This window comes from Desmodus rotundus, chromosome 9 (genome assembly GCF_022682495.2).
Source record: "Desmodus rotundus isolate HL8 chromosome 9, HLdesRot8A.1, whole genome shotgun sequence".
Classification (NCBI taxonomy): Eukaryota; Metazoa; Chordata; class Mammalia; order Chiroptera; family Phyllostomidae; genus Desmodus; species Desmodus rotundus.
In genome coordinates this window covers 52,791,870-52,863,448 of record NC_071395.1, presented here as the reverse complement: position 1 = coordinate 52,863,448, position 71,579 = coordinate 52,791,870, and the positions used below count along the sequence as shown (strand labels likewise).

At 47.6% G+C, this 71,579-nt stretch overlaps 2 protein-coding genes across 2 annotated transcripts; both read left to right on the top strand.

Moving 5' to 3' along the window:
* Positions 1-31,792: 31,792 nt before the first annotated feature.
* NKX2-6 (NK2 homeobox 6) lies at positions 31,793-35,613 on the top strand. The gene is made up of 3 exons (XM_024560730.2): positions 31,793-32,064; positions 32,824-32,828; positions 35,000-35,613. The coding sequence occupies exons 1-3, from the start codon at positions 31,793-31,795 to the stop codon at positions 35,611-35,613; spliced, it is 891 nt and encodes a 296-aa protein (XP_024416498.2).
* A 23,627-nt stretch (positions 35,614-59,240) lies between these two features.
* NKX3-1 (NK3 homeobox 1) lies at positions 59,241-63,340 on the top strand. The gene is made up of 2 exons (XM_045195889.2): positions 59,241-59,578; positions 60,699-63,340. Exons 1-2 carry the CDS (start codon positions 59,293-59,295, stop codon positions 61,115-61,117), a joined length of 705 nt encoding a protein of 234 aa, XP_045051824.2. The 5' UTR covers positions 59,241-59,292; the 3' UTR covers positions 61,118-63,340.
* Positions 63,341-71,579: the final 8,239 nt, after the last annotated feature.

The following is a 71,579-nucleotide window of genomic DNA, read 5'->3' as shown; positions in this document are numbered from 1 at the left end:
GAGCATCACCCAGTTCACCAAACGTTTGCGGGGTCACTCCGCAGCAGGGCACACACCAAGGTTGCGGTTCAATCCCCAGTCAGGGCAACTCTCTCTAAAATTAATAAAATGTCCTAACAAGAGGATTTTTTTTTGGGTTTTAAAAAAATAATGATAATGATACAATTTCTGGTCTGTTAGGATCAATCCTGGTGCTTTGTACAGTGGATCTTGTACATATTTTGGAAGATTTATTCGAGGTATTTTTTTCTTTTTTTAAAGATTTTATTTATTTCTTTTTAGAGAGGGGGGAAGGGATGGAGAAAGAGGGAGAGAAACATCAATGTGTGGGAGATACATCAATCAGTTGCCTCTCGCACACCCCCAACTGGGGACCTGGCCTGCAACCCAGGCATGTGCCGTGACCTCACGACCTTTCGGTTTGCAGGCCGGTGCTCAATCCACTGAGCCACAGCAGCCAGGGCCATTAGAGGTATTTTATTTCTTGATCTTATTATACTGTTCATGGTTTGTTTTGACTTAATTTATCTTTGTTGCTAGTAGATATTAATATAATTGGGGTTTTTTACACCAACTTTATACCTAGCGACGTTCTAAGCTCATCAATTCTAAGAAATGATCTGTAGAGTCATTTGGACTTTTTATGTACACAATTATATCACCTGCAACTAACAACTACATTGTTTCTTCTTTTCCATTACTTGTATTTTGCCTTTTCTTCTTTCTTATTTTTATTTTTTTAATTTCATTTTTCAACTGCAGTTTACCTTCAATATTATTTGTATTAGCTTCCATTGTCTGCCTTTCACCGACGTTCCTGCCCAGGTTAGGATGTCCCGCCCGATGCTGGCTGGTTCGGATGCGGAAGAACACCTGTCTCAATCCCAGTGTCATGGGGCTAGTTTCCCACGTTGGGTCTGTATCTTTACACGTGAGCGTCTTGTGAATACACTTTATCAGGTTATGAAAGTTTCCGTCCATTCCGAGTCTGCAAAGGCTTTCATTGTCGATGTTGACTTAGAATCAGACATATTTCTGAATTTACTGAAAGGATCCACTAAATAATGAATTCCATTCACTGACATTCTAAAGTTAAAAGGAGCTCACATTCCTTGGGTAAATGCAGGACTCACTCTTGACTCTTATAAATGTTTCGGAATAGTTTCTGCAGAACCGGAGTGACTCATTCCCTGAGTAGTTGGAAGAACTCTGCTGTAGTCAGTGGGACTGCTGTTTTCTAGGAAGGACAGTTGTTTTACCTACTAACTGAGGGTTGGCCTCAAAGCTAACCCATCTGCACCTAAATTCCTGCTTTGCCTCCAACTAGCCATGCCACCTCAGGCAAGTCACCTGATCTGTGACTTAGTATCCTCATCAATAAGTAGGAATGCGTCCAAATACCCCTACCAGAAACAATCGAACACGTCTCAAGCAGTTGGCATCACGCCCAGACCATAGGGAGGGCCACGCATTTGCTATTATTATCACTGACTCGGGTTTTTAATAATTATAAAATTACTTGAGTTTTCTGCTTATTCTTTTTTAGTTGTTTTAATCATGATAAAATAAACAACATAAAATTTATCACGCTAGCCATTTTAAGTGTACAGTTCAATAGCATTAAGTATATTCAAATGGTGCAACCCTCACCGCCGTCCACCTCCAGAGCTCCTTCATCCTGAAACACTGAAGCCGTCTCCATCAAACACTCACGCCCCACGCCCCTGGCAAGCACCACTCTACTTCCTGTCTCTGTGAATTTCGTCGCTCTAGGGACCTCATGTGAGTGGAGTCTTGCAGTATTTGTTTTTTTGGGTTTTTTACGTGTGTGCGTGACTGGTTTATTTCATGTATTGCTGTGTCTTCAAAGTTTGTCCATGTTGTAGTATGTCAGAATTTCCTCCCTTTTTAAGGCTGAATAATATTGAATTATATGTATATACCACATTTTGCTTATCCATTTATTCATCGATGGACATTTATGTCCACTTTTTGACTATTGTGAATAATGCTGCTGGGAACATGATGTGCAAACATCTCTTTGAGACCTCGCTTTCAATTCTAATATAGTCAGAAATAGAATTGCTAGATCATATGGTAATTCTATTTTTAACTTTTTTAATCTTCATGTTTATTCATTTTTACAGAGAAAGGAAGGGGGGAGAGAGAGAGAATCATCAATGTGAGAAACATCAACCAGTTACCTCCCATACAGGCCCCAACCAGGGATCAAATCTGCAACCTAGGTATATGCCCTGACTGGGAATCGAACCTGCAACCTTTTGTTGTACAAGATGATGCTCCAACCAACTGAGCCACCCAGACAGCGCTATTTTTAATTTTTTTAAAGAACCGCAATAGTACTGTTTTCCGTAAGTGCCTTACATTCCTATCAACAGTGCACAAGGATCCCAATTTATCCACATCCTCATCAGCATTTCTTTTTTGTTTGTTTGTTTTTTGTTTTTGGTTGTCAAATGATCTTTACTAGAAATATTTTCCTTTGCAGCTCTTAATTAGCTGGGCGTTCCACCGCACCGTCTGTCGTTGTCTGTGACGTTGTAAGGGTGGCGGCCATCGACACTGCGGCTTGCAGACTGGGCTGTCCCCGGGGTCCCTTCCATGGGTCCAGGGAGTTCTCTCCCTAAAAATCAGTGCCACATCTGTCGGGCAGTGTTGATGATGTAGTCAAAAGTGACATTTCCACTGTGCTTCATGGGGTTCTTTTGGTTTTTTGTTTGTCTGTTGTTTTGTTTTTTGTTTTTCTTCTTCATTAAATTTCTTAGTGGAAATCTGAGGGCTTTGACGATCAGGGCAGAGGCAGAAGATCCGACCTCAATCTGGGCCTGTCTGCTCTGCCTGGTCAGTTTCACTGTAATCCCCAGACCCTTCCAATCACTGGGTGCTTTGGTGATTTGCCCACCAACCTTTCTTGGAAACAGACTCAGGGGACTGATCTTGGGGGCAGATGTGGCACCGGCTTGCCCACCAATGCACCTCAGTTGATTCGGCTGGGGTCGAACTGGGGCAGCTGATGTCGTATGAACCTGGGTGCGGATGACCAAAGAGAGTTGCACCTTAGCATCCTCCAAAAGCTGAAAGCCAAAAGCACCAACACTTTTTATTCTCTTTGTTGATTGTATCCATCGTGATGCGTGTGGGGTGGTATCTCCTCGTGGTGGATTTTCAATTCCTTAATGATTAGTGATGTTGAGCATCTTTTCATGTGCTTATGGGTTATTGGTGTATCTTCTCTGGAGAAATGTCTTTACAAGTCCTTGGCCCTTTCTTTAATCAGGTTGTTTTATTTTTGAGGCAGGGATGTTGTTCTTGTCTTGTTGATTTAGGAGTTTTCTATATATTGTACAAACAAAACTTTTTGTAGAACAATTTTAATGAGGTCCAGTTTGTCTATTTTTTTCTTTTATTGACTATGCCTTTGGTGTTTTAAGTTTTCCCTTTACTCTGGAATCAGTTTGGATATATTGTGTTTTTTCAAGAATGTGCAGCCAAGAGGGAGGCCCCAAATAGGGATTTGTAATGGGGTCCAGAAGAGCTTGGAGATAATTGGCTCCACACCACAGGGCCACACCTGACCGGAATGCTGGCACCTGTGGCCAATTGTGGGCGGAGCCAGAAATGGGGCCACAGAGGAAGATTGGTGCTGGGATTTAAACCCAGGCATGCAGGGGTGACAGCCACTTGGCGTCTCTTTTGGGGACCACACGGCTTTGGAAGTGCTCCCTTTTGCCATGTGGATGGTGCCGGGAGCCTGAATCACAGACTTCTACTTCTTTCCTGAGGTACGGTACCCCAGACTGGGCAGAGGGAGAAGGAAGGACTGTGTGCATTTGTGGATATAGTCTGTATAACTTTTAAATAAGTAATAATTCCTTTCCTTTTCACCAATCTCTGGCATTGGGAGACATCTTTCCTCTGGCAGCGGGCAAAGTGAACCTAGTACGGGGGAGGAGCCCCAGAGAAAAAGGAGGGTCTTCTATATCGTTCAGCACCCCCACACCCAGTCTGTTCTGTAACAATGTGACCATTTTATCTGTTTCCAAAATTATGGTATCCTCGTATTATCTTACTGATCTCTGCAGCATATGTGGTTATGGTCCCATTTTTCATTCCTAATTCTGTTTATTTATGCCTTCTCTTCTTCCTTAGTCAGTCTTGCCAGCGGTTTTTGATGTTATTAATCTTTACATACAACATTTTAACTCTGCTGATGTCGTCTTTCATATGGTTGTTTTCCATTTCATTAAGTTCTACTTTTCTATCTTTTCTATTTCTTTAGAATTCTCCTCTGTTCTTTTTCAAACTTAAGATAAATGCTTAGCTCATTTATTTTTAGCCTTTCTTTTTCTATTACAAACATCTAGGGCTGTATATTTTCTTCTATGTTCCACACATTCTTATTGTTGTATTTCCTAATAGTTCAGTTGCAAATATTTTCCGATTTTATTTTGATCTATTCTTTAACACATGAGTTTATACATTATTATTTATGAGTTATAAATAACATGTGTGGCACTAGCAATAATAGTAACAGAGAATACAACTCTGGACTTAATCTTCTGTGGCTACAGATTTGAAAGCAGATTAGCACATAATGAATTAACAGTCTGACAGAATTTATTTACATAATTAAGGCAAATCTAATGAGGGCAAACTTGTCTCATTATCAAGAATAATCTTTCTTTGAGATTATTGTGATGGAAGAATACTGCCATGAACAATTTCAAAAACATTTAAGTGTGCCAAAAAAAAAAAAAATGTGGCCTGCCATGGGCATTTTTCCAAGTTGCCTCTGCTTTCATTGACTCTGAGTTATTTTATAACTCTGTAAGTTAAAGAAATTTGATAATGTTGCAAAATATTTTGTCCATAGAAATGCAAGTTGGTTAGGTCCAGTCGAATGCGATTGATTATTGACCCATCTTGCATCTAAGGTGAGGTTCATTTCAGCATCACTTATCTGCCTCTGTGTGTGTGTGTGACCTCTGCCCATGGCTTTGGTCCCTGAAATAGTACCTGTGTGACTTGTGAGTCTTGAAGGTGGGCCCCTCCACTGGACATCTGCGTGTGCTTCCATCGGGACACTGAGGCACTGCAATCTGTAAGCATTTGTTAAACTAAATTACTAGCTTAATGACCATATGATAAGATGAATAAATGCAGCAAACCTATGTGAGTGCCAGTTTCACATGTGACTTCTCAGGTAACCTGTGTTTATTCTCTGCCTTTATCAGCAGATTAACTTGCCACGTCCTCCAGTATATGGGGCTTTTCTAGCTCACACTTGCACAGGGCATGTCGTGTCAGGGGTCCCAGATTTATGTCTTCTATTAGATGTTCCCTGGGTGGGCCTGAAGGTTTATCGCATGTGCCCAGTGCCATAAAAACTCACGTTCACCAGGCTTTAGCAATGACTCCTGGGTGAAGGCTGCCTCCAATGTTCTACTTACCTCTTCAGGTTCCAACGCATTTGGGGGGTTTTGTCAATTTATTTTTTTTTATTTTGTTTACCTCTGAGGATTCTAAACTTATTTTATCCAAAACTATCAAAGGAAATCCCTGCAAGACGTTTCTGAAATGCACGATAAAACCCTCACTTGTATAACTGAGGAACTAGGCTCATCTAACAGTGTGCTACAGTTCAGGCCCAGCATCATTGCACGGTGTCTCTTCCCTGAGGTGTGGGATATCTTACCATGTGAGTCAGAGGACACCGGGCTCAGCCCCACTCTTCGTCCGATGGGATGGGAAACTGTGTCTCAGAGACTCAGTGTGGGTCACCTCCAGCCGAGCCCAGGGCTCAGGTTGGGGCCCAAGGCCTGTGTTCGTTCACATCACTACAAACTTCCCACCCACACATGACATGCAGGAAATATTTCTTGGACAGATAAGTGTTGTGCCCATTCAATCTCACGAACTCCTAAACAAATGTAGATATTTTGTTCATTTTTTTTCTTTTGGAAACTGGGATATTAAGTTTTTTTCCTCTCTCTTTTTGAACTTGAACTCTAACAAAGAGGAGAGACCCACCTACTGGCTCTGAGGTAGGAGGGTGTGGAAGGAGGCCTCCTGAGGCCTCAGCTGGTCCTTCTGCCATGAAGACCTGGCTGGCATGCGGCGGGGACTAAGAGGGCAGGAGAGGAAAAGATGGGCTGGATCAGCAGGTAACTTCTTCTAAATGACAACAGGGACCCATAGAGAGTTTCCAAGCAAGAGAGACCTTACTGTCATCATACTTCAGAAAATGCTCCTTATTACCACGAGTAACAGCAACTCAGAGGTGGCTGGTGCTCCGCTGCTGGTATTTATTGTGTTTGCCTTTCGAATATATTATCTCATTGGATCCATACAGAGAACAAGTACACATGGATGTGATCTGTATCGCTCACATTGTTAGAAAAATTTACTTTCATGTGCATTTTCCCAAGTAATTTTTACAGCTACCCTTAAAGGCAGAGCTTGCAGAAGCTGGCGCCTGCTCAGGCTCCGACAGAAGGATGAAGCAAGCAGGGCGTGAACCAAAGGCTGGGGGCAACTAGGGCAAAGTTAGGAAGCAATGCCCCGCTGAATGGTGTGGCTGTGGATAGAAAATGCTTCCTCTCGTGTAAAGGAGGCTGGGTGAGGCCACATAGTCATGGCTTATGCTTGGTTGGGGAGGAACTTAGGAAGACTTTCCGAAAGCAGCAAAGTGACCTCATGTGCAGGAAGGCGATGCAACAGGGTGGAGGAGAGGTGGGCAAACATTCACTGTTATGCCTTTTGATATGTTTTTAAATTTTTTGAGCAACATGAATGTATCCCTCAAATTGTCAAATTAAGAAAAATTCATGTTAACAAGAACAATTGTTTAAAAGATTGTCATTCATTGATTGTTTTATCATGTGGAAATGTGGCTAATTCTTGGAATTGTCAATAAAGGTCAAATATTGAGATTTAGGATTTTTTTCACCTTTCCTAATGTAAGGAAATGTTTAACATGACAGGATTGAAACACACAGAGAAGTGGCAATAAGAGGATAAAAATTCCCACGTACCCTTCAGCAGGTTTCCCCAAACACTAAGATCTCACTACATTTGCTTTATTTTTCCTGAGCGTGTGATAGACACACATGTAAATAGATACGTACTATGTAGGCAGATACAGACATAGGTAGACACACAGAAGGTGTTTTTTCTAAACTGAGAAGTTGAAGACATGATGCCTCTTTCTCCGAAAACTTGCATATATATTTCCTAAATACATACATTCTCTTACATAACCACAGTGCAATTATCAAAACCAGGAAATTAGCATTGCTACTCAGATTTCACCAACTTTCCCAATGATGCCCTTTATCACAAAGGAAAATCCTGGCTCATGCTTTGCATTCAGTTGTCATGTCTGTTCAGCCTCCTTTAATCTAGAACAGTTACCCCACCTCCCCTGGGCTTTCACAAGCTTGACAGTTTTAAAGATTATAGTCCTGCAGTACACTGCATTTTCCAAAAATGGGCAAAACAATATTTCTAGCCCCACATGCTCTTCTATAACCTTCTTATTACTCTCCATTATGAGGTGGGGTCTCGCTCCCCGTCCATTGAACTTGAGTGGAGTTGTGAATGCTTTGACCTACAGAGCGTGGCAGAAGTGATGCTTTGTGACTTCTGAGGCCAGGTCATGAAAAGGTGTAGACTTAGATTTTGCCTGGTTTCCTATCTCTGTCTCTACAGCTTTTTCTCTCTTTCTATCTCCCCACTTGCCACTGGAATCCAGCCACCGTGCTATGAGTAAGCCATGCCAGCCATGAGGAAAGATAAAACATGAGTGTTTCTGCCAACAGCCCCAGCCAAGATCCCAGCCGACAGCCAGCCAGCATCAACCCCCAGGCAGCCACGTGGGTGAGCCTACAGGTCTCCCTGCCCTCAGACTTGGGGCCTCCCAATGGAGGCCCAGACATGCTGGGGTAGAAGCAAGCCAACCCTTCTGTGCTTTTTCTGAATTCCTGACCCACAGAAGCCACGAGAGTAGTAAGTAATTGTTTTATACCAATAATTGTTGGGGTTATTGGTTACACAACCACAGTAACCAGAACAAAGCCTGTTTTATTTTATCAAATGTCCCTCCATTTGTATTTGTCCACTATCAGATTTGTTTTTCAATATTTTCATTTTTTTAATATTGGCTTAAATTCAAAATTTTTAAATATAATATAGTCCAGGTGATAACTTTTTAGGTGCAACACTAAAACACACACAACAAAAGAAAAACTAAGTGAGACTTCATTACAATTAAAACCACTCTGTGAAAGACATTGTTTAACAGAATGAAGAGATAAGCCATAGACTAGGAGAAAATGTTTGCAAAATATACATCCGATAAAGGGCTTGTATCCAAAATATACAATGAACTCAAATCTCAACAATAGGAGAACAAACCATCCAATTTAAAAATGGGCAATTGATCTGAATATACACCCCCCACCAAAGAAAACACAGAGATGGGGAATAAGCACATGACAAGTTTCCATTTGCAAATTGCAAGTAGAACCAACAATGATCTACCTTTGGAATGGCTATTGGCCAGAATGAGGTACCATTAGAAGAGCTAAAATCCAAATACCGACAACATCAAATGCTGGTGAGGATGCGGAGCAAACAGGAACTCTCACTCACTGCTGGTGAGAATGCAAAATGGTGCAGCCATTTTAGAAGACAGTTCGGTGGTTTCTTATACTAAACATACTCTCACAAGAGGATCCAGCAATCATGCTCCTAAGTACTCACATGAGTTAAAAACTATGTGCACACAGCCCTGACTGGTGTGGCCCCGTGGGCTGGGTGTCATCCACAGACTGAAAGGTCTCCAGTTTGATCCCCAGTCAGTGCACATGCCTGAGTTGTGGGCCAGGTCCCCGGTTTGGGGCACGCAAGAGGCAACCGATCAAAGTTTCTCTCTCACATCCATGTTTTTCTCCCTCCCTTCCCCTCTCTCTAAAAATAAAAATAAAATCTTAAAGAAAACCATGCACACACAAAAACCTGCACAGCGATACTTATAGCCACTTTACTCATAATTGCCAAAAACTAGAAGTAACCAAGATGAACTTCAGTAGGTGAATAGGTCAACAAACTGTGGTACATTCAGAAGGTGGAATAATATTTAGCAATTAAAAAAATGAGCAATCAAGACATGGAAGAGCCTTAAATTCATATCACTGGGAAAGAAGTTAGTCTGAAAAGGCTACCTACTATATGTTTCCAACTACATGGCATTCTGGGAAAGGCAACACAGTGAATGAAGGCAGTAAAAAGATGAGTGGTGGGCAGGGATTTAAGGAAAAGGAGGGCTGACTAGGTGGAGCACAGGGGGTGTTTAGGGCAGTGGAACTCATCATTATGATACTGTTATGGGGGATCCTTTTTATTATACACTTGTCCAAACCTATAGAAAGTACAACAAATACAAAGAATGAACTATGGACTTCGGTTAACCATAATGTATCAGTATCGGTTCATAAATTATAACAAATGTACCACCCCAATGCAAGATGTTAATAATGGAGGATACTGTTAAGAGGTGGTTAGTATAGGAACTCTTTGTACTTTTCATTCAATTTTCTGAGACATTAAAATTTCTCTTTAAAAAGTGTATTCATATAAAACCATCAAACAAACAGTGTGAGTTAAATATACCATCTCTAAAGATCCAACAGTTGGTGATCTTGCTTAAAAAAAGAAAAGCAACAATTACTATACAAACAAGCCCCATTTCCAAAAAAGAGACCAATGTAATAAGTAGCCGTTAAGAACTATAGTAGTTAATGGCCGAGTCAAAACTAGAACTCTGGACTCCTTTTCCAATGCCAAGTTTTTTCAGCCCACCTTGCTGCAACATTGGGGTCCTCAGCTGAGCTAAGGAGAGGCTCCAATAAAACTTGTCTCTGTTCTGAGCTGTGTGTTACTACAGGAGAAAAGTCCACACAATAAAAGAATGATCATCACTTCCCAAAATGAGCTGGTACAAGCTCTGATGAAGCACCAAATGATCAAGCCTGATCAAGAATGCCTGCCCATGCCAGACCCCGAGGCTGCCCGAGTAATCCCACCCAGTGGAAGGCTGGTGTGAGACATGGCTGGCCATGCCCTCGCAAACTGTCATTTTACTTTCTATGCCTTTTCCTCAGAATCTTGATAACTCATAAAAATGAATCATGATCCCTACATCATTTCAAAGAGTGTAGCTTTTGCTCTAGAATGAGGGTTCTGAGTGTACACATACATATTTAGTATCCCTTTTATTTGTGTTTGACCACATCACAATCTGCCTTTGGAAATTACTACAAATCCATAGAGAATAAAATATATTAATGTTTTACATGTGGTCATGGCTTTGCATCTTAAAAAAACACATGCACATTTTTTCCAGCATGATCCTTGAATAAACAGTGATACTGGTTACTATGCCCATTTATGGGCGAGCAAACACAAATTCAAATTTATGTGACTTAGCCAAGTTCCCGCAGCAAACGCTGTAAGCTAAACTTGGGTTTGGTCTCCAAGACTCTACTCTTCATCACAGACTTCATTGTCTTTCTAATCAATTCATTAGCAAAGGACCTGTCTCAGGCAAAAATAAGGTGTTGCAAAGGGAGGGGAGTAGGGGAAGAGCAACGGCCCCAAACTTTCTGCCCCTGGAGCCAGGGGGCAGGTCTGAATCCTTTTGAAGCCTTACAACACAAAGTCTTGCAAGACCAGCTGCTGAGAGTTTGTGGGAAATGCAGAGTCCCAGGTCCCTCGCTATTGAATCAGAACCTGCGTTTCGGAAGGTCCCAGGGAATCCGGAGGTCCCTTAAAGTCTGAGAAGCTCTGGGAAAGACAGCCCTTTGGGGTAGGACACGTTCTCCAATCAGAACTGCCTCCGTCATCAAGCGAACATCGGAAACTGAATGGCAGGTTGAGCCAGACGGCCCTGTGCTGTCCAATCAGCTGGGTGTGCTGGTTTGAAAAGGGTCGTCTGGTGCCTGGAGTGAAACAGAGACACTGGGCAGGTGAGGCTGGGCTTGCAAAGAGGGGCTCAACAAGGCAGCCCTAAGGGACACAGTGGAGTGTTGTGATGCTTTTGAAGGGTAGCCCTGGGGCGGGGCAGGGGCCCACCTTAGAACAAAAGGCAGGCAGTAAACAGGCAAGGATCGCTCCCTAAGTTTGTCTGCAGAACACTAGATACAGGCTCCTCTGTGCCATCAGGTGACAGGCGGATGGTCTCCTGCATGTCTCCCATCAGGCTGGTGGGGCGGCTGATGCTCACTCGGGGCGCCTGGGCTAGGACCCCGATGTCGCCCATCCTACCCAGCAACCTCAGGACCCGGTGTCCCAGTGCCACGAAGCAGAGCGGAAAGGGCCGGCGCACCGGCTGCGGAGCAGGTGTGCCTTTCTAGCGCAAGGAAAGGTGCGGGCTGAGCCCGGCATCTGCAAAAAGGAGGGTGTGGAGGCCGGGAGGGAAATAGAATAAAGCAGTCTCTTCTGAGCGAGCGTGACGTCCAAGTCCCCGACGGTGTGAAAGGCCATGAGGAATGCTACATAGACGGGCATTTGTTTAAATTTATGGTCATAATGCCATGTGTACTGGCTAATACAGCCCTTCAAACCAGTGCTTAGTGGGTGCTGGTGTCTAGAATCAGGTCAAAATAAATATTTACGTTTCTAAAAGTGGGTCTAATAACAAACTATTAAGTAAATAATAGTAGGAAGGGAAATAAGGAACCGGCAGGAAAAGGACCAAGGTCGGAGACCAGGGAGTTGAGCAAACACTGCAGTCACGTGCCCGGGAGGGCGTGCAAGAAACGCCAGCTTCTCTCCTCCTCCAGTCTGGAAAGGTGGGAGAGGGCCGGGCTTCGCGGCCCCCAGTCTCCTCTCAGAGGGGGGACGCCCCGGGGGCAGCGTCTGGGCTCCCCAGACCCCGCCCCGGCGCCGGCGGCCGCGCGCCGTCAACAGCGCAAGGTGTGGGGTTGAGGCTGGTGTTTGCGCCGCAGTGGGAGGCGCTGGAGTGACGATGACTGCCCGGGGCGGAAGGAAAACACACACACACACACACTCTCACACTCACACTCACACCACCCCCCGGCCTCCAGACCCCACCCGGGGGACGAGGTGTTGGGAGGGAAGCGGAGGGCAGGGAGAGGGACTCCGACATCTCGCCAATCCAAGAACCTCCAGTGAGGCGGCCAACATCTCAAAGCTGTTCCCGAATTTGTCTTTCTTCTCCTCCCCCACCGCGTCCTCACCGCTCTCTGGGTCGTGTGGGCTTCGCCACCAGGACATCTGGGGGCCTAAGGGTGCGAGCTGGGCCCCACGCATCCCGCTGTTTCCAGAGACCGGGGTAGCGGCAGCAGAGGGGTGGCACCGACGCTGTTCCCGCTCCTGTTTTCCGGAGTGGGAATGTTACAGAGCAAGTGGGAGTGGTTCACCATAAATTATTACAGAGGATCCCCCCTTTATGTCTCTGGAGGTTCCCCCCCACACACACACACACACACACCTGCTAGGTTCAAAATGCCCCCCGCCAGAGGAAAGACTTCTCTCAATGCCAGAGACTGGTGAAAAGGAAAGGAATTGTTTATTTAAAAGTTACACAGACTTAGAGTAATGACTTTATGTCTTCATTAAGATACTAAAGTCCTCTAGAATACCCACAGATGCACAGTCCTTCCCTCTCCCTGTGCCCAGTCCGGGGTACCGTGTCTCAGGAAAAGAAGTAAAAGTCCATGATTCAGGCTACCGGCACCATCAGCTGTGTGGCTGCTGCAATCTCCAGTTAATTCAAAACCATGTGGCACCTTCTCATGGCCCACCAGCAAGAGTCCTTTCTCCCCTTTTCTTCCTGGCAAAGTCTCTCCTGCTGCCTAAGCCGCGTGGCAAAAAGAAGCACCCCAGAGCCATATGGTCCTCCCTATTTACTCCTTCAGAACCGCGTGTCCCTCTCTTAGCCACTTCAGAACCACGTGATCCTCTCCTCCTATGGCTGCCACACCTGGGTTTAAATCCCAGCGCCCATCTTCCTTTGCAGTCCCATTTCCAACTCCTCCTACAGTCAGTTACACCTGCCAGCATCCCCTTATTCTTACAGCTTTACTGGGCTGCCATAGTAAGTCTGGGCAGGTGTGGCCCCATGGCATGGAGCCAGTCATCTCCAAGCTCTCACACAGGCCCTGTAACCAGGGGGAGTTGCTTCCCAGTCCCATCTTGGGTGGAATTCGCTCCCATCCCCCTGGCTCAAAGCATGGCCACAGCTATTTAACATGTCTATGAAACCAGTTAAAGGTTATAGATGTGTTGAATGACCATGACAGGGGTTAGCTGCAAAGCTGTTGCTACCCAAAACAGCTTCAAATGGCCCTGCTCCATGTGTCCCATCCCCCGGCTCAGGCTTGTGGGGGTGAGGACATCCTATATACATTTTTCTAATATTTCCTGGACACCTTGAGTTCTGGACCCCATTACAAATCCCTATTTGGGGCCCTCCTCTTGGCTGCACCCTGCTTCAGGAAGACGCTAATGAATGGAAACCCGGGGGGCTTCATTGGGGGGCTTGAAAAGTGGTGTCTTGCAGTGATGAGAACTCAGCCTCTGGAGCTCTGACTCACGAAGAACTCCGGCTCTCCTGTTGGCACCCCGCTTTCACCGTGAGGGCTCCGCTGGAACCTGCAGCCAGCTGAGAGTTCGTGTCCGTGGGGGGGCGGGGGAGGGGCACCGACAGTGCCCACCTGGCGTGAGCAAGTCGTCAGCAGGGGTCAAGAGCAAGTTTCCACAAGACCTAGAAAGTGAACAGGTTATTTTTCTACAGAGTACGTGTGTGTTTCAATGCATATTCCTAAACATATACATAAAGGTGTGGGTATTCTATTAAAATAATAATAAAAGAAACATAAAATGTGGAAATGCAAAATATAGGTAAAGTTTATACAAATATTTTCTCTTTTCACATTAAAAATGAAACCATCCAGCAACTGCCGCCTAGCCAGCCAGCCCACCTTCTACACGTTCTGACTCCTTATGCCTCTCTGATTTTGCCACAGAATTCCCCAGGAAGACGTCTTTGACCAAGGGGCTCCCTCCCTGGGAGCTCCCGCTGGGTTTCCTTGGGGAAGGGGGAAAATTGACATGGGGCGTCTCGACCTCAGCGCTCTGCTGGCTCAGGGGCTGGACCCTGGGCAGGCAGCTGACCTCCCTAACTACAAACGCACCTGATTTCAGATTGGGACTTACTCAACCAATGCAAAGGGGATGGTTAACTTATATCATCAGTGGGCTGACTTCAAAAAATGGGGGAACTGTTTCAGCCTAAGGCTTCATACCTTCATTACAATCAAGTTAAACAGAAATTGTTCCTCTTCCACGGAATTAAAGTGGGACTTAGAGCCCTGGCTGGTGTGGCTCAGTGTACTGAGTGCCAGCCTGCGAACCAAACGGTCCCTGGTTGCATTCACACTCAGGGCACATGCCTGGGTTGTGGGCCAGATACCTAGTTGGGTACGTACAAGAGGCAACCACACACTGATATTTTCTCTCTCTCTCTCTCTCTCTCTCTCTCCCTCCCTCCCTCCCTTCCCCTCTCTCTAAAGAAAAATAATAAATAAAATATTTTTTTAAGAATAGAGAATCTCTACTAAGAAAATGTGATGTCCACAGTACGCTAGGGTAGTTCACTTTGTGCGTGCACAGCAGGAAACAGAAAAGCTGTATCCTGCCACCCCCTTCCTTGCACCAGAGACTAGTGAGGGTCTCCCCAGTCCTGCCTTAGATCACTTCTATCATTTTTAAACTGGGTAGTGGGTTATAAAATATGGCAAATACACAAAAAATGTGTGTAAAATGTATGTACAAAACCTAATGAATTATAAAACAAACACTAGGGTAACAGCTACCCAGGTCAGGACTCTCTCCAAAGCTCCGACCAGTCCCCTCTGGCCCGTCCCTCCCCTAGTGGTAACCACCGCCCTGACTTCCATGGTGGCCATTTCTATGCCTTTTTTACATACTTGTATTACCTAAGGATGCATGCCTACACAATATGCTGTAGTTCAAGTTGGCCTGTTTTGAAAACTTTATACAAAGGAATTCACTTACTCAGTGTTCTGTTCCATCTGGCTTCTTTGGTCAACATATGTCTTTAAAATTCTTCGCTGTTGTGTGTATCTGCGGTTTATTTTTTTCACTGTTGTATAGCATTTCACACTTATTTTTTTACTTATTAGTCCTTACCTACAGTATTCTGTACATATTCTTCTGTGCCATTCCACACCTGGGTGGTAGCACAACTTGTTTCACGGTTGGTGGACCTCTGCCTTGTTTTCACCTGGGGGCTCTTGCACGTGGGGCCTCTACGAATCCTTGGTGCACTGTCCTCTGGTGCACGTGCGCACGACTGCACAGACTCTGTTCGTAAAAGAGGGACTTTGGTTCTAGAATAACTGGGCCTCCAGCTTGCTGCATACAGTATTACCATGCATATTTCCAATTTCCACTCCCACCGGCAATGCACACACCCGGTCAGGCTTTTCAACTTCAGCCCCGCTAGCCTGTTGAGAATGGATCACCTTTTCTTCTGCTTACGGACCATTTAGATTTCTTCCTTGTGAAAAGAAAGTCCTTTGCCCATTTTTTTCTCTTCTAGTGGTTAACTTGGAAGGATATGCGCTATATTCCGGATTCCAGCCCTTTGCCATGATGTGCTGAGACCATCTCCCACTCTGGCTTGCTGCTTCACTGTATGAACATCTATCTGGCTTTTGATGAGCAAGACATGGTCCAGTTTACCAGTTTTTCTCTTTGTAAATTGTGGCTATTGTAAGAAACTCCTCCCTGCCCCCCAAATAAATATTCTTCTATGTCATTTTCTCTTTTTATACATGTTAACAGTTTACTTTTCACATCTAGGGATAGCAGGGCGGTTTTGAGTCAGTGCCTTACAATTCTAGGTGCCCAGGCCCTGGCCACGTGGCTCAGTTGGTTATAGAGTTGTCCCTTAGACCAAAAAGGTTGTGGGTCATCCCACATGACATCTCATACTGGAAGCAACTGATTTATTTTTCTCACACATTGATGTTTCTTTCTCTCTCTCTCCCCTCCCTTTCCTCTCTCTCTAAAATCAATAGACATATCCTCAGGTAAGAATTTAAATAAAAGAGTCAACCAATGAATGCATAAATAAGTGGAACAAGTTGACATCTCTCTCTCACCCTTCCTTTCTCTCTAAACAATCAATAAAAAATAAATAAAAACATAAACAAATCAACAAACAAATGTTGGAGAAGATGTGGAGAAAAGGGAACTCTAGTACATTGTTGGTGGGAATGCAGACTGGTGCGGCCACTGTGGAAAACAGTATGGAATTTCCTCAGAAAACTAAAAATGGAACTGCCCTTTGACCCAGCAATTCCGCTGCTGGGATTATATTGTAAGAACCCTGAAACACCAATCCAAAGAACCTATGCACCCCAGTGTTCATAGCAGCACAATTCACAATAGCCAAGTGCTGGAACCAACCTAAGTGCCCATCAATAAATGAACAGATCGAGAAACTCTGGTACATTTACACAATGGAATTCTACGCAGCAGAAAGAAGAATTCCTACCCTTTGTGACAGCATGGATGGAACTGGAGAGCATTATGCTAAGTAAAATAAGCCAGGCAGTGAGGGACAAATACCATATGATCTCACCTTTAACAGGAACCTAATCAACAAAAGAAAAAAGCAAGCAAAATATAACTGAAGACATTGAAATTAAGAACAATCTGACAGTAACCAGAGGGGAAGGGGGAAGGGACAATGGGGAGAAGGGTTTTCAGGAACTACTATAAAGGACACGTGGACAAAACCAAGGGGGAGGGTGGAAGCAAGGGAGGGAAGAGGTTTTGGCTGGGTGGAGGGAGAGGTGGGAAGTAAATGCAAACAACTGTAATTGAACAGTAATATAATTTAAAAAAATAAGAATAATAAATAAACAAACAAACCTCTACCTGTCAGGTGTTCTATGCCACTCAAGGCAAATACCGTCAGGATTCTGGTTGTCTCCACTGTATCCATTGGTTTTTCTTGGCCCCACACAGCCCAGGTGGGGAAGGCCCAGATAAACTCATTTTCCAAAATGCTCCAGGGTGGCCAAGCCCAACTCTGCTCTCAAAACCAAAGGACGCAGACCAACAAGCAAAGGACGCAGCCTCTCCTTGGGCTCAAGCGCCACTAGGACGATTAGAAAACGCGCGGAGGACCTCACCTCCCCCTCTTGCCTGGTCCCCCACCCCCCTTCCCAGCCTAAGGTGGAAGTGAGAGCAGAAGCGTCGCCCCACCCCCTCACCCGCCAGGGGATGTAGGGTGCGCCGGACCACACACGCAGTGAGTGCCCTCCTGTGTCCAGCAGCCATTTCTAGGCCTCAGCAGTCTTTGGGGACCAAGAGCGAGCGTCACCCAGCGAAACCCACCGTCCATCATCACTGCCTTCGGGCCTGTGCGTCACCCCACAGGATCATCTCCTCTAGAAACAGAGGCCCCCCAGGAATCCAGGGAGAGGGGGAGCGCCCTGAAGAGCCCCTAGACAAAGACCGTGGCTTGTGAGGGGCGCAGGGCGCGTACCCGGCGTCAGGCGCCTTGGGACAAGCCCCCTCCGCTGGGGACGTGGTGATGTGCAGGCCACGCAGCGAGGCTTCTACAAGGGAATCTCCCAGTGATTTCCATCTTTCTAGCAGGTTCTGAATATTTTCTGGAAAAACTAATGACTTTTTCCTCTCCCACCTCACCTCACCTCAACAAACGTTATACCAAAGAAACCATCTGAGAGTCCTGCAAAAGATCTGTTACAGTAATGTTTATAGTAATGTTACAAAAAGGCGAAATTTGGAGAAACCTAAGTATTTCACAAAAGAAAACTAGCTATAAAAATCCTACATATCCATCGGATGAACAATTATACCGTCACTCAAATCCTTAGAGAAGAATGTTGGATGGCATGAGACATTTTTTTCATAATATAACATTAAGAAAAGAGGAGGTTAACCCTGGCTGGTGTGGCTCAGTGGATTGAGCACCGGCCTGCAAACCAAAGGGTTGCTGATTCAATTCCCAGTCAGGACACATGCCTGGGTGTCGCACCAGGTACTCCCCCTAGGGGGCCCACCAGAGGCCACTACACGTTGTTTCTCTCCTTTCTCCCTCCCTTCCCCTCTGTCTAAAAAATAAAATGAATAAAATCTCTTCTTAAAAAAAGAAAGGAGGAAGTTAGAAACTGCATATCCAATCTCTGTCTTTAAAAAAATTAATTATACATTTATGCAAAAATAAGAGTTAATGGATATCAAAATGTATTTTTCTTAGTAATGGGATTAGGAGATTTGTGTGTGTGTCTTTCTTTATTTTCCTTTGCTTCCGATGAGTACGTGCTACTTAAGAATCTAGTTAATTTGGAAGAAAGGAAGGGGAGAGAGAGACATTTTTCCAAAATTGCTGTGACTTCCTGGGGTGAGGATGGATCTGTCATCAAAGCTAGTTTCCATATAATCAACTCAGAGGCCAAGTCTGCAACCCTAGAAAACTAAGTGGAGGCAATTCCTGGAGCAATGCAAGCAGCAAGGTGAAACAAACAAAAAACTGATGCTTCCAGTTTTGAGAAGACAGGAACTTCTTTTTTAATCCTAATTGTCCTCATGTCAACCCCATATTCAATGGTGCTGCCTAGAGATCAAAATGATGGAAAAAAATAATGTATTCCTGATTCCAGTTGTTTTGTTTTCCCTGCTCACCCTCCAACAGAATAAACCCACTCCTGGGAAATCAAAGCCAACCCGTTTTCACTGCCCTTGGGTGTTGTTTGGCACCCCCTGCTCTCTCCCAGGGACCCACACAATCAGTGCAGCTGAAGTGGAAAGCAGAAATCCCCCCTCCCTGCCAGCGCTCCTCCCACCCCGGGCCTCCTCGCCACAGCTGACCCCTCATGGAGACACAGGTCTGAGTCAGCAGGCTCATCTCCCAGGTCTCAGCCAGCAGAGGTGGCTGTCACCCCACACTCTGCCCAGTTGCCCTGCCAAAGTCACCACTAATTCTGTGTTTAGGTCTGAGACATGACCTGCCAGCAGCATTTCTCACTGTTTTTGGCCCCTTCTGCTTTGCCACTTCCTTCCCTTGGTTTCCAGGCCATCACCCACATTGGGTTTTTGTTTTTCCTCTCTGAAGCCTCCTTTATGGTTCTTCCTCTTCCTCCAACCTTTTTTCTTCTGACTTTTTTATTTTGAAGATTTTCAAATTTACAGAAAAATTGAAAGAACAGTACAGTTAATATCCCACATATCCCTCATCAAATTATTCAACTAACCATTCACCAGCTGTTACCATTTTGCTACATTGGTTCTCTCTCCATATGGATTTTGTTAAAAGTTCTATCCTTCATGACTCTGCATCCCAAACACTTCCAACAAAACCACTCGGCTCTGAGCACATCTAAGAATATTAATATTATTTGTATTGTATCATCGAATACCTATTCAAATTTATATTTCCCCAATTGTTCCACAAATGTCTTTGTATCTTTTTTTATCCAGTATTCAATCCAAGTTTGTGAAATGTATTTAGTGGCAATGTCTCTTTGGTTTCTTCTAGTGTAGAACAGCCTGGTTTTTAAAATGACACTGGCTTTTTGTGCAACATTCAGACCATTTGGTTTGTGAATGTTTCCTGTTCTGAATTCCTGACCTCTTAGCCTTTGGGCCACCAGAGAATTTGATTTTGGACTTCTTTCATTCTCCATTTACACCCACGCTCTGGTGATCTCACCCAGGAGTGTGGCTTTAAATGGCATATTTAAATAGAGCTCTCAAATGCATATGCTCGGCTTAGGCCTGTCTCCTAAATTCCGGACTCTGACTGCCTACTGGAGGTCTCATAGATGTCACATATTCTGAAACTGAACTCCTGGCCTTCTCCATAAAACATCCTCTGCCTGCAGATTTCCCTTTTCAGTTGACGGCAACTCCAAATTTCCATTTGTCCAAGCAAAACAAAACAAAAGAAAACAAAACTTAGAATCATTCTTGACTCCTCACTCACTGTATCTTACACTCCACATCCAATGTCTGGAAATCCTGTTGGCTTACCCTCCAGATTATGTTCAGAATCTGACCCCTTGTCACCACCTCCCTTGCTTCCACCCTGGACCCACTGTCATTATTTGTTGTCTAGATTATTGCAGCAGCCTCCTGACAACTCCCCTCCTTCCCACCTCTGCTCTGCTGCAACCTGTCCTGAACACAGAGACCACAGGGTTCTTCCCAGCTCACGTCACAGTCACTACTCTTCCATTCAAAAGCTTCCAGTGCTCTCAGTGTCCCTCCACAGTAAAAGCCAGAGTCCACCCCTCACCTTCCAAGGCCCCCTTATCTCTCTGATGTCATCTCCCGCTGTTCCTCTTCCCCTCCTCTCTTACTCACTCTGCTCCATCTGTTCTTACTTAACATACTGATTCTCAAATACACCAAGTAGGATCTTGTCCCAGGGCCTTTGCACTAGCTGTTCACTCTCCCTCAGGATCTGAGTGACTCCCTCCCTCCCTCCCTCCTCTTGGGTCATTGCTCAAGTGCCCTCTTTTCAAAGAGGCCTCTTCTAACCACGCTTAAAATCGTAGTTGGCCACCTGTGCATGTGCCTGTGTGCACACAGTCACACTTCTGATCCTCACACTTGTTTGTTTTCTTAACATCTGTTTGTTTCCTTCATAGCAAATATCATCTCCTACATGTTACACATTTACCTAGGTGTCATATGCAGTGTTTGTCTTCTCCACCCTCACCTGAGTGCAGGAAACAAGGTGACCTGAGGAGACCTGAGCAAAGACCTGACAGAGCCATGAAGACACCTAGAAGAGGAAGACAGTGGTGCAGGTAACAACTTGTATAGGGACATAAGAAAAGCCCATGTAAGGCACAGGGCCTGGTCACCACTGAGTGAGTATTGGCTATTACTAATATTCAATCTACCCTTCATTCAAAGTGGAGAAGTAAAGCTGAAAATTTTGATGGTTTATGATTAAATCACTTATATTTATGAAAGTCTACTTGGCAGGGGCACTGGGTAAGGGGGTCAATATCAAAGGCTGGTACCTCACAGACGCCTAATCAGGCCTAGTGGATCCAGTGAGGAGTCTGGCTCTCCCAGGCTGAGCGGAAGCCCTGCTCCCTGGCTCCCAACCATGTGCTTCCTGCCACATCGTTCAGTTTCTCTGGGTTTGTCTGTAAAAGTCAGGGAGGTGTTTGATAAAAATAATGCCTAGAGTTTGGTAAATTAATGGTCAGATGTTAGCTGCTGATGCAGCGACCCTCCTGGGAATCAGACAGAAAATAGCGATACTATTAGGGCTGTCAACTTCACCCGCCCTCTGTGCTAACTTGGGTTGACACACTCTGTCTTTCATAACAAGCACAGTTTTGACACCTCCCTTCCTGTCTGTTTCCAGACCCCCAGAGAGATCAAAAGGAAATGCAAAGGAAAACTTTAAAGATTTGGATGTGTAACAGTTGTCCAGACTGATCAGAGTCAAACACTCTATATCCTTTTCTTACAATCCCCTATTCTCCAATCTTTCCAGGTTTCCAGGACTTGAGAAAGGAGATGTATTACCAGCTTCTCTTGGGATGAATTTGTTTCCCGCCCACTCTCCAGTCTACCCCAAACAAGCCCAGGGCCCTAAGCTACAAATGCGCTCAGCCCTGCTCCAAGCCTCCAGCATCCAGGCCCTCCCTGGAGGGAAACCCAAATGACAGCAGAGACCAGAGGGGCCCTGCTAAAGAAACTGAATGAAGGGCTCATTGGCACAGTGGGAGCCTTCTGGGCATATTTGCTTGTGTAAAGTGGACTTGCTCAAAACAGGAGACCTTCCCTAGGTTGGCGTTTAAATGAGCTGTCCTATTCTCTAATGCATCTGCCCAGCGTCAGTCTGTCTGGGAAGAGGTAGAAAGGGAAAATGCACTTGGTTATCAGTATAATTTATCTATGTGGCACCAAATATCAACATGCCAGCTGTGCCTGTGTGCTCGATCTTTATCCCGGTGGCTGTCCCTCTGCAGCCACATGCACATGGAGCGTGCCCACTGGGGAGAGGGTAATGGACCGGTTCCTGCGGCTCCCCAGGCCCTGGCTCTCCACCATCGCACCAGCCCACAGGCCCTTTCCCATGGGTGTTTAGGGAAGCATCCACAAGTTCTCTGGGGGAGAGATCTCAGAAGAGCTTCCACTTTCTTTAGTGTCTAACCAGGGTTAATAATTATGGAAGCCTGTAATTATATTACACACTAAATTGCTTATATGCAAGCCCTCCCTTCCCGTGCACACCCCCCCCCCCGCCCGCCTAGGAATGGTGGCCCCACAAAGGGCTGTGGACATGGGTATAGCCTCAGGGGAGACGGTCTATGAATTCCTCAGGACTCATAACTTTGCATAAAGGCAAAGGATTCTGAAGGAGGGTGATACCCCATTCACACTTTCATCCAGGTGGCCTGGAATCTGGGAGGGATGGCATTTAACTAACAAGCTCACTTTACAATTATTTCCTTCTCCTCTAGTCCTCACCCACCACACCTTAGATTGTTTCTCATTTTCCTAAAGAAAGTGTTTAATGTGTCTTCTAAAAATTAAAGTCGCAAAACACAATTCATTCATATGTATTGTATAAAAGTTTTTAATTAAAAGAGCAATTTCAGAAGCCTGGCAAGCAACAGAAGGACCTGGATGGTGAGTTCTGGGACAAACGGTTGGCAGCTTACAACTATGCTAAAGAAATAAAGAGGATTTTGATGTTAAGTGGGGTTTTTTTCCCCACAGTGGACACCCCACACCCATGCACCCAGTTAAGAGGTGGTCCCATATTTTGTCCATGTTCACTGGGGTGCTGACATCTTTAAGCTTTGCAGGAAATAACAATATGATAGTACATCTTTTATAGCAACTTGCAGCTTGGTGACCTCTTAAGGAAAGTGAAGCTCAGAACCCTGGACTCGGCCTCCAAACCACGGAGCGCCAGACCTGCCATGCCCCGTCACTAGGCAAATGGCTATAAACAAGTTACTGGACCCCTGTGCCTCAACACCCGATCCCTGAAATTGAGATAATGACGTCTGTCCGACTTATCTCAAAAGGACATCAATGAGATCATGGATGCCTAAGCTGAGAGGACACCAGATACTAGAAACAGCCCGGAGAGGGTCTGTCTGACCCTCAAGGTCAGGCAGGGTGCGTGGAACTCTCTGCCGGCCCCCGGGGATGCAGGGATGGCTTTGGTATATCCGGAGGGCTGCCCATTCATTAAAGAGGAGCTGCGCGGTTGCGGAGCAGGGCACCGAGCTGCCGCGGTGTGCGCAGGGCTGGGAAGCTCTCGCTGCTCCTCGGCTACCCGGCTTCACATCACTGGGACGCGAGTCCCGGAACCACGACGGAAACCCGCCTTCCCGCGGAGCAGCGGGGAAGACACACACACACACACACACACACACACACACACACACACACAGCGCCACTGGGGCCGAGAGTTTATTTGTCCAGGGCTTGGGGCGCGCTCGCGCAGCCTGGCCGCTGGGCGCTATCAGCCGGCGGGCGGTGGGCGCTGGAATGTTAATTGAGTGGAGTGCGGGCGCCACGTAGATAAGCGTCGCCGAGCAGCGCCCGGGCCACCCCGCCCGCGCCCCAGACAGGACAGCCCCACTGTCTCCTGGGCCCCGAGGACGGTCTTCTTCACTCTGGACGCGCGGCGGGCGCGTGAGCCGGGCGCCCGGAGGGGACCCCGCGCCCCGGGCGGGCGGGAGAACTGACCTGTCTCCGCGGACGGAAGGAGGGAAAGGGGGTTGTGGGGAGATGGCAGGGAGATATGGCAACGCCGGCTGATTTTCAAACAATGAAAGACATGTCGGAGCCCGCTCCAGTCTCTTCACCCTCGGCCCTCCCGTGAACCCCGACATTTTCACGCCGATTTTCAAGGTTTCACAGAGAACGCCTCTGAACGGGACCGCAGGCAAACGGTTAAAACAGCCCCGGGATAGCGGTTTGCGGGGGAAATTGTTAGATTCTTAATTCACACCATACACTCAAGTACACTCCTAATAAATGTAATTGGAAACGAAATATGGGTGAGTTCTTCCGTAACCTCAGCGTGGAGAAAGGTTTCCTCACTACGACTCAAATCCAGAGGCAATAAAAGAAAAGATTAACGTACGTGACAACATTTAAAATTGCATGACAAAAAAAAAGCAATATAAAAGAAGTCAGACAACTGACAAATAGGAATAAAATATTTACAACAGATAGGCAGTATCGCTGACATATAGAAAACACTTAAAAATGATAGAAAATGGGAGAAAGATATAACAGTTTTCTTGGGCTTTTTGGGTTTTTTATTTGTGTTATTGTTGCACAACTATTAATCCTTTTTTGGTTTGGTTTTTTATTTATATTGTTGCCACGATTGCAGATGTCCCCATTCCCCCCCCAGGGCCCCGCCCCCCTTCCCTGAGGCCATAACCACACTGTCGTTGGTTATGAGTTGTGCATATATGCTGGTTGGCTCATCCCTTCACTTGCTTTCATCCAGTCCCCTCCCCCTCCCCTCTGACAGCTGTCAGTCTGTTTCATGCCTCCATGCCTCTGTTCCTATTCTGTTCATCAGTTTATTTTGTTGATTAAATTCCAACCACATAAAAGCGAGAACATATAGTATTTGTCTTTCTCTGACTGGTTTAATTCATTTTAATTCATATTAATCTCCAGGTCTATCTGTGCTGAAAAAGAGACAGTTTAAATGTAGAAATATATTTATGTTTTTGTATTTGCATGCATATTATACTTGTATATGTACAGGTACATACATACACATATGTATGTATCCCTTGAATATATAAAAATGTTTTATCCCACTCATAATTAGAAAAAATCATTCTGAAGTTAGGGCCTGTGCTGGTGAAACAACACTGAGATACCATTTCTCACCTATGAGATTGGTGAAAATTAAAAGGTGCCACACACTCTGGTGCCCAGGCTGTACTGGGAGGCAGGTACTCTGCCATGTTGCTAGTGGCAGGCAAAGCCTGCAAACCACTCTGGAGGGGAACTGGACAAGGCCTGAACAGACAGGAATGCAATTACCTTGGAACCACGATCCCACTTCCAGAAACGTGCTCTGAACATATGCTTCCAACAATGCAAAAGCACATGTCATTCATTATCTTCTTATTGTCATCACAAGATACTGGGGAAATCTAAATACTCGTTCATAGGAGAGTCGTTGAAAAAGCCATGGTATATTCACCCAGGGAAGTATTAGGTAGCTGTACAAAAGGATAAAGAAGGTCTGTTTGAACCAACAGGGTGTGGTTTTTAGGATACATTGTTCAGTGAAAAAAAGAAAATTGCAGAAGGAGTGAGCTGGGAGCAGACCCTATTCTGAAGTTATGGCCTGTGCTGGTGAGGGGCCTTACCTGTGGGACAGCAGGTATGCCTGCCTGGTAGCAGCCAAAAAAAAAAAAATGTGCTAGTGGTCATCCAGTCTCTTAAAGGTAATCATCAGATCCACATCACAGATTTTAATGATGAAAATATCATTGTAAGTAAAAATGTCCTCCTTCACCACGGGGGTGAAATCAGACGCGGTAATGCCAGTCTACCAGGTAAAGATGTGCTGGTGACATGCCATAGTGAAGATTCCCCTGGCTTCTCCCCTAGTGGCCTGAGTACTCCCGGAATCGTGCTACAAACCTGTGCATCCTGAGTGCCTTACATGTAGGGTGAGCAAATGCTCTGGTTGGCCTGGAACAATGTGGTCTGTGCCTGACCTCCTATCCAGTTACTGTTTCTTCTCTTTTAAAAATACCCAGGCTTGCCCCTGGCTGGTGTGGCTCAGTGCACTGAGCACAGGCCTGTGAACCAGGGGCTTGCTTGTTCCAATTCACAATAAGGGCACATGCCTGGGTTGTGGGCCAGGTCCCCAGTGGGGGAATTGCGAGAGGCAACCACACACTGATGTTTCTCTCCCTCTTTTCTCCTTCCTTTCCCCTCTCTCTAAAAATAAGTAAATAAAGTCTTTTTTTAAAAAATACTCAGGTTTAGATGGTAGATTATATGACCAGCTTCCTCTTAGGTAATGGGCACTCAGAAAATATCTACTGAGTTGAATGTAATAATTCAGAAAACATTGAAGTAATAGTTTCAGTAAATTTTTTAAAGTATGTAGTGAATTTTTCTTAGAAACAAGGATGCTAAGAACCAAATAAAGAAGTAGAAAGAAACATAATGAAAGATGATCAGCAAGCAAGGGCCCTTACCTCAGACATATTAGTGTGTTCTAATGGAAGGCACAGTGTACTGAGCATAAGGAGACATGCAACCCCAAACAGGCTCCTTACCTTTTCTTTGTCTTGGTTTCCTCATTGGTAACCAGAAATGATGACTGTTCAGCACACGGTTATTTGGAGACTCTGAGGTAAGATGTGAATGTGCATTAAAACTAGAAGAGGAAACTATGCAGAAAATAGTCCGGTTCTTTCTGCCAAAGTGTTCCCAGTTATTTTTGAAATCTTCCTTTCACCTCTTGAGGGAATCGCAGTGGGAGCGGGGATGGCAGAGATGAAGGGGGAGGCTTCAGGTTCATGACATAGGAGAGTGGGAGAGAGAGAACCAGCATCTGTTGTGAGAAAACCTGGGTTTCCTCCGCAGTGTGGTAGCTGTATGGCTTCGGACCATAAACAACCTGTGTTCTTTATCTGTAAAATATAGACAATTAAGCTACAAGAAAAAAATAGAGAAACCATCATTTAAAGGAAATTGTTTTGAAAAGAAAATAGAAAATTCAATGAGTTGTTTTGAAAGGATTTACTTTAAAACTCTAGTTACGCACTCTGTGGACATAAGGTGATGAAAACTGGGCCCAGTCATAAATAGTGAGAGACTCTCAGTGTCCCAGGTTTGCATAGACATGAAATAGCTTATTTTGAGCAGAAGGCAGAGGAGTGGAGAGCACATTGACCTTCTGGCAGCTGTGACATCCTGTTCAGGTAGCAATCAGAAGCCTAATATCAACATACAACTCCTAGTAAATGTCACAGCTTTGTAACAATAAGAAAGAATACCCATATTATCCTACCTTGTCATATAAAGAAGAAGGGAAAATAGGAAAATAGACATACATTGGCTCATTTGCAAAAAGTAAAGGCACAGAAAAGATAAGAGAATAAGATTGGGAGTCTGTAGGAAGCAGGAAAGAAGGTTAATGGAAAGAACAGGAGCAGAAAGGATGAAGGTGCAGTAGCTGCTTCTCTGAGTTTATCTTTTAGCCAAACTTTTACTCTAGAATTATGTTAATGTTTTATATACTCAAAACATAAACAAGTTATTACAATGTTTTTATATGGGTGCCAGCAAGAGACCGTGGGAAAGCAGAAAGTGCCATGGTGGGGTGATGCATTCTGCTAGCCCCAGGTGGGCCAGGCACCTCTGGACCAGTCCCCAGGGATCTAGGGACTATCCCCAGCCAAACTAGGCATATTCCTTTATCCATCAAATCCCTACTGGAGGCCTACTGGGTGCTGGTTAGTAGCCTAGGCCCTCGGACACAGCTGTGACAACAGACTCAGAGTCCTAGTCTGGTCTAATGGGACCCTGTGCTCGGATCACACACATCAGAGAGGTTTGGTTTCCTGCAAGCCCCCAGGGCCCAAGCCAGGGATGTGTATTGAATTTTAAAGGAGGAATCCTTGAGTTTTAGGAAAGTCTGAAAGCAAAGGGGAGAAGGGACAACTTCTGTCAACCATGGATGGGAAGTTTCAAAAATATTGTGTACAAATTCCATACGACTGTGCACAGTATCACATCACACTGGATGGGAGTAATTTAAACTCCATCTCCTGTGCAAGGATGGGAAAAGATAAAAGGGCTGATACCCCTCATTTCCTCGTACTTAGAGTGTGGTCGGAACTGGCCCACATAGGCCCTCAAAACACTGTTTGTGGACCTAGTGCTGGTGTAAGCTTTTCATTGTGTGACATTGTGTGACCTGAGTAGAATGAGTCAGATCCACTCACCCTGGCAGGGCCACTCCATCTCATTTTAAGAACAGAGATGACGATGTCTCCACTGGTGAGCAAGAAATATACATCACACACACACACACACACACACACACTACCTTACACCACAGCCTGGGCCACTCAGAGTCCTGCCTAGGAGAAACATAGTGAAAGATGATTAGCAAGCAATGACACTCATCTCAGGCATATTAGTGTGTTCTAATGGAAAGGACCGTGTACTGAACATAAGGAAACATATGTGACCCAAAACACGTTCCTTACCTTTTCTTCGTCTTGGTTTCCTCATTGGTAAACTAGAAATCATGACTGTTTCTCTGCTTGGACGGCTGGCCAAGCTGCTTCCTTGCTTCTCCCCGACACTCAGGCTTGTCAGTTGGGCAAGTCAACAGCGCACACCTCGCCAGCAGGCAGGGCAGTCTCTAGCGAGACAGGGCAGTCCCTAAAGCGGCTGCAGTGCCTTGGAAGAGGCGGGATCAGCGCCATAGGTTCCATTTTCCTGGGGGCGGCTCTCAGCGCGCCCTTGCGCTGGAAAGGAAGGAAAATGGAGGTGGGGACAAGGATGGGGTGACACCAGGGCCTGGCTGGTTTGCCAGGATTTGCCACTCGCGGTAGGTGACTCCAGGAGGGCGAGTCCTGCCCCGGGAAGAAAGCGCTGGGAGCAGAGACCCGAGCGCAGCGTTGTCTGTCGGCACGGCCTCCCTTCCTGCAGGGTTGGCAGAGCGGGATTCAGCGACTCTCTCCGGGTGTGCCCCTGGGTACCCGCGTCTGAGCCAAGGCCGCCCACTTCCTAACGAAGATTCCTGTTTGCACCGCTCGGGAGTGGTTAGAAAGCTTTTTCACATCCAAAATCTCATCTGATCCTTGCAGCAAAGCAGAAGAAAAAGACAAGGACAGGGACCTGAGAGCTGGATTTGAATTTAGGGCTTCTGATGCCAAGTCTCCCCCAAGGTGTCTCTCCTTCTATGACTTCATAGAGCATGACAGTCCTCTCCAAGAATCCCACCACAAAATGAGGAGCCGGTGTATTCACAGCTTACTGTTTCTATCTCGGTCCGCCCACGGCCCTAGCTTGGAAGGTTAGGGCCGAGCCGAGCTACTGGAGTAGAAGGGGCGAGCGCCTACTGGGGTCCTCTGCATGGAAATATCCTAAATTCGCTTTCTGTCCGTGCGGGGTGGTGGTTGTAAATAGCCCCTACCAGTCCTTCGCCCGCACCTCTGCCAGGAGGAGGATACGACTGGATCCTACTATCTTTCTAGGAAGTCCCGGGATGTTTTATGAGCATTAAAACATTTGATTAATTGATGTTTATTTTACATATTTATCCCAAGGAAATATTAACAAAGATGAAGTCACAAAGGTGTTCCCTGATCCTTACAGTTTTGAAAAAAATGGATACAATCTAAAAGCATAAACACAGTCTATTATGGTCTGTGATATTATGAGCTGTTATATTTTCATTTAAAAATATATCTTTAAAAACTAATGAAGTGCTGGGTAAGCTTATGATGTAAATTTAAATTTTACAGCTTTGCATATACCCATATGTGCAAAATACAGAGAAGGAAGTGCACTAGAATGGATAGATCATTTCTTTTCAACTTTTCCTTATTTTCATTTTTCCAAAGTGTGCATGACTTTTATAATCAGAAAAAAATTTAAATGTGAGTATGGGTCATTGTAAGATTTCAACATCTCTGAAGACAAAATGATGTCTCTTTCCGAAAAAAGGAGGGGGTACTGTCTTGGCAAAGCCAGAGTCCAAGGCACCTGACACGGTGAGCTGGAGCACTTCCAGAAGTTGCTCAACCTCTCTGACCCTGCTATCTTCGCTGGGGGGAGGAGGGCTGGAAACTCCGGGGTAGAGCTTTGATATAAAGATTAAATGATACGATGTGTAAGCAATCTTTTTGCACCCACTAGTCCAGGTATATGAGCCCAGTTTATCTGGATATCAGGGAATAATAATGCCCAGGCAGTTCTCGTAATGGTGCATGTGCCTTAAAAAGTTTATTTAGGAAACCTTTGATTTAAAATCCCCAAAAGAACTCTAGTGAGATCTCATTTTGATTTTTAAATATTTTTAAACTCCTGCCCTGGCTGGTGTGGCTTAGTGGATTGAGCACCCACCTGAAAACCAAAAAGCTGCTGGTTCAATTCCCAGTCAGGGCACATGCTTGGGTTGCAGGCTGGGTCCCCAGTGGGGGGCCTGTGAGAGGCAATCGACTGATGTATCTCTGGTACATGGATGTTTCTCTCCCTCTCTTTCCCCTTCCCTTCCCCTCTCTCTAAAAATAAATAAATAAAATCTTTTACAAAGATAAAATATTTTTAAACTCCTTAGACTGTGCTGCTGAGACTACCGACCCGCTCGCGGCATCTTGACTGGACCGCGTGACATGAGAAATTACAGCAGTGGACACTTGGCCATGGTTTCACACACACTATCTCACGTAATTCTCCCAGTCACCCTCGGATGGGCACATTGTTGTCTCCGGTTTCCATTCAGTTAAAGCTTAGAGAGATGAATACTTTGTGCAAAGCCCACAACCCATAGAACCCAGAGCAAGGCTAGACTTGTTGACGCCACCTGGCTCTGATAACCACTCTACCACACTGCCTCCCTTCCTCAGACGTTTTTATGAGGAGTTAATGCCCAACAAAACTCCTCAACCCTTGAAGGGTGCTGCGTTCATATTCACACTCGTGCACGCTCAAGGCAATCAACTTTAGGGGGAATAAAGGTGGGGGCTGGGTTGGGGGGAGAGGGAATTTAGGACTTGGGGGCAAGGTGAGCCCCTGTCTAGCACCTGCGCACGGACGGGCTTTTACCTTTCCTCCTCTCCACCCACTGAAGGAGCCTGCTAAGAGCCTGGGGGATCCCCCAGTACAGCTCCTTTGCTTTTTTTTTTTTTTTTTTTTTTGCTCCGGGGTTGACACGTTCCACCTGTGAAGTGGCGGGTCCGAGCTCTAAGCGAAACATTTCCAACCTCTGTCTAGGTCAGGGCTGGTCAAGACTCTCTCCTCCGCTATCCAACCTCTGCTCCCTGGAAGGGGCTTCCCGCCGCCTGCCCCCGCCTGGCTCCCACAAGACTCCTGCCTTGTACCTCCATCCCGCGGGTGCCCTGCGATCTCCACCTGAGTTCTTCTGCAACAGGAACGGAGAGTTAAGCTACCGCTAGGCCGGAAGGACCGGCTCGGGTTGCAAAGCAAGGGCTCCGTCCCCCATCCCCGCACATCCTATAGGAAAGTCCCCGCGGACCTGGGGTTGACCTCGGAAGCTCGCGCTGGTACCGTATTTACTGAGACACGAGCTTTGTGCAGCAGTACCTTTTCCGTTTCCCCCTCGCTTCTGAGAACGGTCGATACTAACCAAACCTTCCCAGAAAGTTGTTGGGGGTTGCAATGGAATTAGAAGAGCGCGGGAGGAAAGCGCTTGGGGAGGAAGGTGCTGCTGGGTTAGCACGTGGTTTCTGCAGGAACCAATGAGGGTCGGCAGTCTCCTCACTCAGCCCTGGTCACCCTTTCCCTAAAGGTGGCCCAGAGGAAGGCGCAGTCCGGGGACGCTAGGCGTCTGCCCCAGACCTTGGCTCTGCGGTGTCAGCAGCGACCAGACGGGAGGCTCTGGACGCTGCGCTCTGCGGAGACTGAGGACCCCAGACACCCCAGCCCCGCTCCTTCCGCCTTCGGGATGCTGCAGAACCCGGCCACCTCCACCCCTTTCTCGGTCAACGACATCCTGAGACTAGAGCGCGAGCAGATTGGCCTCGAGGCCTTGCAACTCCAGGGGGCACGGAGGAGCCCCGAAAGCCCTCACTATCTGCCACTGGTCCCAGAACCCAGAGAGTCGGAGGTTCCCAACACCAGTAGCTGTGATGGAGGCGACAGAAGGCAGGACGGGTCAGAGACCCCTGGGGATGCCAATGAGCTGGTCACAGAGATGGACGCGGAACGGGTGGGTGAGTACACGCTCAAGTCTTGACACCAACAGAGAGGTCGTGAGAGTAGGGATGGGTCATTACCAAGTGGCACCTGGGCGGACACCATCTCCTGTCTTCTCAGTTCGGAGGGCCCAGCTCTAATTTCCCCTCATCTGAAGGGGCCAAAAGGCAGGCTCTGAGACCCCTCTGCCACCGCCTCCAACCCCCCAGTGTGCTTCACTTCCCCTAAGGAAAACAAGGTCCTGAATCTTAGGGGTGTACTATTTCCACAGCTTTTCCTCATATTCCCACAAACACATCATCCTGCTCACAGCCACAGTCCCAGGAACTCCAGCTTCTCCTTCTTGTATCAAAACCTGCTACACCACCTTAGCAGTGCTCCTCACTGCCCACCTTCCCTGCCACCCTGAGGCTCTCTGCCCTAACCCATCTGCCAAAGGCATAGCCATCAGAACAGCTGGACACCTGGGGAAGGGCAACTCCAACAGCCCTGGGGTCAGTCCCAGGCTGGCCCTCTCTGGGGCGTGCTAAGTGGCCTGGCCAACCAAGTCAATCCTTTGCCTGGTTACTCCTCTCAAAAGTGAGAGGTGTTGACCAAACCAGGTGAGGTCTGAGTACCTGGGCGAGGATGCTCTGCGGCTTCTGGTGGTGAGTTCTCCGAGTCTGGGAGCACAGTAAGGGTAGCTTGGGTTTGAGCTGCTTGGAGAAGCCAAGGCTGCAGAGTCCCTGAGCAATTTTGGTGCCTGGTCTCTGAAGGCTCAACGGGTGCTTGCGCAGCAAGGCCCCGTCCCAGTCCCCGTGTCTAGTAGCAGAAAGGGAAGGGGCAGTGGGGAGTTGTGCCTCATCAGGCTTGACTTTCCAAGGAATGAGAAAGCCACTCTTCCTCTCAGCCAATGTCTGTGCCTGGGTCCACAGCCACCTGAGCGGCACCTGGCAAGTCGGGCCTTCTCTGCCAGACAGTGCCACGGCCCCTCCATTCAAGGCACAAACTGACCAAATAAGGAGTATTTCGAAGTTATTCGTCGATTTGCAGGCTTATTATTCACCGACTCCAGAGCCTGGAGAACATTAAACTTCACTCAGTTGGCAAAGAAGCCTGTGGGTTTTCTGCAGCAGATCCTAAACACTGAATTCCCTGAGGCTGCTCAAGCAACTGGGCTTCACATCAGCTCTGGCAAGAAAGGGTCACACTCCTCGGACCACAGCTGTCCCTCGCAGCAGCGGAAGGCACCCTCAGTGAGTTCCTTTTCCTCTGTCATGGAAGCAGAGAAGGGTCGGAGCCTGGCGCCTGGAACTAAGCCCACGGCAGCGTTCGCACAGAGAAAGGACCTTCCTGGAGAAGCCCTATTGGCCCCCAACAGACTCACCTTGCTTCCAGGGACACAAGACGAGAGAGGTTCCCAACTGTGACCAGAAAGGCCCCAGGTGCTGACACACGTGGGGGACCCTGATGCCCCTCGACCTGTGAGGTCAGTGACTTTCCAATGGATTCCTGCTTGTTTCACAGAGTCGCTGAAGGTCAGTTGTTACTTTTTGATTTTTTACGAAAACGAATCCTCCTCATTAGTTTTCCTCTTTGCGAGGAGAGATATCCTCAGATTTCTGAGCACGGACTTCTCTGAAGGAAGTTTTTACTTCTTCAAATTTTAAATGCCAAGCAGCTCATCCCCCAGGAGATTGTGCCAGCGTGGTTGGCGATTTGGAGTGGTGCTCCAGCCTGCACCAACTCTAATAAGGCATGTCCCGCTCAGCTGCACCACGAGCTTGCATCCCTCCACGTTCCTTGTTTACTCCTGGCATGAGTTTCCACGAAAACTCTGTGTTTCCTCTCTACTCACCCTTCGGCAAAAACAGAGCTTAAGTAGAGACAGCAGGGAGGCAAGGGAAAGGGCAGGAAGGTTGTATCTTGGTGGGCTCTGAGCACAGCATCTTGCAGCTGCGGTCCTTAGCCTTGTTTCAACGAGCTCAGTTGGAGCCACTGGGTGTGCGGGGTGAGGGCGCTGCCCATGGGGAAGAGAAAGTCTGGGTGAAGCCAACCAACATGCCCGCTGGCCACAGAGACCCCAAAGGAGAAAGAGGCCGCTTAAAAAAAAAAAAAAAAAAGCTTAGATGTGAATCTCAACTCTGCCTATGCCTCCAAGAGAACCTCAGTTTCTCAGCCAAGAGTCGGGAATCAAAAAAGGTTGCTTAATTTTATTTTGTTAATTTGGATTATGGAATCTTGCGTCCAAAAAATATGGGGCCCGTCCCTGGTGCCGGTGGAGCACTTGACCAAAAAGACAAGGGTGTGGGCCAGGGTAGGGTGCAGGCGGAAGACACTAGAGACCCCAGCTTGGGCCCAAGTATCCCGCAAAGTGTGCGTGACCACGGTCAGTGGATAACCAGGCAGACCGGAACCTCTGGCAAGGCAAGCCAGTCACCGAGTCTCCTCTCTCTCTCTCTCTCTCTCACCCTCTCTCACGTCCCTCCCATCCCCCTCCTCTCTCTTTCCACCAAGGGCAGTCCAAAGTCAGCCCCCATCTGGTAGGCCCCCTGTTTACTCTTGATCCTTGCAGCAAAAGCTTCCTCAAACTCAACCACACTTTAGAATAGAAATCACAGCAAATCTCTCCCACCCTACCACACACATACACAAAGACATTCTAAGAGGAAAACGAAACTGTCTTAGACACTTGATCAAGAGTCTACATTTTTGGAAATGGCTGTACACTGTACACCGGGGACCACAGAATGTCGCAATTTCCGTAGATTCCAGCAGGTACGAAGGCGAATGAGCTGGGGGAAAGGAACCTTCAGGTCAGCCCAGGACGGGAGTGAGCTGTCAGCGGAAAGGAGAAAGGGAGCGCAAAGTAAAGGCTACCCAGGGAAACGGGTGTCCCTTGAAAGCCGTGAAAGAATTGCTCACGTGAGCCGTGGGTTGGATGCTGATGGTGTTCTGTTCTCTCCTGTGCGTTTAGAGCCGGGCCTTCGCGCAGCCTCGCCCCTCCGCAGCGGGACCCGGGGGCTGGAGTGCTGCACCCGCAGCTGCGATGGGATGCGCGCGGAGCAGCCCAAGGCGCGGCAGCGGCGGAGGCCGCGCGTGCTCTTCTCGCAGGCGCAGGTGCTGGCGCTGGAGCGGCGCTTCAAGCAGCAGCGGTACCTGTCAGCGCCGGAGCGCGAGCACTTGGCCAGCGCGCTGCAGCTCACATCTACGCAAGTCAAGATCTGGTTCCAGAACCGGCGCTACAAGTGCAAGAGACAGCGCCAGGACAAGTCCCTAGAACTGGCGGGCCACCCCCTGGCGCCGCGCCGGGTGGCGGTGCCCGTGCTGGTGCGGGACGGCAAGCCCTGCCTGGGTCCCGGCGCGCCGGCCTTCCCAGGTCCCTACGGCCCGGCCGCCGCGCCCTATTCCTGTTACAGTGGTTACGCGGGAGCTCCCTACGTCGCTGGCTATAGCGGAGGCTACGCGGGTGCACCAGCCGGCCCCGCACCTCCAGTGCCCCTGAGCAGCGCGGGCCTCGGAGGGGGTGGCCAGAGCATAAGTCCGCAGGGCCATCTGCCCGCCACACTGCAGGGTGTCCCTGCCTGGTGAGGCGCCCTGGCTCAGACACACCCACCAAGGCCAGCTGCTCCATCCCAGCTCTCCGCCCACGGGTCGTCGCAGAGAAGATGGGCTGCCGAATTGGAGGGAAGAGGCGACCCAATGGCACTTCATCCTTGAGCGACCCCTGGGACTGTGAATCGCCTCCTACGAGCCTCCCTTCCGGCTGAAGGCCTAGGAACCTTCTTCCCCTCAGAGACAGAACGCAGGGCCTTCGCCAGCGGCCCGCGAAGCTGCGCTGGAGGGAGGAGGAAAGGCGAGGGCGGCAGAACAGTGCTAAGGCAGGTGACTTCGAGTGTCAATCCTGGGGGGCTGGGACGTTCTTTAATGTGGGCGCTGTAGCCCTGGGCATTTGGAGGAGACTGTGGAGGAAGGGCGCTCTAGAGAGCCTTGATCCTCCAATTAAGGGCAACAGATGAGAAAAAAGGGTCGGGTGAGGGAAGGGAGATGAAGAGCCAGCCAGGAAAAGGAGGGTCCAGGGGTCAGGGAGAGGGACTGTAGTGGGGTTTAACCCCCCTCCCCTCTGCGCCCCTGGAGACTCTGGATTAACCGGTGAAGCGCTCTTTTCTGGGGTCATACTTGCTCTCCATGAAATACCCTCTGGTTCTTCCCTCCGTGTCGGTGCATTTGATCACAGCTCAGAATCTTGAGGAACTATACTAAACATAACACGTTTGTGTCCGCATGTGTGTAGACTATTAGAATTTACCCACCTGTTACATCGGAACAACTTCGAACGTAAGTAAAAAACGAGGCCCAGAAGTCCTGAGCCCTCAGTACATGCAGACTCCCTAGGGAGACCTACCGGGTTAGGCCCCGGACCGAAGGTACCCGATTTCCTCCCTCCCTCTTCCTCTGCAGGTTTTCTCTCAGAGCACAACAGGTTTCTAAGTTCCGATCTGGAAAGGAGGCCTCCACTTGGCTTGAGTCCTAACATGAGGGGTAGGGAGCCTGAACGGTGGGGGAAATTATGACTCCCAGACCCAAATACGTCTGGAGTCATGCAGACTGAAGACTGAAAAGAAACTCATTTTATTCACAGGAATGTTTGTCTTCAGCAGGCACTAGTAGAAAAATCAGGATTTTTAAAATAACATATTTTGTCAATGAAAACTCTGGTTCTTCATCCCCTAGACCACTTGTCAAAAGTTAAAGTATATTATTTAATAAATTCTAATTTTTACTTGAAATGCAATGTCCCAGCACTTGTGCATTTCTGAATGTTCCCTGGTTGTTCTTCCTGATGTGGGCAAGAGAGACTGCTGGGTCCCTTGTAGACGATACCTAACTATTGTACATAGCTGCCATCTCTTAACGTTTGTATGTTTCACCTAAGGACATCAGTAATTGTTTATATTTTTTCTTTACTACCATTTCCTTACATTTTCTCTCCTTTTTGTTTTCTCTCCTTTCACTTACTGACTTGCATGACATTTTTCCAAGATTCTAAAATACTGGGCATTAAGTTTTTAAAGTCCTTTGTTGTTGTCCTTTGGGTAAGGTCCTGACCCTAGAAATGTAGGCCATCACAGTGTGGATCTAGCAAAGTACTTGGCACAGAGTAGAGAGTTGTTAACACATGCATTCCCTTCACCCTCCCACCCCTTCTGACACAGTGAGCAGTCACTACACATGCGCTGCTTTGAGCAGCCCCCGCTCCCCCACGGCTGCATCACCTGGAGAAGCCGGGGAGAAGGAGCCCTGCCTGTGCACAAGGCTGCGAGTGAAGGACAAAGAGGCGTAGTCTCGTCGTCAGTAACTCAGTGGTCACTGAACATTTCCACTAGGGACACAAGAGAAAATAAGATTTGGCTGCCGCCTTAAGGAATTTATTATCTAATTGGATACCAGAGACTGACAAGAGAAAGGTATCTAAAAATACAAGGTGGTATACGCTGCCTGTCAAAGAGGCAGATGATGAGCTCTCTAGAAAGAAAGAAAATCGGTGTGAGCTGGGGTGCTCCGAGAAGGCGCTCAGAGCGGGTGGACTAAGCCTGGTGATGAAGGGCGGAATGGCACCATTTCCTGGCTGAGTTCCTGGAAAGGTCTGGGACTCAGGGATGTGGCAAAGTGAATGGGCACATGCTGAAGCCAGAGTTGTATTTTATGGTAGTTTGAATATAATTCAAGGCTTGCTCTTGGAAATTTGTAAGTTGTATTTAGTTGACTGAAGGTGGGGCATTATAGGCTAGAGGGGGTGTTGTTTTTATGTCCACCCGAGATCACTTTAAATGTTCCGTTGACCTGCGACATTGTCTGTTTGTCCCTCCAGATTACTGTAGCATCTATATTTGACAGTCTGAACAAAACAGAATAAATGAACCTATAAAAAAAATCTCGTACAAGTGCGCTCCATGTGGATTTTTGTTGAGGGGAGCTTGGAAGTTTGAGATTCATGGGACAAAAGGAAAGAAAAGAGGAGGACTCTCCTCTCCCATCTCCCCCTTTTCTGCCCGTCAGGGTTGCTTTGAAACACATTCCTGCTCTCTCCCGCTCACCAAGCCCACCCCCAGCCACCCATCTTCCATCCTGCAATCTCCCCTCTGCACTGAAAGCTGCCCCCTTTGTGTGCGTCTCCTCCACCACAGCTTTCACCAGGCTCTGTAAGCCGTCAGCCTCTTATCTGCATCGTTCAGGCCCATCACTCCAGTCACCTCTTAATGTTCACAAGTTCCCCAAATGGGAAGTAATTGACCTCTAAACAAAACAAAAAAGCTCTCAGAGAGATAGCAGAGGTTCCTTTTGGGACTGTCCCAGGGCTAGGGGTCTCACCTAGGCCAGGTGGATAAGTCAATAAAATTGCAGACTTCCTGGCTCCCTGTCCTTCCTTTCCCCCCTCCCAGCCCCTTCAGGCCAGCCTCACCCCATACCATCTGCAAATCAGGCAGAGCAGGAGCGGAATTCTAGATTTCAGAGTTGCCAGAGATTTCTGGTAATTTTTTGGTGATTTTCTGGTGACTTTTTGTAATTTTATCATCATAATGATATAACTTTGGGGAGGGGGGACATGCTTAAATCTTTTAAAATTACATTTGAAAAACATTTACAATCCTGAGTTTATACCTGCTCTTTAGTATATTAGCCCACTAATTTGCCTTTTTTCTTTTTGACAAAACAATGGAACTCCCAGGTAGTAAAGCTATGCCTCCCCCTCCCCATCACCTTCCCCTAAACAGGCCTCTTCAAAGAGATGGCAGGCAGTGAAGGAACACCAAGCCAGGAGCTGCTGGACCTCACCTCATCCAGGTTCCACTAGTGACTCACTGTATGACCTTGAGAAAGCCTTGTAACCTCTCTGGGCTGCAGTTCCTGATTTATAAAATTGAAGGGGTGGAGCTCTCATCTATTATTCTAATTTGGGGTGGCTCCTTGTTGATTTCAGATGCCTTTATCTTTTAAAAAGCAGTAGCATAGATTATACATCCACAAGACTACATTAAACATAGGCACAGTTTAAAGAATGATGGTAAAGTGAACACAGCTGTAACCTCCTCTCAAGGCAAGAAACGGGGTGCCAGCTCTCCAGCAGCCCTTTCCCCATGCCCTTCCCAGAAGGCAAACTCCTTTTCCTTCCTCTCCCCAAAAAGATACCAGCTATTCTGACTTCTGAAATAATAATTTATAGGCTTCTCTTTATGGATTTACCCTTATAGACACAGTCCCTAACAATATGGTTTAATTTTGCCTGGTTGCAAGTGTTACATATCCATGACTTGCTTCTTTTATTCGGCCTTGTGAGATTGCCCCATGTGTTTGTGTGGAGCTTTAGTTTGCCCCTTTTCATCGCTGCACTGTACCCCACTGAAAGCGTGTGCCTCGGTGTCTGCATTAACTGAAAACGCCGGTAGTTTCCAGTAGGGACTATAACACAGAATGCTGCTAGCTTTACCTTTCCCACAGGGACAGCTGTGTTCTTGAGCTGGAGTGTGTGTGTCCTGGCCTCCCTGAACTGACTTGCAGGGCGAGGCTCCAGCCTCTGACAGGTTTCTGTCTCTACGGCAAGCAGACTTAGCCTGGCACAGCCTTTTAACTTCTACCTGGTTTCACTGCATTCTCACCACCTCCATCTGAGGCAGAGTCTCTTACGATCCCCATCCTCAGCAGGGTCCAAGGGCCAGAACTGGGACAGGACCCCAGACCCTTTGCTTCTCAGGCCATGGGTCGCTTTCACTGAACACTCAACAGCAAGTTCAAGACCTCACATAAACCGGGTGAGCCTTGAGAGACACCATGTTCTTTATTACCCAAGGGGAAGATGCCTGAGAGGGGTGGAAACTTTCTGGAAACCACCCGGAGGGGACGCATAGGAACCAGGATGCCAGAGAGGCTGGCTGGAGGCTGGGAGAGATACAACAGTACCTTCAGGAATTGGGGGCAAACAGAGTATTTGATGACCCCGGCTTTTACATCCCTCTTGCCCACTTGAGTCTATATTTTCCTCTGTACTTTGAACCCCCGGACACCCTGACTGATGCACACTTTCAGCGGGCCCACTCTTGAGAGTGGGGAGGATTCAGCCCTGAGCTGTTTGTCCTCAGCAGTTCACCTCCCCCAACCGCAGGGAGAGCTTCGTGGGAAGTCTCTCTGCTTCCTCCCTGACTCTGTTTAGACTCCAGCCAGTCCCCCCACCCCTAAGCCCAAGAGCAAGCTGTGGTCTTAGTGACACAGTCCAGATTCCACTCTAAGAAAAGCAGATATGTGCAGCAGCCTGGCAGCAAGCCTCAGAGCGCTTTCTAAGGAAGTCCCTGATGGGGCCTTCCTTATAAGCCTGTCTCAGTCAAATCCAGTTTCTTCCCATCCGTGCCTCCCTCTTCCTCCTATCACTGGCCCAGCTTGATTGCCTGCAACCCTAGGGCCCAGGCAACTGGAATCCAAAGTTAGGACTTGAGTGGGCCAAAGGGGAGTATTCCCTTTGATGGCTCCCATCTCTGGGCTCCCCAGTGCCTCCCCTGGACATTCTCTATGGCTTAGGTCCCCCCAGTACCTGCTCCTGGACCAGCTTGGATATCCCTATCACATTGCATTTACTCTCCATTCCTGTTGCCCTTTCTTAACATTCAGCCTCATGTCTGTCTCAGACCCCAGTGCATTCCCAACACACCCTGTTCCTGTCATGGAGCGGGGGGGGGGGTCAACACCATGTGTTGATTGGTTGAATGAGTGAGTGGTCGCTGTCTGGCTTCCTTGCATGGAAGGAAACTACAAAGTCTGCATTAAAGACCCACTGGCTCCCACCTGGCTTCTTGGTGGTCAGAACCCTCTGGACAAAAAGTCCTCTTACATGTGGATAGGGATCTGGCTTCTGGCAGGGGTCCCCTGAGCCTGATAATCAGGACCCCAAGAATTTCTGTCACCCAGCAGTTATGGGCATGGAGTTCTTCCAGTCATTCTCCCGTGGGTCAACTTAACTTTAGTTAGCAAGTATTGAGGAGCAGTGCATTGATCATTGTGGGGAATGTAAAACCAGTATTATTTTTTAAAATATTTATGGTATCAGAAAGACACAAGCATTCGTAAGACAAAGTCCTTGTCCTCAAGAAGTTTGTAAAACCATGGGTACAGCAAGCTCCTACACCACCAAAAATGCTATAGGAGAAACTATAAAAGGTGCAGCAAACATAAAAATCACTCCTTCAGTTCACTGAGCATCTACACTCACGGTTTCTACCCAGAAGATGCTTTTAAAGTAGAGACATGTGGCAGAGATCTCTAGCTATCATCCAATATCCACCTCCCCCTTTCTTCTTTAGTAACAGAATCCCAGAGTTTTAGTTAAGCATACAGCCTTCCAGTGAAAGATTGTATTTCCCAGACTCCTTTGCAGCTTAGGGGTAGCCAAGTAAGTTCTGGCTAAAGGGATGTAACCAGGAGTGCTGCGTGTGTAATTCAGGACCTAGCCTTAAATTGTAGCAACCTTCTCTCCACTTGCCTTCTCTTTCCACTACTTACTGGCTGGAATACAACCGAAATGGTGGGAGCAGTAGCAGCTATCTTAGAAGAAAGCAACAAGATGGAAGAAACCTAGGTCCCCAGCACTGTAAAATCACCTTATCAGCTCTGCTCTGCTTACACACAACTAGCATATGAGAGAAAAATAAATGTTTGTCTTGTTTAAGCCACTGTTAGTTTGGCCTTTGTTGTGGCAGCTGAACATATTATCAACTAACAGAAGACACAGGCAGGCAGTTAGAAGATCAGCTGATGCAAATACAATAGATGACTAAAAGGAGAAATAAATCAGGCCAAAGTGATCTGGAAAAGCACCATCAAACAGAAGGGACTTGAGACAAACCCCCAGAAGTGTGAATGGATTTCGATGGGTGGAGGGGAAGGCTGGGGGCCAAATAGGGATGTAGTCCAAAGTGTGTGGGGACCAAGGACTCTGTGAGGTTACACTGAAGGCAGCAGTCTCGATGTGTCCACAGTCCCAGTGTTCCACTCGTCTGCCTTCTTCCCAGCTGATGTCACCTGCTCTGAGGCTAAATTATCATTTCTATGCAAGCAACTCTGAAATCCCACACCTACAGCTCCAGCTCCATCCTCTACCCTGAATTCCCGATCGAATCTGAACTGCCTGCCCCTTCCTGGATCTACTTGCATATTACCCAGATAGACAAGTCGATCTAAAACTGAGCCCATCTCTCTCTACCTCCCTCCTGCCAAACCTGCTCCACTTTCCACATCCCCTCTCCTGCACACCCTGCTCCCTTGAGCAGAAAAACAGGTTATTCTAACACCATGGATTAACCTGTTTTTGAACCTCACCTAAATGGAATCCTATGGAGTACACGTAGTCTTTTGCCTGGTTTCCTTCACTCAGTATTATGTTTGTGAGACACACTCGTGTCGCGCGGTAGCTGCAGCTTGTTCGTTCCTCTTGCTGTTCAGCTTTCTGTGGCATGAATGTACCCCAGGGGATTTGCCTTCTCAGCTCTGGGTGGACATTTGGGCTGCTTCCGCTCAGAGGCTGTTGCAATGATTGCTGTCCTTAACATTCTTGCACACGTCTTTCTTTCGGTGACTTGAGCAGATTCCAGAAGTGGAAATTCAGGTCATGAAGTATGCATATGGCTTGCTTTAGTAGATCCCAAGTGGTTGTGTTCATCTCCATTTCCACCAAGAGTGTTTGGAAGTTCAGGGTCCTCCATCTTCTCACTGCCCCTTGTCAATTTCTTTTTTTACCCCTCCCTTCTTCCGCTTCCTTGTCCAGAGCACAGCAATGCAGGCAGGTAGGAAGCACTCTGTGAAAGTTAATATAATGGCTTAGTTGAGTAGGACCATTGGAGGAGCAATGCGGGACAAGTTTGAAGAGAGGACTAGTCAGAGGGTAGAGAAACACAATGTGTGTTTATGAAACTCACGTTCAGCGCTTGGTGCTTGACTTGCAGTATATCATTGAGTCACCATAATCTCTTTCTAAATTCCAGGGTCGAAGGAGTCCAACAAGCTCCAAATAGGAAACTGAGGCTAAAAGTGATTTTAAAAAGTATCCAAAATCACTGCCACTACAAACAGAGGTAGAGCCCTGACTGGCATGGCTCAGCAGGTTGGGCATCATCCCACAAAGTGAAGAGTCCTTAGTTCAATCCCTGGTCAGGGCACATGCCTGGGTTATGGATTTGATCCCTGGTCAGGACATGTGCGGAAGGTAACTAATGGATGTTTTTCTCTCACACATCGCTGTTTCTCTCCTTCTATTTCTCCCTCTCTTCCCCTTCTCTAAAATAAATAAATAAAATCTTTAACAAAAAAACAGGTAGAATTGAGCCTCCAAATTTCATTGACTTTCCATTATATCCTGTTTTTCATTTCACACGTACTATAGGCTGCTGCTCCGTACTGTGATTTAACCACCTACACACAGTGATGTCTGCTCATGACTGAGCATCCAACGCGTGCCCTCTGGCTGACTGTGCTACCTTTCTGGTCCAGACATTTCTATCCCAACCTCAGAGACGGTGGTCCCAGGGGAAAGGTGTGGCCCAACAAGCACCCTCAGATGTTTGAGAAGTCTGCAATTGCAGAGATTCCTGTGGGGCCTGCTGTCTGCCCGGGGACACCTGCATTCAGAGTCAGTCCTTCAGACACAGCACATGAAAGCATTGCCTGGAACCCCAGAACACTTGCATGGGAGACCAAGGCACCGAAGGTGTAGCCACAGCCATTTCTCACAGAAGTTCAACTGCCAACCAGGGGACACCATTGCCTCCAGTTTCCCACAATGGGGAAAAGGAGAATTCCCCAAATTCCTTGGGACTCCACCCACAGCTCTTGCTTTAGGCTTTGAGCAATATTTCAGAGTTCTTTTTCAGGTCAGGTCCTTTGTCTTCCAGTTTGGATACTGACAACTGGACATAGACAGAGGGAGACAGTGAATCGGTCGATTAAGACCTCCCTAGACACCAGGGAGGTTGGCCATGGTTTCTGTATGACAAATATGAATGGTGACACTGGTGATGCTGGCGGCCACAAGATGCAAGGGGTGCTTTCCAGCACACCATGGCCTGCATGAATGCTGTCTCATTTATTGCCATATGTGAGAGGTTTATTTTCACACAGCTGAAGAAATGAGGGAAAATGAGGGCCCTACCCAAGGTCACACAGCTTGTAAGTCAGGGTCTAGATAGAAGCCCACTGACCCTGTTTACAAATCCTCCATCCTGGTTTGAACTTGTGTGTCTAAACTTTAACTGGGTGTAGAAGACCAACTCTGGAGGGCTGGTAAAGCAACATGGCTAGCGAATTAGCTGCCACCTGGCCCTCCCTTACACCTGCTGTCCTGGCTCTTGCTCAAACACCCTGAAGGAAAAGGGATCTAAGCTGATTGGTTCCTTAACATGGAACTGTTCTGGATGAAGAGCAGAGGTTCTGAATGGGTCCTGAGTTGAGGACTGCTTTGAGAACTGACACTGCCAAATCTGCTGGGCTCTGGGTTAGTCCTGCCACCAATCAGCTCCGCAATGGAAGGCGAGTTGCTTCCTCTCTCCTGGCTTCACCTTCCCCTTGGGTAAAATGGGGTTAGTTAAAGCACTGCTTAACTGTGACTCTCTGGAGTGTGAGTGACAGGAAGCCAATTCACCCCAGCATCAGCAAAAATCTTCAAGGCCCACGTAGCAGCTGCATGGCAGAAAAGCTGAGGTGAAGCTGAGTGAAACTGGGGCTCACCCTGCATCCCTCCACCGCCTCTCAGCTGCACTCCTCCCTGCACAGTCAGTGTCACCGTCTCACTGTCTCGGGCTGGCTGAAGCCACATCCACAGCCACCCAGAATCAGGTGCTTCCCACTTCAGAACCAAAGAGGAGAGACCAGTTGGATGTCAGCTCCTCCTCCTGGTAGGTATAGTGAGTACCACGTGAGATGGCAAGGAGGAATGTTCTTTGGAAGAGTCAACCTCGGCTGTCAAATACCTCCTCCTTGAGGGTTATCCTGCCCCTGTGGGATTCCCATGCTGGGAAGCCTCACATGCATGTCTCAGGAGGTTCTGAGAAGAGCAGGACTTCTGGGACAGTGTTTGTACTCTCTCAGCCTCAGCCGCTCTGTGAGAAGGGTGCCTCGATGTGTCCAACATGCCATAAACTTAAGTGACCCAGACTGATCCTCCTTCTGTCTCTGGGGGTCATGTTATCATCTCTGAGGCAACAAATGGAAAACAGGGGCATCTGAGACAGCCCTTCAGCAGAAGGCCCACCACTAGTGCCACCTTCATGTTGTGTGGCCTGTCTTGGAGAGGTAGAAATTGTCTCTCTGATTTGTGTCCCTGTGGACTGTGGGACTTTGGCCGTTCTCTGATGCAATCCCATCAAATCTGGCCCTTTAACAGTAGCATCTCTTAACCTAGAGGTGAAGAAATGAGGCACTGCCACTCTCGGGTTTCTGCACCTCCTGCCTGATAGAGTAACTTTCCTCCCAACCCACAGAGCAGCGCCAAGCTCGGGCGCACCTGTAGGCTTGCTCCCAGGCTGCAAGCAGTTAGCAACTGGCAACACAGAGGGGCATAAGAGAAGAAGTTACCTGGCTCCACCCAGGAAGATGAAAATTGTCAGAGACTGATGTGCACGAACAGCAGGACATAACTATGGGTTTCAGCATGCACACTGTCCCTGGGGCAGCTGGCGACACCCTGATGCCATCCACACAGGCCTCTAAGCCAGCAGCTGTCCTCTGCCGACTGCCCTAGCCTTGTTTTGACCTGCCTACCCTTCTGTGTACAAGTGGTAGGCAGGGAGAATACACCCCAGGACTCCCTTGGGCTCCAAGCCATTCACAGGCAGCTCTGCTCCTGGGATGCCTGCTTCTCTTTCCCTTCAGCACCTCCCAGCAGCTCAGCCCCAACAGTGAAGGCATGGAGTCCCAGCCTGTGGGACCACCGTGTATCCGGAAGTAGTAAATCCAGAATTCATCTAATAATGCTATCCAAGCAGAAGTTGACTTCACACACATTCCCTCTTGCTCCTCCAGCATCTCGCAGCTTCAAGGTCAGCAGTGGAAGTGTTTACAAAATGTGGCAAGGGTGCACTGGCCAGACGCCTGGCCTGCAGCCTCCTTGCTCTGTCCTGGTGGGGAAAGTGACATGACCCACTGGAGCATCAGGGACAATATTGGCCGCAGCTCTCCTCGGTTTTGACACTGATACTTCACATTTACAGACCCATTCAATTCACAGGACATTTCTTCCCAGTGATCAGCTGTTGTTGCTGCCTCTTATCAGAGGAGGTAACTTAGGCCAGGCACCTTGAAAGTGGCAGAACTGGGATTTAAACTTGGCCTCTTGGAGCCCAAAGCCCACGCTGTAGCCCCCTGCCAGCTTTTCCTTTGCACCATCTGCTGTACAGACACTCCTCCTCTTGCCTCACTCTGGCAGCCCTGCATGACCTCAGAACTAGCCTCCTGATCCCCTGTGTGCAGTCTGTCATCATTTCTACCAGCGCTGTTTTCTAAACACAAATTTGACCATATTACTTCTCTCTGCTCCAAACCCTCCAGAGCCTCCAGGTGGCCTGCTGTGTATAAACTCTCAATGTGGCTGTCAAGGCTGCTTCCCTTCCTCTTCCTGGAGAGGGAAGGGCCCCTCAGAAGGCCTGCCTCCTCCATGAAGCCTTCCATCCTGAATTAATCAGTGTTTGAAAGTGAGTTGAAGAGATCCCTTATCTAGTGATTTACAAACCAGGTTCTGAAACACGAAATAACACTGGGGTAAATAAATAAATGTTGAGTGTGTGTGCAGGGGCAGGGTCTCTAGCTCCACCCAGGGAGATGGAAATCGCCATCCTTTCCTCTGCTCAGCAACTGCAGATCTGTGTTCACCCATCATGTATTTGCTGTCCTCGTAAAATCTCATCTGCAAAGGGCCCTGCTGCTAACACACTAATGTATAATTATGCATTATATTAACATAACAATAATAGTGTAATCCAGTCCACTCTTCTAATTTTACAGGCAGAAATTTCTACAGCACTTGTTGTCCGCTGCGATTTGACATCTACGGCTCATGACCCTCTGCAAGGTTAATTGCCTTTTCCTGGAGATGCCTGTCTCCTCAACGAGGGTATAAACTCCTCATGAGCCAGGACCAGGTCTTGTACTTGGACATCCCCAGGGATTAACAAGGTTAAGAAACGTTTATTTGTTGTGATTATTTATTGTCTGCTGAAGATATTTCCCTAAAGATATAGAGACGTGCAGATACAACAAAAGCCCCACCCCAGTCCCTCCAGACTCCTCCCAAGATAACTGTTCCCCAAGAGAGTGAAGAGCATTTCTCCGCATTTTGTATCCCACACATGTGTGCATTCAAGCACACATGAATGCATGCTTATGCTACGTGATCTACGTTCCTGCCCTCTCATGGGGAAGCCCAGAGACACGTGAGAGAGGGAGGCTGCCTTTTAGCGTGCACTTTATTTCCCAGTTGGACTCAGAGTTCTGTGCAGGCAGGCAGACTGCATGTTCTGTCACCCCCTAAACATACTTCTCCTCCCAATGTACGTCACATGCTGACTCCAGGGACAATTTCTGCTCATGCCTTGAGGATGTGGTGTTGTCTCCTCTGTGGGGACCCTGGCAGAAGTGACACAGGCAAAAAGCAGCATCACCTACCTGTTGAACAATCCGAATCTGGGCCAGCCCACTTGGTGTGCATCTTGGTTTTGTCACTTTTAGCTGAGTGGTTGCAGCAAAGTTAGGCAATCTGTGCCTCAGCTTCTTTTTCTGTAAAGTGGGGTACAGTTGTATCTAGTTATAAAGTTCTTACGAGGACTGAGTTACTATAAGAAAAGTACTATAAACAATGCATTTTAGGTGTTTGGTGTCAGTGACCGTGGTTTTGGTGTCAAGTTACTCTGTGTTGCTGACATTCACTGGTTTAGACAGACCTGTATCATGGAGTCCCCATGAAATGCTAGGTCACGCTGAGAGGGCTGGGTGTTAAATGCACCAGCTTCCCCCCAGGCACTGAGCCTTCACTGGATGGGGTCACTAAGTCTGTCCATCAAGACCAGGTATCTTGAGACTTCCAGCCAAGATGGAGGCGTAGGTAGATACACTTTGGCTCCTCACACAACCAAAAGAAGGATAACAACCAATTTAAAAACAAAAAACAACCAGAACTGCCAGAAAATCAAACTGTACAGAAGTCTGACAACCAAGGAGTTAAAGAAGAAACATTCATCCAGACCAGTAGGAGGGGAGGAGACAGGCAATCTGGGCACAGAGAACACAGAGCAAGGCAGCAGCTGGCACACTAGGGATCCGTTTGCATGCGGATAAGCTGGAAGGAATAACTGGGGAATGAGACAGACTGCCCAACCCAGGGTTCCAGCCGGAAAAACTAAAACCTCAAAACCTCTAGCTGTAAAAATCTGTGGGGGATGTGGTGACGGGAGAAACTCCCAGTCTCACAGAAGAGTCCATTGGAGGGGCCCACACGATCCTAGAACATACACAAACCTACCCACCTGGAAATCAGCACCAGGGAAGCACCTGAAGGGGCACAATCTGCTTGCGGGAAGCAGGGAAAGTGATTAAAAATGGTCTGAGAGCTGAGCAAGCAGCATTGTTCCCTCTCTGACCCCTCCCCAACATACAGCACATCAATGCAGCAACATGGGTTGCCCCACCCTGGCAAATATCTAAGGCTCTGCCCCTTACAACATAACAAGTGTGAAGACAAAGAAATATGGCCCAAATGAAAGGACAGATCAAAACTCCAGAAGAAGAACTAAGCAATGAGGAGATAGACAATCTGTCTGATGAAGAGTTCAAAACACTGGTAATCAGGGTGCTCACAGAAATGATTGAATATGGTCACAAAATAAAGGAAGAAGTGAAGGTGAAATAAAGAAAGATATACAGGGAAGCAACAGTAAAGGGAAGAAAACCGGGACTCAAATCAACAATTTGGAACAAAAGGAAGAAATAAACATTCAAACGGAACAGAATGAAGAAACAAGAATTCAAAAAAATGAGAAGAGGCTTAGGAACCTCTGGGACAACTTTAAACATGCCAACATCTGAATCATAGGGGTGCCAGAAGGAGAAGAAGAAGAACAAGGAATTCAAAACTTATTTGAACAAATAATGAAGGAGAACTTCCCCAATCTGGCAAAGGAAATAGACATGCAAGTCCAGGAAGCTCAGAGAGTCCCAAAGAAGTTGGATCCAAGGAGGAACACACCAAGGCACATCATAATTACATTACCCAAGATTAAAGATAAGGAGGGAATCTTAAAAGCAGCAAGAGAAAAGGAAACAGTTACCTACAAAGGAGTTCCCATAAGACTATCAGCTGATTTCTCAAAAGAAACCTTGCAGGCAAGAAAGGGCTGGCAAGAAGTACTCCAAGTCATGAAAGGCAAGGACCTACATCCAAGATTACTCTAACCAGCAAAGCTATCATTTAGAATGGAAGGGAAGATAAAGTGCTTCCCAGATAAGGTCAAGTTAAAGGATTCATCACCATCCCTTATTACATGAAAAGTTAAAGGGACTTATCTAAGAAAAAGAAGGTCAAAACCATGAACAGTAAAATGACAACAAACTCACAACTACCAACAACTGAACCTAAAAAAACAAAAACAAAAACAAACTAAGCAAACAACTAGGACAGGAACAGAATCACAGAAATGGAGATCACGTGGAGGATTATCAGTGGGGAGCCGGAGGGGAGAGAATGGGGGGAAAGGTACAGGGAATAAGAAGCATAATTGGTAGGTACAAAATAGACAGAGGGAGGTTAAGAGTAGTATAGGAAATGGGGAAGCCAAAGAACTTACATGTACAACCCATGGACATGAACTAAGGGTAGGGAATGCTGGAGGGAATGGGTACAGAGGGGGATAAAGGGAAGAAAATATGGGACAATTGTAATAGCATAATCAATAAAAGATATTTAAAAAAAGAAAAAAGAAAAGACCAGTTATCTCACCAGGCCTCCTTTCTGTTCTTGGAGTCCCCATCCTCAGCCACCCTTTCCACACTTTCTCTCCTGCTCATGACTCAGGTGGCACCAGATGGCTCTGTCCCTGTGTGAGGGAGATGGTCATCAGAAATGTGCAGGGTCCCCCTTGTGCTTGGTAGACCTGGTGTCAGGGGCCTGGAACAGAGCTCGGTGTGAGAGGCCAGGGCCCACCCCCAGCCCTGCTGTTAGACCACCTGGTCAGGCTCAACTCCCCCTGCCACCCTCACCCCCGCCCTCCCCAGCCTCCTCCTGTAGGGGTCAGCTGTCCCAGTCTCCAGGGAAGAAGCCGTGTCATGCTCAATCAGACCTGTCAGTTTTTCTACCCGCCACTCAGCTCCCTGCTGGTTTTTCAAAGGCCTGAACATGCCCATGGTCATGTCACAGAAACAACATGCTCACAATGAGGGCTTCGGCTGTGCCTGCAACATTTTTTTTTAAATACATTTATTTTTTTAAGTAAATTATAGCAATTACCTCTGCACTTTTAGACTGTTTAAAACATTTTATTAAAAAATCACATGTTTTAGGAGATAGAAATAAAACCACCCTACAAATTGAGAGACATGGGTTAAAGTTCTGACTTAGTCACAAAGGTGTTGCCTTAGATGGGTCATTTAGATTCTCTGAACCTCAGTTTCCCCACTTCTAAAACATTGGTTAAGGTCTCGTAACATCCAACACTGAATTTTACGTGGCAACGCCATAGCACATCCTGGTTCTGGCCACTTCCCTCTCTCCGGCAGGCCTGTCCCCATGCTTTCCAGATTACGCTCCCCTCTCCCCTCTCCCCTCCCTGCAGAGCCCCATCGGGGGATGGATCTGGGTAAATACGTGAACAGGATGAAAGGCCTTGCTGATGCTCAAAGCATTTCAGAACTCAGGGCCTTGCGGGGTGGTCCGGCAGGATCTGCACTTCCTTCCCCCTGCCTGGGCGGCTGGCCCTGTCTTTCCAGGCCAGGACTGTGAAAACACCAGCAAGCCTTGCCTGCCTCACCCCCCACAGGGGAAGGACTTGCCTCAGGCCAAATAGGACCCCTGGACCAGGGGCTCATTCCTTTCCCCGTGGTCTGTGGCTGTGTCGTCCCAAATAATTTTCAGGAAAGGTCTGCGCGCATTAGTTGTGGAAGAAACAACTGCCCTGTCCCAGGTCTCCGGGCCAGAAGCCACATCATGCTTGTCGGGCTCGTGAGTGTTTCTACCTGCCACTCAGTTCCCTGCTGGTTCCGAAAGGAGGCTGTTCTGTGAAAAGGTTTTTTAAAAGGCCTGAACCTGTCCATTGACATGTGACAGAAACAGAACACTGGCAAGGGGACAGTTTTCCTTGTGAGACAGTTTCTCTGGGTCCCCAAGCCCTGTCTGTCACGGGGGTCACTGGACTCTGCAGAGCCACAAAGAGGCTGAGCCCCCAGCAGCTCACCCACACAGACGGGCACCCACTCTTCCCCAGAAACTCTACCCTTTCTCAGATGATCAGCCGCCCTGGGGGCTATCATTTTGGGGCACCATTTACGGCAGCCCACTCAGTTCTGTGGGGAACGCTGAGATCTGGAGGGAGCGGGAAAGAATAGGTCTCAAATTGCCTGGCAGCCGAGGGATGTGGGAAGGTCAGAGCCTCCTTCTCTAGACAAACAACCCCCAGTGTGTCTCCCCGGTGGCCTCTGTTAAGCTGTTGAGCAGGCCAGGCGCAGACGACCGTGGCCACCCAGTTAGTGGGCAGGGAAATCCCTGTGGGTGCAGCCCCACAGCCTCAGCTCTCCAGAGACACGCGACTGTGCAGGGGCCACGGGGAGGTGACCAGGGTCACTGACACAAAATACTCTCACGTTGTTCCTATCACCCAAGTCTTCCCTGATGGCTCTTCTTGGCTGACAAGCACACAAGAGGGGCATAATGAGGGTGAGCTGGTATCTGCTGGTCCAGTTTCCCAAACCCTCACCCCCTTGGCTACATAGGAAGGCCTGCAGGGAGAACTGGCATAAACAGCTACGGAGTTTAGAGGAACAGACCTGTTCCTTTTCTTTTTTTTTTTTTTTAAAGAAAGATTTTATTTATTTATTTTTAGAGAGGGGAAAGGAAGGAGAAAGGGAGGGAGAGAAACATCGAGGACCTGGGCCACAACCCAGGCATGTGCCCTGAAGGGGAATAGAACTGGCAACCTTTTGGTCCGCAGGTCGGATGGAACAGACCTTCTGAAAGGTGTCAGGATAGAGGGAGAGAGGACTTTCGGCAGGTATAGGGCTTGATACATGAATGATTTCAGAGTGAAATAAAGGGCACAGGCACACACCCTGACTAGTGTGCCTCAGTGGCTTGGGTGTCAACCCACAAAGCGAAAGGTCACCAGTTTGATTTCAAGTCAGGGTTAGGGCACATGCCTGGGTTTCGGGTTCAGTCCCCGGCCAGGCTACATATGACGATGTTTCTCTCTCACACCAACATTACTCTCCTCCCTTCCCCTCTCTCTAAAATTAAATAAATAAAATCTTTAAAAAAAGGAGGGGTGGCAGGTAGAGGCACATACAAGTCTGGAATCCCTCAAAGAAAAAATGGAGTCTATCGCCTGGGTCTGTAGTAGCCTCCATCCCTCCTTCAGGCCTCTGCTCAGAGCCCTCAGCTCCTCACCGCTCAGAAGGGGCTGGGGGTCCTCGGACCAGCAGCAGTGGTGGCACCTGGGATTTGTTGGGAGGCAGGCTCTTCAGGGCCCATCCAGGCCTACTGAGGCAGAACCTGCATTTTAACAAGGTCCCTGGGTAATTTGTCTGCACCTCTGAGCCTGAGGATCACGGTCCTAGCCACCCAGGCTGCTGTCCCCACCCCACCACCCCCAGACTAGTTTTCCTGGACTCTGCGGGGGGTGGGGGGGACCTCACCCTCCTCTCTCATGTCACGTCTGTCATACCCTGTGGCTCTGCACTCTGCCAACCACCAGCTGGAAATCAAAAGTCTGCCTAGTTCATGCTATTGGTACCTGAAGGTAACTTAGTGTGTCACCAAACACACAGAGCATTGTCACACTAACACAAGGCAATAATCTTAACCCAAATGCCACCTGGGAAAATGTAGGGCACTGAGTGATGTTGGTGGGGAGCCAGTACTTTGAGCTACTCCAGGGCAGGTGCCTGTGATCCAGGCTGAGTCTGTGGAGGATGGTTTGATTGTCCCTCTTTTCACAGGCTCAGCCTATCATGCTCCCGCGGGAGAGGAAAGAGAAGCAAGGAGGCAGGGCAGGCTGAGTAAGGCACCTGTAAGAGGTGACGGGACGGCCCGAGGTGTCTTCTGCACCCCAGTTGTGTACCCGGTGAGCAGGTGGCCAGCTCTGGAACCAGGACAGCCTGGGTCAGAGGTGAGAACCTGGGCCTGGTACCTTCAGGCTCTGGGCTTCTGTCTCCTCATCTGTAAAAAAATGATCCCCAGTGGGTCACAGTGCAGACTAGCACCTACACTGAGCCAGCCCCAAGGGTACATTCGTTTGTCAGTTTTCTCTCCCCCTTCTTGGTGGGTCAGTTCAGGGTACAAAAGGTGTTGGTTTGACATACTTATATATTGAAAAATGATCTCCCAAAGCGTTAGCTCACACTGCCATCATGTCACATAATTACCCCTTCTTCTTCTGTGGTACTGCATCCATTTTGCATGAGAAAACTGAGGCAGGCTCAGAAAGGTTAAGTAACTTGCCCAAAGTCCCACTACTCTATTAGCCACTTGTCTCCTTCCAAAAAAAAAAAAGCAGCAAACCTTTCCCTTGGCTGTTCTGGGGTTTTAAGACACCCTGAACTCCATGAAGCCGTTTCCAAAAATTCCTTTCTCCACATGGGCTAAACAGTCTTCAGTTTTACTGCAGGAGAGGACATGAGGATAGGGAACAAACAAACCCTTTCTAATGAGATAGGGACCTCGAATTTGAATGACCCAGGCCAGCCTGGAAAGGTAACGAAGGGACAAGTATGGACTCCAACATCACTGAACTTCTGAGAGCTGAGGATGATTTTCTCCCATCCCACACTCCCACCCAGGAAGCCGTGTCGGGGGGGGCTGGCACTGTGCCAAGGTGGCCTGTTTTAGAGTGAGGTTGATAGGAGTCTCCTCCTGAGCAAATCAGGGTGTCCACTCTCACAGAAGCCCATCCACATCCATTAGGACTGGGAATTGGAACAGGGGGCCCAGGCCTGGGGAGGTCTCAAGGGGAAAAGAAAGAAGGCCACACCCCAACCAGCTCCTTTGTCTGCCCCATGAGCAGGGAGCCTCTAGAGAGCTAACTCCATACACCTGGGCGTGTGCCTGAGCAGCTGGGCCACCAACTGAGTTAGACCCGGGGGTTATCCCTCAACCTCTCCTGCCTGCATCTGGACGTCCTTAACTGGGGCTGCTACCTTCTCGGCAGTTTTGTAAACCTTGTTGGCCGAAGGCTTATAGCCCTTTCTATAGTGATGGTGGTGGTGGTGGTCAACTCCTCTTTTTTCTCTACTTTTCTTTTGGTCTTTCTGAATTAGCAAAGCTGACGCCAAGCACTTTCCTGGAAGACGCACGTCCCAACGCATTTATGTAAAGCCCAAACCTGGTGTGGCAACCCCCAGCAGGCCTTGAAGTTGTTTCAAGGCCTGTATATCTTAAAAGAAATATGTGTGCTGTGAAAATGATGTAGCTCCATGAGCATTTTGTATGAGTCGTGTTTTTTATTTTCTGTATTTTACGATACCTGGATGTCTTGGGGCCTGCCAGACTCAGCTGATCCCTAGAAATAGCAAACAACGTGGCTAAAAGCAAGCCTTTGCTATGCAAACCAATGAGTCCTGAATCCACACTCCCACCCCTCTCCTTTCTCTAGCTCTCACCCACCCGGCCAATAGCCTGCTGCCCCAGATCACCCAGGGCCAGGTACCAGATAACTAGAGAGCACCCCAGAGCCCAGAGCCTGCTGACATCCAAACTCTCCAACTGCAGCCTGCGTATCCTGGCCCATTCCTCCCCACAAAAGCCACAGTGAGGCCTGTGCCAGTGCTCACTCCTCCCCCTTTCTCCTCCCCGCCCTGGGGCTGCCCCGTGTGACCCCACATAGTGTGTTATGACACCTGTTTCTAGAAACCCGTGAGTATAAACACATCTTCCTTCACGACAGTCATTGCTGTGTCTGCACGTGTTACCATGACTGCTTAAAACAAACCCCAGGTATATTTTGGAACGTGCTTGTATAGGACATTCTATAAATGCACCCCCACTTCCCACACTGGAGGGTGGCACTGGAGGCAGGGCGGGTGGGTAGGTGGCACCAGGGACATGTTTCGGCTACAAGTTTATGGGACTTCATTTCTAGTTATGGTTCTGTAGTCTCTGTAAATCTCAGGTTCTTTGCCAGAAAAACAAGAAATTTTATTAGATGATCCCAAAGTCCCTTGTAGTTCTAAATGTCTTTGGATCTAGGTGGCTTTTAAAATATGTAATGGAGCCCTGGCTGGTGTGGCTCAGAGGATTGAGTGACGACGGCCTGCAAATCAAAAGGTAACCAGTTCAATTTCCTGTGAGGGCACTTGCCTGGACCCGCCCAGTTGGGGGCATGCAAGAAGAAACTGGTCGATGTATCTCTCACACATCAATGTTTCTCTCCCTCTCTTTCTCTCTCCCTCCCCCCTCTCTAAAAATAAATAAATAAAATCTTCTAAAAAAATGTAATGGGGTAATATGCTCATATACATGCTGATAATATAATATGAAGTTGAAAGGAAAACAGGATACAAAATTACACTTATCCTACTGGAAGAAAATATACAAACAAGAAGCTTAATGAAGGGATGAGATTATGGGTCAAAATATATATTTTTTAAAGAGACCAAAGTTCATGTCAGGGCAGAGCTGGGAGTCCTTCTCTCATTTCTGCACCTTTTATAAATGCCCTGTATGAGTTTCTAGGGGCCAGAGTCCAAAACAGTGGCTAAAGTCAAGGTGCCAACAAAGCTGCATTCCTTCTAGAGGCTCTAGAGGAGAATCCATTTCTTGCCTCTTCCAGCTTCTAGAGGCCACAGCATCCCTCAACTCCCACCCTGATCCCCCTGCCACTTCTAATGCCAGCAAAGGCCGGTGTGTCTCTCCGACCTCCCATCACCCTAACCTCACCTCAGTGTTTCATCTCCCCTGATTCAACTCTCTGCTGCCTCTTTGACATGCAAGGATGTGCTGATTATATCAGCCCCACCTGGATAATCCAGAATGACCTTCTCATCTCAAGGTCAGTTGATTAGCAACTTTAATTTCATCTGCAACTTGCTTTTTGGCAGAGCACAATCACAAATTACAGGGATTGGGGAGGGGATAGCCATGGGGGGAGGAGCAATATTCTTCTCTGGAATTCTATTCCATCTAAAGAGGTCCCCCCACAGCCCCTTCTGTGTCTTCTTGATTGCCCTTGGTCATTTCTCCCAGTCGAAGCTGCATGGCATAGGGAAGACACAGCATAGAGAAGAACACAGACCTTATTCTGGGGTCGGCCTTGATCCTGTGCTCCCTTATGAATAAATAATACTGCCAGCCAGTGAGATGCCTCATGGTACCTGAAGCTGGACAGCCAGCCAGCAGACATTTATTGAGCACCTTCCAGGTGCCAAAAACTATGCCAGGTATTAGGGATGATATAAATATGAGGACGATACAATCCTGCTCAGAGAGCCCACAGTCTAAGGAAGAAGAAGACCCATCCACAGAAACAGCCAAATACACAGCACAAAAGGAAAGACGTGTGAAGGCAAGTCCTGTGGGCGCATCCGCATTCTGAAGGCACATTTGAGATCTGCAGAAGTGGCGGTGGGAGAGGGGAGCCCAAGCTCAGTTCCAGATCTAAATGTTTTGTTTTTTTAATATAAACTAGTACAAGGAAATGCCCCTTGTCCTGCCTTTTTCCTGTCCTACTTCCAATCTGCTATTTCCATCTCACTGAACAGCAGCAACTGCTCCACTGAGGTTTAGAAATCCTTCCAGATATATTCTATATGTTAAAATGCTCAAATGTAATATATTATACCGATAACTTGGAACTGTTTTTTTACACAATAGGTTCATTCTGTAACTTTTCTTTTTGCAACTCAAATCAGTCTCTGACCAAATTGAGGATATTTTCACAAGTCAATACAATGTGTGTCTATCTGTTTCTAAGGTAAATCCCTAAGCATGGAATATTTGTGTCAAAGAATACGCTCGGTTTTAATTTGGGCAGATTTTGCCATCTTTCAAAATAAGAAGCTGATTTACTCTCCCTTCAAATTGGTGTGGGAACGAACGCCCATTCCTCCACCAACCACCAGCACTGGTATTACCCATCTTTTGGGCCCCTGCCAATCTGATAGGTGGGAAAAGGGTATCTCAGTATGGCTTCCATCTGCATTTCTCTAATCATGAGTGTGATTAAACTCTTTTTTCCGTGTGCCTGTTTATGTTTTAAATTTGGGGCCATCTGGGATTTATTTTGTGACAAGAATAGAACTTTATTTTTTTCAAATGGCAGTACTAATTATTAAATAACTCACATTTCCCCCACTGGTCTGAAATGCCACCTAGCTCGAAATCTTAAAAATAAAAAGAGGTCACCTCAACATAAACCGCACACCATATGCAAATATTAATTTGAAATAAGTCATGGATTTGAAGGTAAAATATAAAACTTTTAGACGATGACACAGGAGAGCATCTTCAGTACCTACAGATAAGCAAGAGTTTCTTGGACAAGACACCAAGAGCAAAATCTGTAAAATAAAAAATATACAAATTGGACTTTACCAAAATTTTAAACTTTTGTATTGTGAAATATCCTGTTAAAAGATTTTTTTTAAAAAGACAAGATACAGACTAGGAAAAAATATTTACATACCACATATTCAACAAAGGTTTACACATAGAATATACAAAGAACTATTAAAACTCAACAGCAAAAATCCAAAAAAAATTAATTATAACCTGGGCAAAGAGTTGAGCAGATATTTCACCATTAAGTCGACATGGATGGCAAAGCAACACATGAAAAGATACTCAACATCACTAGCCATTTAATGTACTGATGTCAATTTCCTGGTATTATATTGTAGTGCAGTTATATAATGTCATTATTGGGGTAAGCTGAGGGTACTAATTTTGCACATTTCTGTGAATATATAACTATTTCAAAAGAAAATGTTTAACATTTTTTGAAATGAAAAAACGAGAAAAGAAAATCATCTTTACCAAAGACCATCCCATTGCACAAGCTGCTTTATCCACAATAACCTACTTCCTGTCTAGCCTCCCCGCACAACCTAACTATCCTTCTAAAAAGTTTACAGTCCAGTGGAAGTTTTCTTAGCCCAGGACTACAGAAAAGTTGTATAAGCAAAAATAGTTCAAAAGATCACCTGCATACCATATTCACCAACTGTTAATATTTTAACCCATTCGCTTTATCATGTGAGATGGATGCATGGGTATCATTGTTTCTGAACCATCTGAGGGTAAGTTAAATACATCGTGGGACTAGTCCCTGCATACTTTAGTGTTTATTTTCTAAGAATATTCGTTTATACAGTGACAGTAGTGATATCAACTTCAGTAAATTTAACATTGATGCAATACTTTAACCCATCATTGCTATTGCACTTTTTATCAGTGGCCCCAATAATGTCCATTACAGAGTCCAGCCTGGGGTCAGGAACTGCACTTCGTTGTCACTCCTCTTCGAGAACCTTAGTAGATTCAGCTTTGCTACCAACTTCCCCTTGTCACGGGGCCCAGAATTCCCACCTGTAAACCGAAATGGTGGTAGGTGCCCCACCTATCTTTTGTGAGTGAAGATGCTTTAACAATCTATTGCATAAGAACTAAGTGGAGTATTTGTCCCCAGAAGAGTCTAAACATTCTGCTGTGGGTTGAGGCAGAGGAGACCTGCTTTGGTTTTCGCTGTCAGCCTGGGACAACGACGTAATAGCGGAGGAGGCCAGCCTGGGAAGAGAAGGAATTTGGGAAGGAACCTCCTAGTGCAGAGGGATCCCCGACTGTGCGAAGGCCTCCCCTTTTCCGCCCCCTCACCTGGAGCACTGGGCGGCCAATCGGCGGCGCGATCGAGGTCTCCGCGGCCAATGGGAAGTCGGCGCGGCGCGCGCCCCCAGGGCTATAAGCGCGCGCGGGCGGCGGAAAGTGAAAGTGGGGCGGCGGCCGCAGGCACAGCAGCTGGTCTGCGTCCTGGGTGCAGCCGAACCATCAGGATGCTCAGGGCTCCGGAGCCGCGGCTCGGGCAGGCGGGGGCGGTCACCCAGGCCAAGCCGCTCACCTCTTTCCTCATCCAGGACATCCTGCGAGACAGCAGCGAGCGGCGCGGCAGCCCCACGGGCAGTCCGCAGCCCCGGCCCCCGCACCAGCGGGCCACGGGGCGACACCCAGAGTCGGAGCCGCAGGGGAGAAGAGAGGACGCTGGAGCTCTGGAGGATGATCCGAGCCCTCAGCTCGGCGCGGCGCCCCGGGAGGCCGAGTCACCGGCGGAGACGGAGCCAGGTAAACCCGCGAGGCCTGGGAGGCCGGGCTGGCCCGGGTTGGGTCCCGAAGAGGTCGAACCTCCTGCAGGCTGCGCGGGCGTGAGGGCGGGCCCAAGTCGCACCTCCCGGAGCTCTGGCTGCAGGGATGAGGGGCCCGCGGGGACAGGCGGAGGGACCGCACTGCCTCCCGCCACGGACGCGCCTCTGATGTTAACCCTGAGCCCCAGTGCCCAGGTGGCGCAGGCTGTAGACTCGCCCGTCTGGTGCTCCGTGCTCCGTCGGCTACTAGCTTCTCGGGCTCAAAACCCAGAGGGCACGCAGCGACACTATCCCCAGAGTCGGTGGAACCCCGGCTCTGGCACCCAGCCACCCCGCGACTTTTGATCGGTGCCAGCCCCACCTTACCTCTTCGCAGCTACAATAACTGATGTATAACAACTAATTGATAATCTCTTACGTGAATACGTTAGGATTTGCCCGGCAAAGACCCCCTTTGGTTCCCAATCACAGGAGCAGTAAAACAACAAAGTTGGGAGTTCCCGCTGGTCTTCAGGACATATAACACCGTTGGGACATTTAAAGTAGACATTTATTTCCTTTCCCATCTTTCCGTATGAGGCATCCTAACGGCTCGTTTAGGAAAAAAGTTGGTTTGGTGTGGGGGGGGGGGGGGCGGCGGATCAAAGCCAGAGAAGGTGCTTGGGTAGCCCTCACAGCCTCTCCTGTCACACAAGCCCGCTCTTGCCGCCCGGATGTTCACACCAAACGCCCTTGGGTTCTTCACGGGGCACTTTATTTCTTGGTGTCTTCCCTGCCTCCTTTCTTCCACCCCTCCTCAGTACACATACCCAGAGCCCCTGCTTCATACTACTAAACGACATAGCAGGAAGTTCCTCCGCTAACTGCCTGTTACTTTGGGTTCTTGATGGCTATTAGAAAACTAACACATAGTACAATTATGCACTCACTCCCCACTTCGGAGAGCTGCTTAGTCATGCGAAAAAAGTGAGATGTATCCAAGATGACAGTGCGCTGTTTGTTCACTCACTGAAGAGATAAGGGCGGACTGAATTCTGTCCTGTTCCCCGCTAACATGTAACTTTTTCCTTCCCGCCCCTTCTTCCCCCTCTTGTTTCCAGATAGGCACTTGGAGACTTACCTGTTGGACTGTGAAAACACTTCAGCCACCTCCCCGAGCTTGCCCCAAGCTCCCAAGCAGCCGCAGAAGCGCTCCCGCGCCGCCTTCTCCCACACTCAGGTCGTCGAGTTAGAGAGGAAGTTCAGCCACCAGAAGTACCTGTCAGCCCCTGAAAGGGCTCACTTGGCCAAGAACCTCAAGCTTACCGAGACCCAGGTGAAAATATGGTTCCAGAACAGACGCTATAAGACCAAGCGAAAGCAGCTCACCTCAGACCTGGGCAGCCTGGAGAAGCATGCCTCCTTGCCAGCGCTGAAAGAGGAGGGCTTCTCCCGGGGCCCGTTCCTCTCCTTGTACCACAGTTATCCTCACTACCCCTACCTGTACTGCTGGGGAAGCTGGCACCCAGCTTTCTGGTAGCTGCCAGCTCAGACAACAGCCACCCATGTGTGATCCGAAACTGCCTTTCCCAGGCGGTCTTTCCACAAGGCCCGAGAGGCCAGGGCCAGGTAGGGTTGGGGAGCAAGAGACATGCAGACCAAAATTGCTGGAGGTTTGCATGGAAATTCCAGAGTCTTCACTGGTAGGCCAGGGGAAGATCTGGACCAGTGAATAATTTAGTATCCAAACAGTTCCCCAACATGTGACGTAAGTCGTTTTTGCTTTTAGAGACCTGTTTGAAGTGGAGAAGGGTAAGGTCAAGTGGTTTCCAGCACTTGACTATGATTTTGTACGAGCGGTCCACAGCACTTCTGAGGATGTCGTTCCTGTAATTTCGTTCTCTGACATAACCAAACAATGACTCCGAAAGATCAAACCTGAGAAAAGACAGCCAAGATAAGGATGTCACCTAGTGAATTAGACTTAAGTTCAAAAGCCTCGTTGGCTTTGGAATATGACCAAAGTTTGTCTTTGTCCCTGTGGGAGAGGGAAGTAGAGGATATCGCTGAGAAACCGGTCACCCTCAGCGCACTTTGGCTTGGGCTAAGGAGATGGGTAGAAGGACGTGAAAATATAAGCTGCTTCTTATTCCTTTTTCAAGAGTATGCCAACTCAAGTATCTGCAGTATGGCCCAAGTAGACCAAGAAGTACTCACTGTGGGTTTTTTTTTTTTAAGACAAGCGGTATAAACAGAACACTACTGTGAGAAGTGGGCTTAGGCCAGATGAGTCTCCATATGTCCAAGACAGAAGCCAAAGGAGAAGTCTCCACACTGCTGCTGGGGACACTACAATTTTATTAGCAAAAGGTATTTTCAAACAAACAAACAAAAAACCTCTTCTGGGTCTTTTGCCCTGGGCCTGAGAATTTAGAATGAAAAGGCCCCTGGAGTTCTCAGGCCATACAATGCATACTACATCGTGACAGATCACACAGTTCTCTACCCGCCTGCCTTATATTTTTGTTCCTTTTCCACAGCAATCACCCACAGAATGAATGGCTTCTTTTCAGTCCAGACTTTTAATCTGGCTGCACCTAACATATGTCTTCCTTATTTAGCCTGAGATCTGGTCTATTTTTCCCCCCAAACTTTATCTTTCCTGGGTTAAAAAAGGGCGGGGGGGAGGCCAGATTCTGAATTGGCCAAAAGACATGCATTTTTTCGTATCTAACAATTCTTACTTTTTTTCTTTTAAAAATACACAGCATTAAATCCCAAGTCCTATTTAAAGATTTGACAGCTCCAGAAGGTCACTGCTGCTTTTATAGGACTTTCTGGTGGCTGTTGTTACAGTTCAAAGTCTGACAATTCTTTGGGATCCCTGCAGGCAGAGGAGGTAGGAGGAGTGGCTTTCACACACAAGGGGAAACAGTGCGAACGCAGGGTCAGTACCGGTGCCGTTGAGCTGTTCGGTGGAAATTGAGGGCTCAGGGACAGGTGGGGAAGAAAAGGCAGCCTGGGCATTAGAGAGCCTGGCCCTTGATCAAGCCAACGGGGCCAGAACACTTTGTAGGAAGAAGCTAAGAAAAAAGAAACAGTTTTCGAAACACAACATTATTGTGACTTCCATTAAAAAAACAAACAAAATCTGTGCAAATGCTTTGGGAACTGAGTTTAATGCCTATTAGAAAAAATGGGTCCTCAAAATGAGACACCTTGTGACTTCAGAGAGAAGGAGAAGAGAGCAAAGGAGACATGTGTCCACTGTTCTGTTTTCACCCTGTTGTCTCAGGTGATCTGGGAGAGGGAGACAGCAGAATGAGGAAAGCCGGCTATGAATGAGGTGCACTGAGGCCTGGAAATTTCTTCATCCCACCACTTAATTCTCTTTAGTGAGAAACCGTTCAATCTCCTCCTATTAAAAGGGCCAATTTACTGTTGGTGGCAAAACCACCAAAGTTGATGGAAAGCTGATCCATTTCACCCCACTCTCTATCATTCGGGCTCCACGTTGCAATACTGTAAAATGCCCCATGCTGCTGACAGTTCTCAGGAGTGCAGAAGGCAGCACAGCCCAAATCTCTTTCTTCTGTTCACGTGTCCAGTGAGACAGTGTTCAGTGCTTATTCTCTGCTCAGTACCCATTCTCTCCCCACCTTCTAAATTTAATTCTTACAACCTGCAATTCTGCAAGTATTAAACATTTTACTGTGCTATGTATTGTGTTGCAAAAAAAAATAAAAGTTTTTGTTTAAAATTACTTGGTTTGTGTATCCATCTTGCCTTTCCCCCATTGGAACTAGTCACTCATCCGTCTGAACTGGCAGAACGACATTGGAAGAGGTGGTGTGCCGGTGTCCGAGGGAGAGCTGGAAAGCACCCCAGACCGCGCCACCCCCAGCCTGTTTTCTATCCTGTTTAATAAGTTAGTTGGGGTTCTCTACCTGTGTAACAAACTCTGCTTCAATCTATAGCATATCAAGGCCTGTGACTTGAAGTTTAATAAACTACCCCGACCAAACTTTATTTTTTCCATGTACTTTTTGCAACATGCGTGTTTTTAAAATAAAGGACTGTGTCTGTATTAGACATATCTCTGTGTGGTTTTCTTTCTTAAAAACCATATGTTACTGAGCTTACATATTTCTTGTTACCATGTTCTCCCACCCTCCTCCTGCCTGACAGATCTGTGGAGAACAAATCACCAACAGCAGTAGCTCAGCTGAAGCAGACAATGGCCGTTCTTTTGTAAATGCACTGGCCTCTGCTTCCGGTAAATCCTGTGGAGGGGACAGAACTGTCTGTCTTCAGTGTAATAATCACCTGCTCCAGGCCAAGAATATCTTTTGTTTAAAGAGAGACCATGGGGTGTTCACTTACCTTTCTGAAGACCCTGACAGGAACACGCAGACCGTAATAATACTTCTTTGAGAATGCCCCTTTTATCTCCGCCCAGCCCCTCACACTACAACTGCCCCCAGCACCCCCACACCTGCATCTCCCTGAAATGCCACCTTCGTTCAGCAACACCTCTGCGTCAAAATCACAAGTACTGAAAATACATTTCACATAAAATATGTAAACAGCACACCCGTCCTCTGCCTGCACTTCCACCATCCCCAAATCCCACCAGCAGGGTGTCTCCTGCGCCTACTCCCCGAGAGAATTGATGGATTTCTGGCCCCCTCCTTCAAGGAAATAGAAGCTTAAAGAATAAGGTACTTACTCGAGGTAAAACCTGTCATGATTTCCAAGTTGGCTCTAATCCTTTAAGCACATTGTACACACAGGTGGGGCCTCCCGCAGCAGCTCACATCATGGGACCTAACTCTGCACAAGCTGCAGGCATCGTCCCTCCCTGCAAGGCCCGGAGCTCTCATATTACAAAGGCTCAGCAGTAAATTAACAATGTGGATTTTTTTAAAACCATTAAAAGTAACTAATCCAGGAAATTAAACAGAAATCACTCCTCTCTGAAGCAAGTTCTCTGCCTGCTCTTCCTTGACCCTCTTCCAACTTTCCCTCAGCGTCTGTTGATCCCACGTGGTCTCTCCCAGCAGCCTTCTCAGCCTGCCACCTTCGTGGGTTTTCAGAATCCCTTTGCAGTCTGTCTCCCAGGCCACTTCAGGTGCAGATTTCTAGAGTCACTGCAGCTTTGTCACTGGTGGTCCCATGGGCCCTCCCCAGGTCTCCTTAGGAAGGCCATCACTGTCAGAAGGGAAAGAAATGTCAAAGATTTACACCTGAAAAAAGCTCTCCCCACCCCAAATACAAAGCAAGTCATTATTCTAGGGTAAGGTTAATCCCATTGACCTTAAAGCTGACTTTAGAGGGAACAGAGGTCGTGACAAGAGAGTCATTTGGCTTGAGTGCCCTGTGTTGGAGGGTTGCATGCAGATGGTTACTTATTTTTTTAAAGATTTTATTTATTTATTTTTTTAGAGATAGGGGAAGTGAGGGAGAGAGGGAGAGAAACATCACTGTGTGGTTGCCTCTTGCGCATCTCCTACAGAAGACCTGACCCGCAACCCAGGCCTGTGCCCTGACTGGGAATTGAGCTGGCGACCCTTTGGTTTGCAGGCCAGTACTCAATCCACTAAGCCACACCAGCCAGGGCAATTTATTACTTTTTAGAGAAAGGGGAAGAGAGGGAGAAAGAGAGGGATAGAAACATTGATGTGTGAGAGGAACATCAATTGGTTGCCTCTCACAGGCCTCCCAACCGGGGACCTGGCCCGCAACCCAGGCATGTGCCATGACCAGAATGAACTAGAGACCTTGGGTTCATATGCTAGTGCTCAACTCATGAGCCACACCAGCCAGGGCACGTGCAGATGGCTTATTGAGAGTGAGCTCAGCTCAGGAGATCTGCCCAAGTGGAAGTGAGGACGGCAGGGCAGAAGGAGCTGACCCAGCCACGTAAGGGCGACTGAGGCACCCAGTGCTCTAAGAAGCTCCAAAGCCAGTGTGCCCCAGACTGAGGGGAAGGGTGGGCCTCTGTGACACCAGCATCAGCCATCTCCAGAAAGTGGGAGTAACCTGAGGCAGTGTAGTTCCATCAGACAGGAGAAGGGTCTCAAGGTTTGGGCTAATTTTACTAAATACTATTCTTGCTAAATATTAGAATGTAGCAGGATTTGGCAGAGGATGAGCTTGACTTAATCCAGCAGGATAAGCGTGGCCAGCTGCAAAGAAGAAGCCAACGTGTTACTAACCAAACAGTCTGTATAAGTAATTGCTAAGTCTTCCTTCAGCAAGACAGAGCTCTGGATGTGAGTCCTCTGTCTCCTTTATTTGCTGCAAGTAAATAAAACTCCTAATGACAACCCCATCTCAATCTTTGTTGTTGTTTTTTTAAATATTATTTTAAATTGATTTTAAGAAAAAGAAAAGAAGGGAGAGGGAGAGAGAGAGAAGCATCGATTTGTTGTTGCACTTAGTGATGAATTCGTTGATTGATTCTCATATGTGCCCTGACCAGAGATTGAACCTGTAACCTTGGTGTATCGGGACAACGCTCTAACCAACTGAGCTAGCCGGCCAGGGCCACGTCTCATTCCTGAATACAGCAGCACCCCAAGCAGCAAACCCCTTGAGGTGGGTAACAGTTTCTTTCTGGGTAAGGCCTGGCCACCGAGGGACAAAGCTCTCAGTCATTAGCCTCAATACTCCCAGCAGCTGGGGGGCGGATGCGTCTCCCCTGTACTGGGGGCTCAGTGGAGCACCACGGAAGTCACTCTACGACCTACTCCTTTCCCTGGTTGCTCCTAGGACCTTGGTCACTCTCCCACGATCACGGTCGGCCGCCAGTCTCTGCAGCGAGGAAGTCTGAGTCTGGAGCGTCCGACGAGGCTCCAAGCTCTGAGTTCTGCGCTCAGACGTCCAGACTCTGCTCCTCCCACAGCCACCGTGAACATGTCACCAGGGCTTGTTTTTCCAAGTCCAGGGTTATTTACTGCCCAAGAAAAGGGACAGGAGCAACAGTTCTGGAACACAAAGAGCTCCTAGTTTAGTCACAGACTTGGCCTTCACACAGACTTTCCCAGACAAACTGCCTGTTTAAAGTCCGCAAGGGAGAGGAGAGAACTCTTGGTTTCCATGCAATGTCCTCCTCTCCACTCTGCAAAGGCTTCATGTGTGACCTTGACTTATTTCCTGAGTTTGCTCTGGGCCTGATATGGGGTTTAGGATACATTTTAGGCCAGAGCCCCTGTGTGGCCTCTTCTACCTGGACCGTTTCTGCCTGTTTCCTGCCAATCCAGTGATGGGCCTGGCCCCTCGCAGAGAAGGTGATGGAGTGACAGACAGAAGAAAGTCCCATTTTCTCCTTGGAATGACTGTAGAATACTTACAGGTTTTTTAACGCCTAGCAACCATCATGGTGCGTGGAAAATCAGTGCTGATTTTGCTCTGTGGAAGACAGAAGTCCAGCAGCGTTCAGTCTTAGGTACCAGTGGTCCCCATGGTCTCTCACACTGCAGGATGCCCTCAGTCCCATGGTGTCAGCTCTGCCCACGCGTTGGAATATCCTGGGAGTCCTCACAGAAACACACAAAGGCCCAGCCCTATTTAACACCAATGGCACTACACCCTCTGCAGGTAGGGCTCGGTCATCAGTATGTTTTAAATATTGATGTCCAAGGTTACAAAGCACTCAGTTAGCCTCTTTACACCTGGTTAGCCTGCTCAGCCTCAGAGGCGCCAGGACAAGAGAGCTACCCCCAGGAGCCAGGGAGCGAGGAGCTGGGGGTGGACTTTTTTTTGGTGGGAGGGCATGCTCATTCTTTTTACAGAGAACAGATGTTCAGCTCTTCTTACTTTCTTCTCAAGCCTCCCCCTCTAGGAGTTTCTGACATCATCAAAGGCCCTCTGTGATCGGAAAAGCCTGGCTCCTTCCAGGTAATCCCTCCCTCAAAGCTGAGGGGCCCAGACTGCCTGGGTGTGTGGCTAACCTGGTGATTCAGAAGCACTTGCTACCTGTCTTCAACCCGGGCCCAGCTGGACTGACAGCGTACCCTGCAGTGGAACACAGAGACGATTCCATCCACGACTCTGGTGTTTTCTTGTCTTTGAGGGTTTGGGGTTTGTTTTTTGCGGGGGGGGCATGGTTGTTATTGAGATATAATTTGCATATAACATTGTGTTAGTTTTAGGGGCACAAAACAATGGTTATTTGACTTTGTGGACACTGAGAGATGGTCACCACCACAGGTCTGGTTGCCATTGTCCTCTTCACACATCCTGGAACTTCAGGGCCTGCTGGTGCCCCACTGGGAGCCACAGTGTCATTTAACATCTGTCAATGAGCGTCACGCTTCCCTGACGACTCATCTATCAGGATTAAGTAGTGTCTTAGCACTGACATAACATTTACACTTCCTTCTGCCAAACCGGCAATATGAAACGTTTTTGGTTTTTTTAAGTGTGTGTGTAGAGATGGGTCAGGTGGAGGGTGGCTCCCGGTGAGGGGAGGAATATGCTTATGACAACACAGCTTTTGACTAAAATTTGCATGCAGTGAGTGCAGACTGGCGTCAGAACTGCAGCTCAAAGCCAGAAAGCTTAAACTTGACCTAAACAACATCTGAAAACAAGAATGATGGACATGAGTTAGCTCTGGAAAGTTCTTCTGTGGAGCAAAAAGCAGGGACTATCCATGACATGAACTCAGGGGTGGGGAGGCGATACCATTCTGTCATGGAAAAGTTTGGAATCTCTCCTTCACTCCACACTGAGAGCTTGTTTATACTTAGATCCTTGATGATTTTTTTTCCCCTTTAAGGAAGATCTGACTTAACAAAGGTTCATAAGCACATTGCAGAGTATGGCATGGAGTGGGTTCGAGGGGTCGTCTGGGCGCAGGCCCACAAGGACTGCTGACTTAGCGGAAGCAGGGTGCCACTCAGAAGGTCCACAGCTCCTTCCTGTGACAGAAATGGACATGATGGAGATATCATTAGCCTGAGCGACTTCTGAGTTGGGTTAGAGAAGTGAGGCAACTACAAGAGGCTATAGACTTTCTCTCCTTGCTCCCCCATGAGATGTACAAATTGGCAGGTGACTTGACAAGGGAAGCTTGGGACAAAGGTAACAAGGGTTCTTGGTGTGACCCATACAAATGACCTATCTGGGCTTTTAATTTCCCTTATCTTATTAATGTGTGGGAAAGACCCACGGTAAATGTAAGTTGTGCCAAGAAATTCCCCTGGAAGGAGCTCTTCAACTAGAGGAAGGGGCTAGAGTGAGAGCTGGTGGTGTGGGTGAGGAAAGACTCCACTGGCGCAGATGTCGCAGTTCTGCCGCCTCTTGTTTCCAGAGATGCGACTCCAGAAATGCCTTTCCGGCCTTGACTGAAGTTGTGTACCCTGTTGCTGGGCCACTGCCACTTTCTCCTGTGAGCCAGTTCACTGCGTGTGAAGAGCCAGGCGAGGGAGGAGGGACGGGACGGGGAAGGAGCTGGACAGGTAGTTTTCCACGCCTGTGAAGCATCTCCCTGCATGTGTGAGTTCACCCCATCCCCACCCCGCTGGCTCAAGATTGACCCCTGAGTGGAGAGATGGCTTCACGTCCTAGAGATTCGGTTTTATTATGGAGACAGATGGAGGGCATGTCAACTTTGGCATCGCAAAGGAACAAAAGCTGGACCGGGATCTGAGGAAAGGTTTTCTCATTACGACCCAAATATGTTTTATAAAAGCCTGTGGCAGGCACACACCCCAGGGGAGCAGGATGGGTTTTCACACAAATAGGGCCAACTTCCCACACAGAGAAGCAGCTTGGTGGAGAAGGAGGCACATGCTACAACAGGAGGCCATGGGGAAGGACTTAAGAGAGCCAGGAGACCATAAGCCCCTAAAAATCACACTGATTTGATCTTGGTCAGAAACCCAAAGGGTCCTGTGTCTGAGCAGCAGGGCGAGCATCCCTCCCTGCTCCTCACTGAGCCGAGAGCAGTTTAACACTGAGTGAGTGAGTGAGTGAGTGAGTGAGTGAGTGAGTGAATCCACACTTCAACTGGAGTACCAGCTTTGGTTCCGTGCACCATACTTTGAGGTGAATGATAGCAAGTTCAGAAAAGCAGGCTTAGGGTAATCTGTGGGTTTGAAGTAGTCACGTGAAGAAGAGTTGAAGAAACTAAGAATGTTCAATCTGGAAAAGAAAAGTCAGGGCCAAGGCGGTCAGAGGGTTAGATTTCTCTGTGTTGTCCTAGGTGGAGTCACCAAGGTGACACCAAGCTCAGATCAGCATCTTGTGAAAAATCGCTGGGCTGATATGGGAGCTCTGTCACAAGGAGATGACCACTCTTTGATGAGGAGGATGGGCGTGCCTGGTACGCCTCTAAGACCTCACCAGCCCTCAGGGTCTGTGATTCTAGAGAGAAGCATTGGGTTCTAACCTACTGACTGTGAGGTGAGGGCAGGTCTCCCCAGTTCCCCCGAAGTTTCAGCTACTCCTCTACTGAATGGAAAAATGAATCCTTAGGGCAGTGAACTGGATGGAGTCAGCCCTACAGGGCTCACCTCTGATTCATCAGGGAACCAAACAACTGCACGATTTCAGGAGCAATGGGGATCTATTGGTGGACTGATACCTGCTGATGGAAACCTGAAATGCCATGCCTGCGGATTCAGTCTTGAACCTGAAGAGTCTGTCTCCCTAATAGGAACATTCCTGGGAGGAGGAATGAATTAAACTTGATAAATAATTAATCAACAAATATGAGTAAGTTTATTATCTTCAACCAAACTAGTTGTGGTGCTGACAGAGACCATTGAAGAAGACAGAGAAAAGGACAAGAAAGAACGTTGTGGACTTGGAAAGAAAAAAATACGTTTCTATTTCTGAATTTCATCTACATTTAGTCCTGCCCATACTGATTGCTTTATTGCTCTGTCTTACACTCAGGGCTTAAACTATTGCATTCCTTTTGTGGAAGTCTTTTGACTTTAGACCTCAGACATGTATATGGTTGCCTGGCAAATGGATGCCCAGAGAGAGGTAACAACATTGTTCTAGACGCAGAAGAACAGAGGGGTGATGATGAGTTCTCTCTGTTGTACCGTTCATGTTTTCTTCCCTCCAACTCAGAAACTAATAATCCAATAAATATGGAGGGGACAAATATCTTCGTATTTTTATTTTTAACCAAAAAAATGTCTCTAAGCCCTTTACGTAAATCAAGAATTGCTTAAGTGTCTCTGGAATGCAACATGGCAGAATAAAAATAGCATGGATTTTAGCTTTGGGGCTCACCTGTAGTCCTGGCCGTACCTGAATCTTAGCTGTATGACCTTAGGCGAGTTATTTGACCTTGTTGAGAACCAGATTCTTCACCTTTAAAGGTAAGTAATAGTGCCTCATTTGCTGAGTTTTTTCCAAGGATTAAGGGAGACAAACCTAGCATATATTAGGTCATCAAGAATTGTCAGCTCACTCCTCTTTTTGAGAAAATGTTTAAACTTTATCCAAGTGTGTACATAAAATTTTCACACTATAATAAAATATATGCGATGGTCACTTAACATATTTCACATAAGCTTTTCCACGAAGCTACATAGCAAACAGTATTGGCATTTTAATTTTTGATATGCCAGTGAGTTAATACTCTGCAGCATAAATTCACCATATTGTTGGACATTGGAGTTGTAGGTAGATAGATAGATGATAGATGATAGATAGATGATAGATAGATAGATAGATAGATGGTAGATAACAGGGGGAAATGCACACTAAAGTTCCACAAAAAGAACTGAAGATGATTCTCCAAGACTTGGTAATTTCTCCCAGGCTGAGCTGTAACGCCAAGGGGTCCCACGTGGGCTCTTTCCCACAGGAGCGAGACCGTGTCTCCTCAGTTTAAATCATTAGGGGAGGAGGACCAGTGGCCAGGGCTGCTTGCTTCCATGCCCAAAGCTGGATCGCACAAATACAGACTAAATAAATCAACAAAAATAGCTACGAGGCATTTCTAAACATGTCCAATTGCAGAAATTTATGGC

What these genes read in the sequence shown, in the direction of transcription:
- NKX2-6 (XM_024560730.2), top strand. Translation starts at nt 31,793, where the DNA reads ATGCTGCAGAACCCGGCCACCTCCACCCCTTTCTCGGTCAACGACATC.
- NKX3-1 (XM_045195889.2), top strand. Translation starts at nt 59,293, where the DNA reads ATGCTCAGGGCTCCGGAGCCGCGGCTCGGGCAGGCGGGGGCGGTCACC. An exon ending in ACCGGCGGAGACGGAGCCAG is followed by an intron (nt 59,579 to 60,698) that starts GTAAACCCGCGA and finishes TCTTGTTTCCAG; the next exon opens with ATAGGCACTTGGAGACTTAC.